At 33.0% G+C, this 72,089-nt stretch overlaps 1 protein-coding gene across 1 annotated transcript; it reads right to left on the reverse strand.

Moving 5' to 3' along the window:
• Positions 1-11,132: 11,132 nt before the first annotated feature.
• On the reverse strand, positions 11,133-44,648 carry MGST1 (microsomal glutathione S-transferase 1). Its single transcript, XM_074268954.1, has 4 exons — positions 44,524-44,648; positions 31,037-31,188; positions 27,369-27,463; positions 11,133-11,713 (listed from the first exon to the last, which is right to left on the reverse strand). The coding sequence occupies exons 2-4, from the start codon at positions 31,160-31,162 to the stop codon at positions 11,467-11,469; spliced, it is 468 nt and encodes a 155-aa protein (XP_074125055.1). The 5' UTR covers positions 31,163-31,188; positions 44,524-44,648; the 3' UTR covers positions 11,133-11,466.
• Between the last annotated feature and the right edge of the window lie 27,441 nt (positions 44,649-72,089).

The following is a 72,089-nucleotide window of genomic DNA, read 5'->3' on the forward strand; positions in this document are numbered from 1 at the left end:
TGGAAAACAGGATTAGACTTATTTGTCTCAGACTTAGAGGGGTAAGCAAAACCAAGTGATATATATTACATAAAGGATGATTTCAGCTCAATAAAAAGAAAAAAATTCTAATAATTAAAATTGTCCAAAAAATGGAATGGCCTGGCTCAAAAGCTTTCCCATTGTTTGAGTTTTTAAAACAAGGAAGGTTAACATTTTATCAAAGATATCAGAGTTATGTTTGACCATTTGGATAAGAAGGAAGGAAATAAAAAGAAAGGAAGTATTTATTAAATTCCTGTTTTGATGTAGCAAGTACTGTGCTAAGTGATTATAATTATTATCTCATTTGATCTTCAAACAGCCTAAGAAGGAGATAGAGGTGCTACTTATCCTCATTTTATACATGTGTGAATTGAGACAGAGAAATTAAATGACTTGGGTCCAAGGTTACATAGCTAGTAAGCATCTGAGGTCCCATTTGAACTCTAGGCCCAGTGTTCTATCTGCTGCCTTAGGCTGGGCTAGGATAGTACCACACCTTTTGAAATCTATTTGAATTTTGAGATCCTAGAAGGAATTTGAAAAATGGTATAAAACAGCAGAGTATGATAAAAAGATGCTGGATTTGGGGTCAATAGACTAAGTTTTGAATAAGAAGCTCTTCTACTTTGTAACCAGATGATTTAAGGTGAATTATTCTGGACCTCAGTTACCTTCTTTGTAAAATGAGGGCATTAGATGAGCAGATCTCAATAATCCATTTGAGATTTAATTCTATGATAATATGATCCCATTTCTTATGTTTTGTTTTTCACATTACTTTTGCCCTAAAATATTAGAATCTTTTTTACCTTAAAAATGGTATGTCCTACTTGAACACATAGTTAACTTGCCATTTTACTGCTAACATCTTATACAGTCCTATCAAAGCTTTCTAAATTATATCTGCCTTAAGATTTTCATCTGCTGATTAAGAAGGTCCAAAGGTCCAATAGTTTATCCATAGGATTACATTTGGGCTTTCAAACATGGGAGATTGAGAAGAAATTTACCCTTACTAAGAAGTTAGGAACTTCCTTCCCAAAGCTATTTTCTACTATTCTGCTTTCTTGACTCCTTTGTCTATAACATTCAGCAATTGCATAAAATGCTTAAGAAAGAAAATACCCTGAGAAACCGGGAGCATGGGGTGGGCCAAAGGGTTAGCTGAATATGAAATTAGCCAAATACTTTCCACAAGGTTCCCATATTTCTGGAGAGACATGCAGAGGAACTGATAATAGGCTTTCTTGTTCTACAGTCTCTTGCTCTCTGTTAGTTGCTATAGGATTAATTACAATATAATGCACTCCAGAGCTTTAGTTTATGCCATTGTGTCAAAAGTAACATGCATTACAGAACAGGACTTCTTAAACTTTTTCCACTTGCAATGACTTTTGGCCCATGAAATCTTTACATGACCCTGGATATAGATATATATTTATATAGATACATAAAAGAGGTATACAAATCAAACTTTTATAGAAAATAAATCATAATTTTACTCCCCCCCCATTCAGTTACAAGATCCCATATGGAGCTGTGAACCACAGTTGAAGAAGCTGAGCTTTAGAGAATGAAATGTGAATCTCCCAGAATTGTTCCTGTACTTCTTGGGTTATATCATTTCTTAGTGACTAGCCATCAGTCATCTAAGAACAACTTTTCAACATTTTACAAGAGAGCATGAAGAGATAATAAAAAAAAAAGTTTGTAACTATATTAAATGTCAAGGATTAAAAAAACACCCACATAGATATTTCCTTAAAGAAATTTACTTTCTAATAGTTAGAGACTATTAGAGTGGGGTGTGTGTGTGTGTGTGTGTGTGTGTGTGTGTGTGTATGTGTACAAGTATTTATGTAACTAGATGGCTCAGTAGACAAAGCATCAGGTTTGGAGTCAGGAACACCCAAATTCAAATCTGGTTTCAGATATACTTAACTGTGTGATATGAGCAAATCCCTTAAATTCTATTTGTCTTGGTTAACACCTCTGTAAAATGGGATAAATAGTAGTTTCTGCCTTCTCAGGATTCTACTTCCCTACATATGTTCCATTATTAGTGTTCTAGAATCAAAATTGGATATTATTTTAATCAGAGGTCTTAATTCTTTTAAAGATTTTTTCTTTTACAATATTGTAACACTTACATAAATACATGTACTGATATCTCTCACTTCATTCTACATCAGTTCACAAAAATTTTCCCAGACTCTTTTAAATATCTTCAATTTTTTTGCTTTCCACCTTTTATAGGAGGAGAAAGAACAATGAAGGTCTTGAGACCAAAAAAAAAAAAAGGGGGGGGGAGTTTTTATGAAAGATTTTAAAGGATGTAACTTAAGGAAAAGTTAGTGGTTGAATCTGGTAGAAAATGGGGGAAATTTGAAAAAAATAAAACAATCTTTAAGATCAGATTCCAGGTCCAGATTTCAGATTTAGAAAGGAATAGAGGTATGGCCGTTGAATAAGTTAGATAAAGGAAATTAAATTAGGTGAGATTGATAAAAGATGATGATTGGCTTTAAACTTTTCAAACCGGTGCTTGGAATTAAAGTGTAAACATCTATAAGTAGTTCAAAGAAACTAAGTTGAAAATCTCAATGATTAAGGAATGTAGAAGAAATGTTGTTTATATTTCTGCTGTAGCTAAATGGTTATCTATGTTCCAAGGTAATTTGCTTCTTGAAGAGAAGGTCAAGAGGCTGAAAAAATGCCTCTCTACTCTACATTCCCCTTTTAAGGGAAGTGTTATTTCTTCATTTCTTTCTTTATTATTATTAAAGCTTTTTATTGACAAGACATATGCATGAGTAATTTTTCAACATTGACCCTTGTGTTCTAAATTTTTCCCTCCTCCCCCCTACCTCCTCCCCTAGATGTCAGGTAGCCCAATACATGTTAAATATGTTAAAATATATGTTAGATCATATATATATATATATGTGTGTGTGTGTGTGTGTGTGTGTGTGTGTGTATACATGCACACACAGTTATCTTGCGCACAAGAAAAATCAAATCAAGAAGGCAGGAAAAAACTAAGAAAGCAAAATTCAAACAAACAACAACAGAAAGAGTGAGAATGCTATGTTGTGTTCCACACTCAGTTCCCACAGTTCTCTCTCTGGGTGTAGATGGCTCTCTACTGAACAAGTAGAATTGCTTTGAATCATCTCATTTTTGAAGAGAGCCACATCCATCAGAACTGATCATTGTATAATCTAGTTCTTGCCGTGTACAATGATCTTCTTTCTGGTTCTTCTCATTTCACTCAGCATCAGTTCATATAAGTCTCTCCAGGCCTTTCTGAAATCATCCTGCTGGTCATTTCTTACAAAACAATAATATTGCATAACATTCATATACCATAATTTGTTCAGCCATTCTCCAATTGATGGGTGTAGAGGGCCAGAACTCTGGAGAAGTATACTTGAAACAAGGATACTTATAACAAGGTGTTAACTAAGTGGAATTGATGAGATAATGGTTCTCTAGTATACATATATATACTTAGTACTTGGCTTGGTGATAGAATGGTTCTCTAGTTCACACATATTCAGTATACTGTAATGATGTAATTGTACTAAGGTATATAAGGGCTGAGAAGGACTGGAAATGAGACATTCTATCTTTGACCATCCTCCTGGTGGCTCTCCTGCCTCCTGCACTCCTCTACTAAGACTGGGACAGAATACTATGCTTCTCCAGAGCTCTGGCCCTCTACAGATGGGCATCCATTCAGTTTCCATTTTCTAGAAGGGTAGTTTTCTTAAAGGAAACAAACAGGACTTCAGTGGGAGAAAAAATGATACAGAATAAAACACAAAAGAAGAATGTAGAGGGAAAAGAGTTATACAATTCAAGCTTATAAATAATTTTCAGGCTCTTCTCAAAGAGGATATTGCTAGATACTGTGAGGAAGAAAAAACTGTTTATTCTTAAGAGATTCATGTAGTTGATCCACAAAAACTATTAGATAATATTTCTGTAAGGGTCAGAAGAAGAAAGTACTAGAAATAATTGGGGATTTCTTCCTCATTGTTTTCCACTGAAACCAAATATGCAGAAGCAAAAAAAAAAATTGAAAAATTAGTAACTGGCTTAAACTTGTTAGCTGAGATTGGAATTTTTATTTCTGAACTATGACTTAAAAAAAAAAAGAAATAGAGTTGATTGATTACTCTTCAGAGATGGAGTAAATGCTGCATATGCTGGAACAATCCTATAATCACCATTATTGGGGAAGCTGAAACTGGCAGATTGCTTGAGATAGGTTTTTTTTTATCTTTAATGGGCTAAGCTGAATGTGTAACTACACTAAATTCTGTAGTTTTATGGCCACTAGATTCCATGAGAAGGGTTGAACCAGCACAACTTGGAAATGGAGCAAATCAAAGCTATTAAAATCGTTATGTAACTAGATTGTGGATAGCTGCTGCACTTCCATTTGGGTGAGATAGGAACAATCAATCTTAAAATAGTAATGTGGTATATGAACAAAGGTCAGTCACAATATATTTTCTATCTGTCTTCTAAATATAATTAAGAGGGTTTTTAAGCCAAAATGGCCAAGAAAAGAGAGGGTAGACAATGTATATCTTTTGTTAAATATGTAGAGAGTAGTCACACAAGTTTCCAAGAAATTCAGGTAGCTGAGACACCTAGATATCCCCAGGAGACAAAATCCAAAAATGTACTAGTGATAAAATCCACAACCTCAAATGTCTTTACATAAATAACAAAAAGAAAAAAAAAGTTTAATTAGCAAAAAAGTAGTTTACATTTTATGTAAGAAGGCTTAATGCAAAGAGGTAAATTTGATCTCATAGTTATCACTAGTTTTTCCAGTTTTTCTAGTAGCTTTCCTATAATAAAGATGTTTTATGCACGTAACTTGAGTTCTTTGTGTTTATCAAAAACTATGCTATTGTAAGTCATTTAATTAATCTGTTCCAAATTGTTTGGATGATTACTGGTTTATGATACAGTCCAGGGTGTAATATTATTAAGATTTGCCCTTTATTCTCCCTGAGATTTTTGACCTTTTATTAAACCAGATGAAATTTTTTTCCTAGCTGTACTAAAATAATCCTCAAGTATTCCGATTAAGAAGTAAATTGACTTAGATGTTATAGTTATCTCTTCTACATTATAGTGCCTAAGATTTGAGGTACCCCCCATTTGGAAAATCTGCATTAAAATTTTAGCTTTCTCTTCTTATTAGAGAAGGATTATTTTTTTTTATTCTTTTATGGAGTGTTTACAGTATCTTATTATAAAATTTGGGTTATGCATTTCTGAGTTTCTAATTATTTTCTGTATTATCTGCTAGACTTGCATGGGAAAATTTGTGATGTAGAAGGCTCATATAAATCACAATTAATTAATAGTTATCTAATTATTTGTGTCTGTATTTTTCCATAGTCTTTTGCAATTGTATTCTAATAGTTTTTGCATGTACCTTGCTATAAAAACTCTCAAACATTTATGCACTCTGTAGTGATTATCAATGGCATTTATCTTATTGATTCCTGTTTTGTGTTGTTCATAATATGCAGAAAATTTTAATATCTTAGATTTATTTTAGATCCTATTTGCTGAAATTTTAATTTTTTTCAATTAAATTTTAGATTGTCCATAAGGATCATCAAATCATTACAAGCAAAAAACCTTATCCAACCATTCTGGGAACAATTTGGAACTATACCCAAAGATCATTGTTGAGCAATATCACTACTAAGGCTATATCCTAAAGACACCATAAAAAGGGAAAGGGGCCTACATATACAAAATATTTATCATAGCTTTTTTGTGGTGTCAAAAATTAGAAAATGAGGGGACACTCATTAATTGGGGGATGGTTGAATAAGCTGGGGTACAAATTATTGTTTTATAGTAAATGATGAGCAAGTAGACTTCAGGAAAAAAAACAAAACTGAAAAGACATGAACTGATGAAAAGTGAAATGAGTAGATTGGAGATGATAATATTGTATACAATTATAACAACATTTTGTGATGATCAACTATGAATGATTTAGCTCCTCTCCCATTACAATGATCCAAGACATTCCAAAGGACTCCTAATGGAAAATGCTGTTTATATACAGAGAAAGAACTGATGGACTCTGAATTCAGATTGAAGCATACCATTTTCATTTTGTTTCTTCCAAAACTTTCATTCTGTTTTTTCTTTCAAACATGACTAATACAAAAATATGATTTATATGATTGCACATATATAATATATCAAATTGTTTAGCATTTTTAGGGAGAAGGGAGAAAGAAGAAGAATCTAGAACTCAACATTTTGTAAAAATGAATGTTAAAATTTGTCTTTGTATTCAATTGGGAAAAAATACTTACCTAACACCCTATACCAAGTTAAGGTCAAAATGGGTTCATGATTTAGACATAAAGAGTGATACTATAAGTAAATTAGAAGAACAAATTATAGTCTACCTCTCAGATCTACAGAGAAGTGAGAAATTTGTGGCCAAAGAACCAGAACTCATTATGATATGCAAAATGGATAATTTTGATTATATTAAGTTAAAAATTTTTTGTACAAACAAAACCAGAGAACTGAGAAAAATTTACATCCAAAAATTCTGATAAAGGCCTCATTTCTTTTTTTAAAAATTTATTTATTTAATAGTTTTTATTTACCAGATATATGCATGGGTAATTTTACAACATTGACAATTGCCAAACCTTTTGTTCTAATTTTTCCCCTCCTCCCCCCCCCCCAGATGGCAATACATCTTAAATATGTTAAAGTATAAATTAAATACAATATATGTATACATGTCCAAACAGTTGTTTTGCTGTACAAAAAGAATCGGACTTTGAAATAGTGTACAATTAGCCTGTGAAGGAAATAAAAAATGCAGGCGCTCAAAAACAGAGGGACTAGGAATTCCATGTATTGGTTCATAATCATTTCCCAGAATTCTTTCGCTGGATGTAGCTGGTTCAGTTCATTACTGCTCAATTGGAACTGATTTGGATCATCTCATTGTTGAAGATATATATATCCACTTCCATCAGAATAAATCCTCACATAGTATTGTTGTTGAAGTGTATAATGATCTCCTGGTTCTGCTCATTTCACTTAGGATCAGTTCATGTAAGTCTCTCCCCAAGACTCTCTGAAATCATCCTGCTGGTCATTTCTTAAACAATAATATTCCATAATATTCATATACCACAATTTATTCAGTAAAGGCCTCATTTCTAAAACATATAGAGAATTGACTTAAATTTATAAGATTACAAGCCATTCTCCAATTCATAAATGGTCAAAGGATAGAAACAGACAATTTTCAGATGAAGGAATTAAAACCATTTCTAGTCATATAAAAAATGCTCTAAATCACTACTGATCAGAGAAATACAATTAAGATAACTCTGAGGTACTACTACACACTTCTCAGATTGCCTAAGATTATAGGAAAAGATAATGATAAATGTTGGAGGGGATGTAGGAAAACTGGAATACTAATACCTTCTTGGTAGATTTGTGAACTGATCCAATTATTCTGGAGAACAATATGGAACTATTCCCAAGGGGTAATCAAACTGTGCATACCCTTTGATCCAGCAGTGACTCTATTGGGCCTGTATCCCAAAGAGATCATAGAAAAGGAAAAAGGACTCATATGTGCAAAAATATTTGTAGCAGTTCTTTTTGTAGTAGCAAAAACTGGAAATTTAATGGATGCTCATTAGTTGGAGAATGGCTGAATAAGCCAAGTATATGAATGTTATGGAATATTGCTGTTCTATAAGAAATGATCAGCAGGATGATTTCAGAAAAGCCTGAAGAGATTTGTTGATGCTAAGTGAAAAGAGTAGAATGAAGAGAACATTGTACACAGTAACAACAAAATTAGGCCACAATCAATTCTGATTGATGTTGTTCTCTTCAATAATGAGGTAATTCAGGACAATTCCAATCTACTTGGGATGGAGAGACCCATCTGTCTCCAGAAGGAGGACTATGGGGACTGAATATGAATTACAACATAGTATTTTCATCTTTTTGTTGCTGTTTTCTTGCTTTTTGTTTTCTCTCTCGTTTTTTTATCCTTTTAAATCTGATTTTTCTTGTGCAGCATGATAATTGTAGAAATATGTATAGAAGAATTATGTTTAACATATATTGGATTCCTTGCTGTCTAAGGGAAAGAGTGGGGTAAAGGAGGGAGAAAAAATTTGGGACACAAGGTTTTGCAAGTGAGAATGTTGAAAATTATCTTTGCACATATTTTGAAAATAAAAAGCTATTATTTTTAAAAAGAATATATTAAAATCATCCACAAAATTAATAGTTTTGATTTCTCTTTGACCATTTGTTCCCTCAATTTTTATTACTATAAATGGCATTTCTAGAATTATATTAAATAGAAGTTATGATAATGAATATCCTTTGCTTTGACCTGATCATACTAAAATAGTATTACAATAACATTGGCTCAAAGCTTTAGATAAATACTACTTATAATAATAATGAAAGGTCCACTAATTCCTATGCTTTCTAGCTTTATTTATAGGTGAATGTTGGATTTGTTCAGCATCTGTTGGTATAATTTTTGTGCTATTAATATCATTTATGATGTTTATAATTTTCCTTAATTTGAATATTTTTGCTATAAACCCAACCTGGTCATCTCTTTAATATATTACTATAGCCTATGCTAAAATTGAATTTAATATTGTACTTCAGTGCTAATTAGGAATATTAGTTTATTGTTTTCTTTTAAGGTCATTTCTCTTTTGATATCCTTGTGTTTGTCTCATAGAGTTTCAAAAGTTATTCTTTTATTTTTGCAAATAGTTTATGGTATATTGGAATTAATTGTTCTTTTAATGATCAATAGAATTTACTTGTAAAATCATATAGTTTGAGGTATTATGGGGAGGGAAGATCATTTATAACTTGTGCAATTTCTTTTTCTGAAATTGTTTTTTTAATACTCTGTTTTATATTTTTGTAAACATTTATTGATTCAATTTATTACCAGATTTGTTGGTTTCTTAATGGTTTGTATATTTGTTTATTTTTTAAATCTTCCTTCTAATTTTATTGATTCAATATATGTTTGATTTGTTTTCCTAAGTATTTATTATTTTTTCTTTTATCAAAGTAGAATTTCTACTTTGGGGTTTTGTTGGGGATTTTTGAGGTATACTTTTCAAAAGTATGTTATATATACTTTTTTAATTGCATGCTTACTCTATTATTTTTTTTCTTAAATATCACTTTTGCTCCATTGTTTTGCTATCAATATCTTTGATAAAAATTTTATCATTCCTTTAATTTTCTATTTTATCTACTTAGGATTAAATTAGTCTTAAATCTACTTGAATCATTCATTCTAAGGTTAATTGTTGGATTTTTGTTGCATTGCAATCAATAAAAACATTTCTAGAAACATTTCTGAATTTTTGGTGACTTCTGACATTCAATATGCAGACCACTTTGTAAAGGTACCAGATATAATTGAGAATTATGGAAGCATTTTTCTGTTCCATTAAGTAATTACTAAAATTCTATCAAAACCATTCCCAAAATTTTATTTAGATCTCATGCTTTTTTTTCTTGTTTATATTTATTAGATTTATTTACAACAAAAGAGAATTTGTTTCCCCATAATAGGAAAGTTTTACTATTTCTCCATTGAGTTTGATCAACTTCTCCTTTAAATATTTAGATATACATATATACATATAAATGTGCATATGTATCCATTTATATTTAGAAAATATTGATATTGGCTGATTATTTATGTCATCTTTAAACATAATTCATTTTCCTTATGTATCTCTTTGTAGTTGGTCACTTTTTCCTTTCATTTTATCTGAAATGATTGTTAATGATTTTATTCTATAAGAAACATTATAGATTTTCTTCTAGATGTTTTACTATGTAAACCTTTGTTTTATTGTTTTGTAAAAAACAAAAAAAAACAAAACATTATTAAATTCCGTTAATCCATTATTTACCTCTTATATTTTGTGGTTAGTTTAATCACATTTATATGCATGGTAATAACCGATAGTTGTGCATTTCCCTCTTGTACTTTTTCATTTCTTTATCTCTTTTTCTCTTTGTTATAGAGAGGTGAAGTAACCTGTTTAATCTGAAGATTCTGGTGGAGTGATCTATTTCTCTTCTTCTCTTTCTATTGCCCACCCTCATAGATTTTTCCCCTTTCTTTTTTCCTTCTTTCTTTCTTTTCTTCTCAACCCTTTACACTGCACTTTTCAGTGTTAGAAAGGGAAGTAGCAGAAGCAAAAGAGTTTCTATTTTGTCCTTCCTTCTACACCATGATTTTCGTATGTGAGAGTGAAAGTTTCTATTTGTGTGTATATTTGTGAGTGAGTAAATGAATAAATGAGTTAGTCTGTTAGTATTTGACCTTTCTTTCTTTTTATATATGTGGAAGTGAGGGTTATAGGATACCATTCCCCATTTTGTGCATACTCATATTCTTCCTTCTTTCTTCTTTGGCATATTCCTTTGTTTCTTTCATTTCCTTTTTAAATTCATCAAAATAGAAGAAAACCATCCCCAACCCCCTCAGGATCTCTACCTTTCTTATTTAGCTTTGTGATTCTGGAAGGCATTAAGAGTCTAAGACAATATATTCCCCCCACCATTAGAATGTAAACTATTCATCATCATTTAATGTCTTCTAAATGAATAAAAGTATGTATCTTAATATGTTTCTCTTGTGTATTTGCATTTCAAAAAATTTCCTTAGTTATGGCTTTTTCATTAGGAAGCTATTTAATTAAAAGTCCATTTTCCCTTTCATGATTATTTTTAATATTTTGCAACACAGGTTATTCTAGGTTGTAACCTCTTTTTAAAAACTTATATTTAAGGGTTTTCCCTCAATTATTTTGCTTATTATTAGGTTTTATATAATCCTTATTGTGGTTCTTTGATACTTTTTTGGGGGAAGGCTCTTTAACTTATTTCTTTGTTTGATATGGAAGCTCAACATTTCAGTTAGATTATTCCTGGGAATTTTCATTTGAATGCTTTTTAAATGGTATTGTATTTTGTTTTTACTACCATAGAATTAAAAAAAAAGTTACTCCAGTGTTTTAGTTCTTTATTGGCATACTTTGGTTTTAATAGCTATGTAACTCAAATCAATATCATTGTGTATGTAAAAGTTACATAATATGCAATGTTTTAAACTCATTAATCTAATAATAAAACAAAAGAGTAAAAAATGAAAGCCATTATGGAAAATCTGCACTAAAATGATAATTTGAAATCAAAGATTCCATTGATGGTAGCATTCAAAATAATTCTCTCCTCCACCATTGCCTTTAACCCCAAAGGAAAAATGATTCATTTAAAATTAAGGAGAAAAAAAATTTCTTAGCAAAAAGCTAACATGAAAAAAAAAAATGATGTTGTCTGTTACAAGTATAATTTGTTCTTCAACAATCTGTATGCCATTGAAAAAGTAACTCCATATCCAATCATCCAACTCAACCCACGATTTGGCTGTGGAAGAGGTGTCAAATAAGCGATTGAGTGGAAGATTCTAGCTGCAACAAAGAGTCTGAAATGCCATACAGCGGTGGAAAAGTCTGGATTACTCAGGGAATATAGCAGGCCAATACAAAAGAATGGGATGATATTTTCAAGATCATTCAGGTGTGCTCTATGGAGAGAAAAAACGAATAAATCTTTTAAAGACAGCAATTGAGGGAAAGGGAAAGATAGCAAGTAGAAAATAAAACAACTCATCCTTCTAGATCCAAAACAGTCTTTATTGTTCTTATAGGATCTATACATTTCAAACAAGGTTATTTTCACATTTCATTGAATCCTTATTCATATGACTCATTATGATATCATTAATTTTGGTTTTCCTTATTAATCACAAAATATAAATCATGCATTAATGCATAGCAATATAATATTTTAAAGAGATATAAAATAACAATATAAAATATTATTTAATTTTTTTTCTCCAAAGTAAGGAGAAAAGATACTATCATCTTCGAAATTCTGTCCTTAGTGATACATTTTCAATTTTTTTCTATTATCAGCAGATAATCTCATTATAAGTTTATTAAATGGTTGTGGGGTGATTCAACATCTCTAACCAGAAGTTTACAGCCATATCAAGAAAGTTCAAGTAATAGAACATGTATAGAGAGAACAGGGCAGCTGGGTGGCACAGTGGATAGAGCACCAGCCCTGAAGTCAGGAAGACTGATTTCAAATCTAACCTCAGACACTTAACATTTCCTAGCTATGTGACCCTGGGCAAGTCACTTAACCCCAATTGCCTCAGCAAATAAAAACATATATGCATGTATTAAGACCTTTTCAAACTGACTAGCTAGGTCTAGCTGCAGCATTTGTAAGAATTAAAGATGCCTTTTGGAGTTATCAAGCTAAAAAATTGGCAACCCTCTCCTTCTCACTCCATGCACTATTTGAAGAGTTAATATAGAATAATGAAAATGGAACAAATTCGATGCAGAAAACCTGGATTCAAATACTATCTCTGAAGGTTATCACTCTGGTTACTTTGAACAAATCACTTAAGTTTTCAAGCTCCTTGAATCTCAGTGTCCTTATCTTTGGAAGAAGGAATTTAGCTTAAATGGTCCCTGGGGTCCTTTCTATTAGAAATCAATAAACTGTTTTATAAAAAACAAAAAGGATAAAATCTTCTTTACTAACACATAGATTGGGGGTAGGAGGTGATAGAATCCCAATAGTTCAAGTACTATTCTTTTGGAGGTGGGGAATCATTAATAAGCCATAGAGAATCCAGGTGAATATTAGTTGGTATTGAAGAGATTCAAACAATTCAATATTATTGGTAAAAGATGATTCAGGGTGGGGATTTGTGTGATGTGATTACTGTTTGTAAATATAAATTTTAGCATAGAATAGTGGAAAGATCATTTAATCTGAAGGAAGAAGACATGAATTAATCTTGGATTTATTACTCACTGCCTAAATAACCTTGGGCACATAACTTAACCCCACTATATCCATTTCCTTAACTTAGGTATCTTGATAAAATTGTCCCAAAATTTTCCACTTGGAAATGTCTATGAGTCTATGAATATATTTGCTAAGTTATTCATGAAATCAAAGAAACATCCAAAACATATTTCAAGAAACATTGAGTGAAGCTGTCCCAAATATCTAATAATATGAAGGTAAAAAAAGTTGAAAGAGACCAGAGATCACCACCTGAAAGAAATTCCAAAGAAATTCCAATATGAACATTCCCAAGAATTTTTGAGCAAAAGTCCAGAACTCCCAAGCAAAAAAAAAGTTTTAAACAGAAACATCTAGGGAAAAAAAGTTATTCAGATATCATGAAGCTATAGTCAAGATTATACATGGTTTAGCAATTACTATGTTAAAGGAATGGGAGGATGGGAGGGAGTTTTAAAATATGATATTCTTGAAGGCAAAAGAGCTCAGATTCTAATCCAGCAAAACTGAGTATAATCTTTCAAGAGAAAAAATGGATATTAAATGAAATAAAAGGCTTTCAAGCATTACTGATAAAAAGATCAGAGCTGAACAGAAAATATGACTTTAGATACAAGATTCAAGAGAAGCATAAAAAGTAAAGATAAAAAGAAATATACTAAGGGATTCAATAAGGTTAAATTAATTATATTTCTCTATAGAAAGATGATATGTTAACTTCTAAGAAATTTATTATTAGGGAAGTTAAAAGGATTCGATATGGACAGAGACTGTGTGATTATACCGGGATAATGTTAAAAAAAAAAAAAACTGGATAGAGAAAAAAGAGAGGGTCCCTATAAAAAAAGAAAAAAAGAAAAGTAGAAGCTGGTTTTATGAAAAAAAATAGAAAAAACTATTTGTTAATTTCATTTTTAAAAGAAAACCAAAGTACCAGTATTAATAATGAAGAGTGAATGCATTACTAAAATGAAATTAAAGAAATTTACAGGAATTATTTTGCCGTATTATATACCAACAAAACAGTCTAAGTACATTGGATGAGCTAAAATTGTTTTTTAAATTCTTCTGAAAGAACAAAAAGTCAAGAATACCAATGGGATCAATGAAAGAAATGTGAATGAAGGCAGTCTAACAATTCCCAGATTTCAACCTATATTACAGTTTCAATTATCGAAACACTTTGGTACTGGCTAAGAAATAGAATAGTAGATTGGTAGAAAAGATTTGATAAACAATACAGAGTAGTAAATCAAAATAGTAATCTAGTATTTGATAAACTCAAAGAACCAAGGTTTTAAGGTAGACTCACCATTTGACAAAAAAAAAATTGCTGGGAAACAGAAAATATTTTGGCAGCAACAAGACAAAAACCAACAAGTCAGAAACAACTCTGTGTATCAAAATGGATTAAAAAGGATAAATTATTTAGATATGAGTAAATTAAGGAAGCTTGGGAAATTGTATCTATCAAGTCTATGTATAAGAGAAGAGTTTATTTCTATTATATAAAAGTTATGAGAGATTCATAGTAAGCAAAATGAAAAAAAAATTAAATTATAAAAATTTTTCACACAAAAAAGCTAATGTAGTAAAAATTCGACATAAAACCAGAAAGTATCAAAACAATTTTAAAGCAAATTTCTCTGTGAAAAGTAGCATGTCTTAAATATATGAGGAACTGAGTAAAATTTAGAGTTCTATGAGTCATTTCCCAATTCATAAATATTCAAAAGACATGACCAGGCAGTTTCCAGAAGAACTCAAAGCTATCAATAGTCAGATGGGGGAAAAATGTGCCAAATCACCAATGACTAGAGAAATGCAAAATAAAACAATTTTAAGCTGCCATCTCACACTTATCAGATTGGCTAATACAGCAAAAAGGGAAAATTACAATATTGGAGAGGATTGAAAAAGTGGGACACTGACTTACTGTTGGTAGAACTAATATAACCATTCTAGAAAACAATTTGGAACTATTCCCCAAATGCTATAAAACTGTGCATATTCTTTGACCCAGAAATGCCACTACTAGGTCTGTATCCCAAAGATAACAAAGAAAATTGAAAAGAATCTACTTGAGCAAGACTATTTATAGCAGCTCTTTCCATGATAAAGAAAAATTGGAAATCAAAGGGATGATCATCAATGGCAAAATGAATAACCAAACTATTGCACATAATTGTGATGGAGCACTATTACTCAATAAAAAAGGATGAGCAGTATGGTTAGGCTTATATAAACTTATGAAGAGTGAAGGGAGTAGAACCAGAACAACATTGTACACAGTAATAGCAGTATTGTAAGGATGTGAAAGACTTAGCTACTCTGATTAAGACAATAACCTAAGACAATTCCACAGGATATATATGAAAAAAATAAAAACAAAAAACCATACAGCTCCAGAATGAGAATGGATAAATTCTGAAGGGAAATTAAGGCATACTTTTTAAACTTAAAAATTATATCTTTTCACCTATTTTTCTTATACAACATGGATAATATGGGAATATGATTTGTATGACTTTATTGTCTAATTGACATCAAATTGTTTTCTCCAGGGGGACAGAAAGGGAGAGAATTTGAAATTCATTTTTAATGAATGTTAATTTTTTCATGTAATTGGGAAATATCTAATGAAATAAATAAAAATATTTTAAAAAGAAAATAATTTATATTTATGTAATTATGGAAAGCAAAGATTTTGCCTTTGAAAGAATCTGTTACAGTAATGTTACATAATAATCAAGTTGTTCTAAATTCTAGAGAAAAGTATCAGGAAGAATCATTTTTATATTTTCAAATTTTTAAGAGAGAAAAAATTATTTTTTGAAAGCATGGAAAAGAATCATCAAGGAGGAGGCAAAAGAAGTAGAGTTTAAAAAAGGAAAAATATTACTTGTGATAGGAAATTTAAATATTGGGGAGAAATGTAATAGAAGAAATTGTAAAAGAATGAATATTTCAGATATAATGTAAGTTTAGGACACTTCCTATAAAAGAGAAAACTATATGATATTTGGAGGAAGTAATTTATTTTGTCCCAAGAAATGCTAACATCAATCCATAAGTATTATAAAGTAAGAATTCGAACAATAATAGTCAGAAGAATAAAAGAATAGTGGTTATTGTTTATTCCTTGCTGGGAAGTATACACAAGACAAACAACACAAAGATATTGTATTCTTAGGTCATGTTTCTATGGTATGTCTGAAAGCCTCCAGAGAAAAGTCCAATTCTACAATCACTAATCTTTGTGATTCATGTCAAAAATAAGAAACTAGAAAGCATTATTAAGGATTATAATATCTTAGTAAAAACAAAACAAAAAAAGATCTTAGGGCACAGTGGATGTTTTTATTATTATTTCAATTAAATATCAGGACAGAGAATGGCAGATTTATGAAGGGAACAACTGGCTAAGAAGATAATATCTAGGGGTATGATCTGGATGACCATGGCTTAAAATATAAGAACAATGATCTCTCAATGATTATTAAGAAAATATTATCCTGTGAAAATAACAAAAAAGAATTATAAACTGAAAAGGAAGAAGAGAACTACCCACATAATTCTGATAACCCTCATGAGTATAAATACCATAACAAATAATAAAAGAAAAAATGGCAAGAAAAGGGATCAATATTAATGAGAAAAAATATCAAAGAAGAGAATAAAAAATGAAGCTGATATCATCTGGTGTCCTATACAAATGAATATAGAACTTTTACAATCAACAATCTTGTATTAAGTTTACAATGCCAGAGAATACAAAGATGAGAAGAAATAGTCTGCTTTCAAGGACTTTACATCCTATCTGGGGATAGGATAAGTGTAAAAGTAAATATATATAGATCATATACAAAATAAATACAAGATACTTTGTGGGAAAGTGAGTACTATGAATCAGGGGCAAGGAGGTCATGAAAATTTTCGTGTAGATTATATACTTGTGTTTGAAGTAGATAAAATAAATCTAAGAGGTAGAGGTGAAGAGGGGACGTATTCTTGGAATAAGAAATAGCCAGTGAAAAGTCATAGGGACAGGAAATAAATATTACATGTAAGGAATAGCCCTTAAAAAGGATAGTTTAACTAGACCATAGAATGTAGAAAGGGACAAAATATATGAAGTTGAAAAGGTAGATTATATCTTTCTTGTAAACAGCTTTAAATTCCTGACATAGAAGTTTATATTTTATCCTAGAAGATAGAGGGAGCCATTGAGGGGACTGGGGCAAAAAGATATTAAATGTAAACTATGCTAATATCACTTTTCACTATATGGCAAATTACAGAGGAGAGAGACTATGTAGAGAGAATAAAAGGCCATTGTGATAAATCAGCAATTTTAAGTTCATCTGAAAAGTGATGAACTGAAGTGGCCATTCAAGAAGAGAGAAAGGGTAAGATGCAAAACTATTATGGAGACAGTAGTGGCAGAGGTGTGGGAAGAGGAGGAAGAGGCAACTCTCAAGCTATAAAAGATGAGAGAGAGTAAAGAATCAAGGATAATGCCAAGGTGGCAAAAGTAGGAGACTGGAGAAGGGGAGCATGTTTAACAGGAAAAACAAAACAAAACAAAACTTTAGAAGAGGGATGGGCTTTGAGGAAAATATAATGAGTTCTGTTTGGGAAATGTTGAGTTTGAGGTGTCCATGGAACATAAATTTTGAAATACCCAAAATGCAGTTGAGAATATAGGATGAAGGTCAGATAACAGCTGAGGAGGCATAAAACTGATAATTAAACCCATGTGAAGTGATGAAGTAAGTCACTATGAGACAGAATATAGGAGTTGATATAAATCTAAGGAAGAAACTTGTAACTTTATAGTTATTATAGAGACTTGATAGGATAGAACTTATGAGATCTTGGCAAAAGGAGGCAGAGTGGAATAGAGTTGCATTTTAAGAAAAGATATTCATGAGAAAAAGTCTAGAAAATTTAATGTAGAAACAAGATGGAGAGATGGAGAGTATTTTGGTGAGCCTCAGTATTAGTAAAAAAAAAAATAATATTATTGTAGTTTCATTACACATGGATCACCTAGATACCTGTAATTAAATGAAGGTGAAGAGTCCAAAAACTGTCCTATGTGCAAAAAAAAAATCACTAATACAGAGTTGTACACTGATAGTACTTTATTAAAGTCTTTGATTTCCTCTAATGGAGTAGACTTCTGATCTTCCTCATAATCTGAAAAAAAAAAACCTTTCTTTGGGGCTTTGCTTTTACAGATCTTGATGTCCATGCACTCAGGAAAGGCAAAATAAAAATTGCAAAATCTCACTGGTTGATAGTTCTTGCTCCTGAGAATCAAAAATGGCATATTAGGTCAAAAAGGAAGTATCAACAGGTGGGTTATGAGTGGACAAAGCACAAAACGTATCTTTACTGATTAAGTGGACAAAGATGATCACCTTATTATCATTTTCGCCAGAGAGGATAGGCTGGGAGTACGAAATAAGTTGGGAACCTTTCCTATCATACTAAGTTATCCAATCTGTGTTGGATTTGGTCATCAGATTTTTGTGATCAGGAAAATGAATTTCATGACTGCCAAACAAGTGGTAGAAAGTAGATTATAATTTCAGTCTTACTATAAGAACCTAACTTATCTAATTATCCCTACATAATTTTTATAAAATGTGAATTAGTACATGTTTATTCTTGTACTGACTAAATTTATATTACTAGATAGGAATATATCACTAATAATTGCTAATAATTATAGAATCACATTCAATTGATTATACTGATTAGAAAGGAGTAGAGGCCCAAAAGAAAATTTCTGACAAGTGCTTGGGAAAATAGACCACAAAATACACATGAATGCATGATGCTATCCTGAATAAATACTCCAACTATCCAGTCTAAATGTCTGCCTCCATTTTTTTTTGTCTCTGTCTCTCTGTTTGTATTTGTGCTAGAGATAGAATCATTGATGATTTTATGAATTCTTTTAATGAAAAATATTTATCCTTGAAAAATAGAATTGGCAAGTGGAAGTTGTATCTGGGCCTGATTTTGACCAACAAAGAACTGCTTGTTGAAGTACAAAAGGAACCTTGAGGTGGAGGGGGAAGAGCACACCATCTTCCCTGAAAAACTTGCTTCTGATATAAGCTCTCTTATTTCTATCAATAATAGTATTATTTTAGTCCTCAAAATCTCAGGCTTATGTTTGATTCTTTCTTTCTCTTCAACTCTTATGTCTATTCTATTACCATATTGTATTAATTAATCTTTTATAATGTCATTCATGGACCTCTATTCCTTTTTATTCCTACTACTCTGACCATAACCCAGACATTTATTACCTATTATAACAAATTCCTAATTTCATGGACTTCTACTAATCCTAATCTCAAAACTATCATTTATATTCCTCTGAGGTTAATCTCCATTTATCTACTTATTCATCTATTTTGGAAGAAAGACTAATATGGAGTAACTTCCCCCCACCAATAAAGGGTAATAATTTTCCTATAATTTATAATCTTAATTGCTCAGGAAAATAAGAGATGAAGTACATATCCTTAGTCACACAATTAGTATGTATTGTGTGAATTTAGGTATGCGTTTCTCCCAAACTGTCCAGTATTCTCCATATCATATTGTTTTCAGGTAATCTCTACATTCTTCCTGGAAAAATCTTTCTTTTCTCATTCACCTCCACAAAGACCTTTGACGAAAATTCAATACCTATTGGAGAAAATTCATATTCCTCTCTTACCTTCTAGGCATTCTTGCCCCATCTGAAACTTATGTCAACTGTTTTGTCTATTTCAGCCAATAGAACCTAGTTATTATCCCACAAATGGTCATTATCATTACTGACTACAAGTCTTGGGTAATTCTATTTACCTAGAATACCATTTGCCTTTCCCTTTATTTATCCAAAATATTTGAAAGACTTTTTACTTTTCATTTTACTCTTGAATGTCCAACTCAAGGATTGATTTTACACAATCAAAATTGGAAAAAAATTGAGAAGTAATTTAATCTTTTTTTCCTGGTAAATTTTATTTTTTAATACACATTACTTTATGAATCATGTTGGGAAAGAAAAATCATAGCATGGCATTTCTGTCCAAAGTTTTTTGGGTTTGCTTTGTATATCTGAATCACTGAGAAGAACCAAGTCTTTCAATAGTTGAGCATTGCACATTCTTGCTGTTATTGTGTACAATGTATTCCTGGTTCTGCTTATTTTACTCCGCATTTACAGTTGATGTAACTATTCTAAAATCAGCTTGTTCATCATTTTTATAGAACAATAATATTCCATTACCTTCATATACCACAACTTGTTCAGCCATTCCCAAAATTGATGGGCATCTGCTAGTTTTCCAGCTTTTTGCTACCATAAAAAGAGCTGCTAATTTTTTTTTTGCACATGTGGCTCCTTTTCCCTCCTTTAAGATTTCTTTGGGATACAGATCCAGTACTGGCACATCTGAGTCAAAGGGATGCACAGTTTTATAGCCCTTTGGGCATAGTTCCAAATTGCTTTCCAGAATGGTTAGATCATTTCACAATTCATTAGTGTCCCAGTTTTCCCACATCCTCTCCAACATTTAGCATTATCTTTTCCTATCATTTTAGCTAATCTGAGAGGTGTGAGGTGGTACCTGAGAGTAATTTTAATTTGCCTTTTTTTAATCAATAGTGATTTAGAGCAATTTTTTTTCATATAACTATAAATGACTTTAATTTCATCATCTGAAAATTGCTCATATCCTTTGACCATTTGTCAATTGGGGGTAAATAATCTAATCTAACATTCTTAAATAGGAGCCTTCTCTTCAACAGAGGAACCAAAATGTGTCTTGAACCAAATTACAATGTAATTGGAAAATAACGAACAAAATAAAATACAATATAGATAATGTTAATTTCTGGTTTTCCAAGTAAATATGCAGCCTGTAGGAATCTATTTCTATTTGAGTTTGATATCACTTTTCTACAATGTTTGAGTCTTCAACCTCCAATTGAAACATCTGGTGAACTAAAGCTTAGTACATCATTGGGCAGCCTATTTCTACTTGTTAAAAAAGTTTTTCCAAATGTAAGTCTGAAATCTGACTATTTAAAACATCCATACATTGCATTCAAACACAGGCAGTGATACTTTCTCCATGTGGAAATTTATGCAAGCCACAGTTTCCATGTGCAAAATTATATGATTGGACTGAAATCCTTTCCAACTCTAGATCTATGATTCTATGTTCTTTGGTTTATTTCTGACATCTTCCAAACCATACTATTTCTTGATGATATTTAGTATCTTTTATTTAGTCATATTTCCAGCTTTATTTACTGATTTGGGACTGAGATACAGACTACTATTTTCCATCCCTTTGGAAGAGGGGAAGGTAAAGAAATAAGTCCCTGTTTTGTTCAGATTTCAATTTCCTAGGCTCCTATTGCTGATTTCTAATTCTTGTAATCTGTGTTCAGACCATTGGGTTTCAAGACCTATAAATTGGCCGAGTTCAGTGTTGTAGTCATTAGGACCGCCTGAAATATTTCATGTTGGAGTGCTGCCCTTTCTACAAAAACTCCTTGTCCAAATACTTTGAACTTCCTAACACACCCACTATCCCCAATCCCACTATCCCCCATCCCCCATCTCAGCTTCTGAAAAATAGTGTTTTAGATGCCTGAGAACTGAATGGCTAACTTTGTACTGGAATCTATGACCTGACCCTGTCTTTGTTTCCTATTATTATGTTTTGGATTTCTGTTATCTGGTTGTCTTATCTTTGATGCCTAGGTCTTTGCTGGAATTTATATGACTTATCTAGAACCTATCATACCACTATCTTAAGCAGAAATATTGACTATTGATTTTTAATTAAATCATAAAACCATAGACTCAGAGTTAGAAGCAAATCAAAGGTCATTGAGCAAAACTCCAACCTGAAGTATAAATATGCTCTGCAATATCCTTCACAGATGATCATTTAGACTTCTTTTTAAGATGTCTAAAATCAAAGAACACATTATTTATTAAATTCAATTTTTTATCTGAAAACTTCATTCTTCTCTTGTCTATCTATTGCTTCCTATCTTGTCCTCTGAATCTCATGAAAATAAATTTATTAAATCTTCTATCAAACAACTCTTCAGTTATTTGCATTCAGTTATTATGTCTACCTTCATTCTCTCTTATATTGATTAAATATTCCAAGTCATTTCAATTTTAGATTGTATGATATTGTTTCTAGACCCCTCATCCTGGTTATCCTTTCTGATTATTCTTTCAGACTAGGTTACCCTTCTCTCACACCAATTCAGTTAATGTTCCTCCTGAAATGTTGTACACACCATAAACTCAAGATAATGTGTTTAAACTAGGGCAGGGAAGAATGGGACTTTTATCTTCTTCACTTTGAATACTACATTTTTCTTAATTCACCTTCAAATAATGTTAAGTTTTATAAGTGATATGTGACATTTTTGACCTATACTGAGCTTGAACTCCACCAAAACCATTTCTCTAATTGGTCCTACATCTCAACATTCCCCCTGATACTTCACTATGTAAAGTTTTACATTATTATTTTAACTGTCTCCTATGTGTTTTTCCCTCTAACTAGATTTTTAATTCCAAGATTGTAAGGATTTTGGTTTGTGTGTCTTATTATATTCCCCTCAGTACTAACACAATCATTTGGACTTTGTTGGTGTCCAATAAATATTTGTTGAATGAATAAGTGGATTCCATAATTTAGTAGAATTAAATTTGAAATAGAGTACTATACAAATGCCTTCCAAAATCATTTTCCAAAAGGAATGAGCTAATCAGGATTTTGTAATAGTATAAGTTCAAATGCCCTGTCTGTTCTAATTTCCAGCTATTTCATGTTTATATGTATGTATGTGTTGGGGAGACTGTGGAGGAAGAGTTATGCATATGTATACATAACCCCTTTAAATCAGCTTTTAATGATTTTGTGTAACCTGCCTTCCTTAGAATTTCTACATTTCAGAAATCAAAACACACAATTTCAAAAGAAAAATGGTGGAAGAAGGATTGGAGAGGATATATCTATTTCTCTGACAGAATTTGTAAAAGACAAGACATAATATCTTGTCACTAACCCTTTCATGGGCTTCCTGGGTTCTCTGAGGCCAAAATGGTAAACATGGAACAAATAGGTGGTATTCAAATGTTAAAGGGGGGCTGGGAACAGCCCCTTAAGAATTCCATACTGCTAATGTGTTACTTTTCTTTTTGCTGTAGTAAACGCAATTAGTTTACATGCCAAGTGCCATTGGTGGCACTCAATAAATGCTCCTTGAGTGAATGAATAGTAGATGGATGTTTATTTAAAGAGAGGGAGAACATTTCAAGCTTTGGGGAACAACTGGTGGCCCACATAAGTATATCATTATTAACATCTGTTTCAAGATACTCATCATGTTTCTTGTCTATATCTGTGTTAGACCCAGATCCTCTTTATTTCTACAATACCAAAAGCAAATTTCTCACTGTCAGATAGAGGTCATTATGCATACAACCAGAAGGCTCTTTACTTGTTACCTAATTGACTAATATGGAAGCCAACTGATTCAACTGTATGTGTGTTGAATATTCACTCAACTATGTGATCAGCTGGAATCCTGTCTTTTTTATTAGAAAGAACACATATTTGACTTTACATTCCCATGGGAGGAGAATGACAATGGTGAAAACATTTATAATATTTATAATGTAATTATTATAATACCATCAGTGTCAATTACTTCAGTTTGGAGAGAAAGTTGTAGATTCATTAGGCAACTACACAAATCTTTAGGAGAATAACTTTCTCCTTATTTTGTGCATAAATTAATCTTTAGAGGAGAAAAGATGATAAGAAGGGCAGATGTATTTTGGTCCTACAGATGTTCAACTGAATTTTTAAAATATTTTGCATCTAAAATGCACAAAAATTTAAAATAGTAAAAGAAAAGATAGAATTGGACCTTCTGAATATAAAGCACATTTTTAAGGTCCATGAAAGGATAAAAAAGAGATTTATAAATACCAGGCAAGAGTAGAAATATCTGTTATTGATCCAAGAAGGAAAAGATAGGTCATAGTATAAGTGATACATGGCTAAGAGGTACAAATCCACATCATCATGGATTTATTGGCTGAAATGGTTCATCTTTTCTAGAGGTCAAAAATGCATGACAGCTTGTAATAAAATGGACTCTTGTTCAGGTAGTATGAGTTATACTAGATGGTTAGGTCTTATTAAAACCTGAGATTCTATGACCTAAGGGTTTCAGTGAATTATAATGAGTCAGCAATAGGATGTGGTAACCAGAAGAGTTAATATAGTCCTAAGCAAAATTAAAGGAAATATGGTTTTGAAAGGGAGGTAGTAGTATTACATGCAGTACTAGCTAAATTTCTGAGTGCCACAATTTAGAAGGAAACTGACAAGATATAACATATACAAAGGGTTTAGATGTAGGGAGATTATTTTTTTACGACTTATTGACATTTTATTAAATATTTTAATTTCAAATGTGGCCTATTTATGACTAATAAAGGGGATCATATAGATAGGGCTCACAAGTCAATCTTTTGAAAAAATGTATACACTATTTTCTATTTTAATTATTCCCTACAAAACTAAATGTGTTTTTATGATATTGATGCATGTGAAACATCTTAATAGTTCAAATATATAAATAAAACAACAGCTTTAAAGTCTGAACATATCTCAGCCACTTTCATAAATAGGTATGTATTAGAAGAAATAAAACATGGAATAGAAGTAAGAGGAGGAAAAATAGATTTTGATATCCCCTAAAGAATAGGAAGTGAGACATTTCCAGGAGCCCAGATAATATAGAAAGAAGTAAATTGTTTTTAACTCTTTCATAAATACATATTTCCAAACAACCATAAAATAATATCCCAGAACACATCCTGGAATAGCAGAACCAGCAAAAAGACAGTGAAACATTCTTTGAGCCAAAGAAATTTGGAAGATTATCAGGAAAAGTTTATCTCACTTTGGTAAAAGGGGAATGCAGTCTAGGATAGGAAGTAGCTCAGCAATCCAACAGTAATTCCCACCTCAGCAAACCAGTGGGAGATCCTGAGCCCCAGTGTAGTAGAGCAGGTAAAACACCAATACCAGGACCTGTCATATGCCTCAGTATAGTCAGGGGAATAAACAGACTAGAACCCTGAGAAAAGCCACATGTTCAGTGTAACCCCAGGCAAAATGTCAGCCTTCAGCAGGCAGACCTCCACTTGCTTCAGGTTAGCCTTGGGAAAATAGATAACCACCAGTGTACAGAGTGCCCCATGCTTCAGTGTAGCCCTAGGGACATGCAGAAACACCCCACTGTTCTCATTATACATCATACTCCATTAGGAGCCTAGCTTAGTACTAGATAAACTACCAGCAGTTCCAGTCATCCTTAACCTTACCCCTTAAGCATAGCACGGGACATGAAGATCCCCCAAGGGCCTCAAGGCAACATCAGTGTAGCTCCAAGAAAACAACCAGGGACTGCAGCCCTTGGCACAAGAAACCTGAATCAGTATCCCTTTTACTCCAGAAACAAAAATCAAATTTAAATGAAAGGAAAGTGGCTAAAATAAGTGGGCAAAAACAACAACAACAACAACAACAACAACAAAAACTCATCATAGAAAGTTATTGGTGGCAGGGAAGATCAAGACACAAACTCAGAAGAGTATAATAATGTCAAAACACTTATGGGAAAAATTCCAAAGAAAAATAGGAAGAGTTCTCAAACCCAAAAAAGAATTCATGGAAGAGTTCAAAAAGGATATTAAAAATTATAGAAGAGAAGTAGAATAAAAATTGGGAAAACAGATGAGAGTGATACAAGAGAATTATTGAAAAAAGAAAACAATTTCTTGAAAAGTAGAATTGGCCAAATGGAAAAGAAGATACAAAAATCCACTGAAGAAAATAACTACTTAAAAATACAATTGACTAAATAAAAAGGAACAATATCTAACTGAGGAAAATAATTATGTAAAAGGTGGAATTGGACAAATGGAAGCTATTGATTTTATTCAATCACACAAATTCAAAAGAAAGAAAAAGCAGAAGAAAGTGTAAAATACTTAATGGGGAAAATATTGACTTAGAAAATAAATCCAAGAGAGACAATGTCAGAATAAATGAACTATTTGAAATCCATAATCAAAAGGGGAACCTGGGCATCTTTCAAGGAATTACAAAGGAAAACTGTCCTGATATCCTGGAAATAGAAGGCAAAATAGACAATGAAAAAAAATATAAAAATCACCTTGGGAAAATGATTTGAAAATGAAAACTCCAAGGAACATTGCCAAATTTTAGAACTATCAGGTCAAGGCAAAAAGCAAGAAAGTGGCCAGAAAGAAACATTTTAAATATGGGGAAGTCACAATCAGGATTACAAAGGATTTAGCAGCTGCAACATTAAAAGATTGGAGGTCATGGAACATATTATTCCAGAAGACAAAGCAACTAAGAATCACCCAGCTAAATTAAGCATAATATATTAAGGTAGGAAAAAAATCATTCAATGGATTTCAAGCTTTCATAAGAAGACCAAAATTAAACAAAATTTTTGATTTTCAATCTCATGATCCAAAAGAAGAGAAAACATAAAGGATTCAACAGAGCTGATCTGTTCTCATCTTTACATGGGAAGATGATACTAATAATTCTTTAAAATTGTACAATTAATAGTATAGCCAGAAAAAATATACCTAGACAGAGAGTACAAGTATAAGCTGAATTTGAGGGAATGACATAAAAGTGATTAAGATATGAAAAAGAGGAGGACATTGGGTATGGAAAGAAGGGAAAGGTAGAATAGGGGTAAATTATTTCACACAAAGAGAAACAAATGACCTGTTACAGAGGAGAAGAAGATGGGATGGTGGATGATGGGGTCATTTGAATCTTATTCTCATCAGTACTAATTCAAAGGGGGAATAATACACTCAAGTTGAATGTATACATAATATACCATGTTAAAAGTAGAAATCTATTTCAGGTGACAGTAAAATAAGAGGGGAGAACATTAAATATAGGAGGGGAGGGGAGGGCAGGGATTAACAGAAAATAGGGAAGATGAGGGGAGGTGATAAACAAAAACAAAACAATGGTGAGGAAGGAAGGAGTGAAAAGAGAGAGAGAACAAACAGGAGAAAAATTAGGATGGAGACTTTCAAGTTTCTACTTTGAATTAACAACCTTAAAGTAGGTAATGTAGAGCCTCTAGGATGTAAAGTCTTGTTGGCATTCACATTACTATTTCAGCCTTTTTACAACAATAACAATTTTAAAGAAATATTAACTTACCTGCGTACACGTTCAACTCTTTCATCTGTCCGAAGAAACTTTTTAGCATTCTCCCCTTTACCTGCGGCTAGGGCATCTTCTGGATTGGCATAAACCTATTCCAAACACACACATAAACACATACAATGTCAAACATGGAGAAATATTTAATTAAAATGTGAATTTTATTCACTAGACAAAATAAACCACCTGTCTCATGAGATGAAAAAGATCGGTGCCACAAATATAACTATAAGAAATGATTTAATGAACAAACATAAGTAAATAAAAATGTCTAAAAGAATGCAATAAATTAAGGAGGGAGTCAGTTTTAGAGAATTCACAGCTTACTTAGAATAATTTATTATATGAATTAGACAAAGCTTAAGATTGAGCAATTCAGTAAAAATTCAGCCACATTCCTATGTATCTCAAATGATATTTTATTGTCATTTGGTCATCTTAATCATTTCAACTCTTCATGACCCTCTTTGAGAGTTTCTTGGCAAAAATAATTTGCCATTTCCTTCTCCAGTTCATTTTACAGATGAAAAAACTAAGACCAAAAGGGTTAAGTGATTTGGCTAGGATCACACAGCTAGTAAGTACTTGAGGCTGAATTTGAACTCAGTGTTTCCTGACTTTAGTAGGCCCAGTGCTCTATCCACTGAATTATAGAGCAATTATATATGTACTGGATATACAGAGTTGCTGCATGAATGATTTCCCTTATTTTTTGAAATTGGAGAGCAAACAAAATCTTCAGTAGATATTTAATAATTATTTATTATGTGAAAGACAGTGTGCTAGGCACTGGGAATGTCATGGAGTTGGAGAAAGGTAGAAAAACAGTTCTAATCCTCAAGGAATTTGCATTCTGTTAAGGGATACAGTATATACACTGATAAGGGAAGGAGTGTGTGTGGGAAGGTGGTGAGGATGGAAACATCAAAGGACAGGAGAAAAATTTAACAAGAAAGAATGGATATGAAGAACTAATGGGATGAAAGAAGGTTTTATGAAGAAGACAGATTATAAACTGAATAAAGAGAATGAAAGAGAATGAGATGACTTTCCAACTTTAAGAACAGTTAGAACGCTGTTGAGATGTAGAATTTAGAATTGGGAATAATGGGAAATAAGGCTAGAAAATTAGATTGGAGTCAGGTTATGGAAGATCAGTTTCTGGATTTATAAAATGTTTTGACTTAATTATGGTAAATTATTCTCTATATATCCTATATATCACTTGGCAAAATTTTATATATTTCTTTCCATGTTGTCTCCCCTATTATACTGTAAATGCCTTAAGGATAGGGAATATTTTTGCCCCATTTGCATCCCTAATGCTTAGTATAATGCCAGTCACATAGTAGGCATTTGATATTTACTGCTATTTGCTTGATTGAGATGGCTTCTGAAATCCCTTCTATGCTAAATCCTAGGCCTGTATTCTATAAATCTAAGACCATGTTAGTTTTTTTAACTATTTTACTGGCCTAATATCAGAACAACTATGGTTGGACATCCTTCCTTGGAAAACAAGCAGGTGCTTCTTCCTCCAAGAGGTCTGCTCCCTCTTCTTCAGTAAAAGCTTCAGAGATGTGAGTGAGCTCCAACTTATTAGCTGCTATTTTTCTTCCCTTTATTTTTTATCTCGATAGATACTGGAAAAGTTTTTTTTTTTTTTATTTTAGTAGCTTTTTATTTTTCCAAATACATCCAAAGATAGTTTTCAACCTTTACTTTGTAAAACCTTGTGTTTCAAGTTTTTCTTACTCCATTCCTCTCTTCCCCCTTCCCCATGAATAAGTTGGAACTCAGTTACAGCTCTGGGGCTCTTACTGAAAAAGAGGGAGCAGAGCTCTTGGGGTGAAGCACCTGCTTGATTTCCAAGGAAGGATGATGTGTGTGTATCTATGTCAATGCTAATTCCTGTGTATACACACACATACACACACAGACATATTCTTTTTCTGGGAGCTCTCCTTATTTGTAATAGCATGGATTTAGTCCATGTACACACGCAACACAATGCATAACACATTTTCTGGAGGGTAAAGATTATATTTCTTTCTAGCTTTGTTTGTTCAATGCCTTGCATGGTGCCTGGCACATAATAGGTCCTTAATAGAGGTCTAATTGACTGAATGACCAATTTTCCCGAACATTTTACTTCTCCTTGCTAGCTCTTTTTTTTATTGCAACAGTACCTTGGAAGTCAATAGTAAAAATAGTTAATTCATTTCCATTGTCTGACTATTTTCTTTCATCTCTTCCTTTAGTTTCTCTTTTTCTCATTCTCTCATTCAAATCTTTCTTCTCTTCATTCAAATATTGTCCTTTTTTTCATTCCTTCCTAGCTACTTCAATTTAACTCTTTCTATACTATACTCACATAGGTACATATACATATATATGAATGTACACACACATATAAATATAGATGATACACATGTGTGTGCATATGTGATATATGCATATATACCCGCACTATAGAATCCAAGTTAGGTTATATAACAACTGAGAGTAAAACCCTAGAGTTATGGGATGAAAGACAATTGTACCATGAGAGTAGAGCACCTAGGAGAGAGGAAATAGAATGATAAGGAAGATAGGCCCCCTAAACAAACTTTTCCTACTTCATCACTATTCAAAAGGCAAACCCAATAAAGGATCCTTTTTTATATAGGAAATGCCATTTGTGTGTATTGTTTATGTTATATAATAATTTTAGTTCCATTAAAAAAACACACAAAGATTTAGGCTGAACTAGAAGTCAAACAATTTGCTCAGGTCATAGAATGAACTGAACAGTATAAAGAAAAAAAAAAGCACTGTATTTGGTGTCATAACCAAAAGGCACTTCAGAGGTCAGCTAATCATCACCCACTTACTAAGTCAAGGATTTAGGATTCATCCTGAGATCCTCTGATTCAAATTTCAGCAGTGTTTTCATTGTGATATGGGTCAGAAGATCTGGAGTTAAATCTTAATGCTGACATTTAGTACTCTAATGAAGCTTTAGTAAGTCACTTGCAGCAAGTAGGGTCAAGCATCAAAAATAGAGGAACCAGGAGAACAAAGCAGTCAGTATACTGCCTATGTGATCTGGAGCAATTACTCATAACCTTGATGGGTCTCACTCTCCCCATATGTACAATGAGAGGGTAGATTAAATGATCTCTAGCCTAGCTTTCAAATTCATTTTCATACCTATGACACCAATAGCTGACTGAAAATGACTAACTCCCCCCCCCCTCCTAATCCCTAATTTGCTAAACTCGGCTCTTGAATCATAGGATTCTTGCTAGTTAAATTGGATATTCTCAGAGCTGAGAGTTATGTGCAGCATGACAAAAGGTGAAAGTTACAATGGAGGTGGTTGAGGGGGTGGGTGGAGGAAGCATTTCTAATAAAATTTACAAGTTTTGGGAACAGAGCACTAGTATTATAACTATATCAGATCCAGCTGTACAAAAATGACTGCCTCATAATTAGGGTGGGAATATATTCCATTTGTGACATTAAACAAAGTACTACTGGGCTAAGAAAAGTAACTGAAGATCATTATTTCAAGAAACTCAGCATTTGAAAGTAAGAAAAGGGAAAGAAATCACTTTTGATATCTTCATATTTTAATGTGCATTTCAGTTGGTTCTGCCACGTTAACTTTTCTTATTTCTTACCTTTCTTGTTATTCTGAAGAATGCTGTTATAATACTCATTAGCATCATTTTTGAAATGACAATGGTTGAATAGGAGATAAAAGCCAAGAAAGTCTGGTTGTCACTCAGCTGGGGAAATTCAGCCATTTTGTTACTTGAGCTTTACTGAAGTCCTAAAAAAAGAACATAGTTATTTTAAACATGACAATAATCAAAATAGCATTCATTAAACATTGTTTCTCTTGAGGAGCAGCAGAAATAATGTAGCTTAAAAGAAAAACAAAATAACAATAACCCCATGCTGTATTATTTGGTCCATAGGTCTTGGGTTCAAAAAGAAACAAGAATGTAATTTTTTTTTAATTTCAAAATATTGGTTCTATGCTGTTAGATCATTTTTATATGTACTATAGTGAGAAAACTATAAGCAAAAAAATCATAAAAATTGCTACCAATTAAATTTCTTCAGCAATGCTTTGAGAGATAGGGAGTTCCCCATCAGCAGAGTCTAGATGGCTATCTGTTGGGAATATTGTAAAGAGGATTCTTCTTGTGAAGAATGGAATCAAGGGACATCAAAACTATTTTCCAACTCCAAGATCATATGATTAATATAAAATCTGTGGAACCATTCTAAAAGTAAAATGTAAAGCAAAATCTAAACAAAAACAAAAAACAAACCCACTTATTAATTACCTAATGTAAGCAAGGCTGAGGACTCAATGGCAAACATTAAAAAAAAAAAATCTTACCTTTTGAGATGGGTTTATATGTCATAGATTATTTACTTGACTCACCAAACTAGGTCAAAGACTACTATTTGTCATTTCACTTTTAATGCAAATGACAAAAATATAGGTAAATCTTGTTGCCAGGAAGTCTCTTAAGTCCATCAAGTTAACTAATAAACTTGAAAAGCTCTTTATCTACCTATATGACCAAGAGATCAAAGATAGAAGAAAAAGATGCATATGTACAAAAACATTTCTATCAGCTCTTTTTTTTTTGTAAAGTCAAGGAACTAGAAACTAAGGAATACCCCTTAATTGAGGAATGACTGAAAAATTTATGGTAAAGGAAAGTAACAAAATGCCATTTGCTATAAAAATTATTAGTTTCTGTGAAACCTGGGAAGACTTGGATAAACTTGAATGGTTAGCATCTATTCACTTGAATGAATGTGTAAAAGAAAAATTTATACACTAATAAAAATACTGTACAAACAACTTTGAAAAAACTAACCATTTTTTTTCCCTAGAGGGTTCATGGTGAAGCATATTACCCATCTCCTGATAGGGAGTACAGGATAGAGGATTTTGAAAATGCCAAAGTGGGAAATTGCTTTGTATAAACTATGCATAATTTTTGTGAAGTTTTTGTCAATCAGTAGATCTTTATTAATTATCTATTATATCTCAGGCATCATACTAAGCGCTGGGAATACAAAGAAATGCAAAAACCAATCCCTGCTTTCAAGGAATTAACTACTTCTAGTGAAGGAGACAATATTCCAAGTATGCAATCATACTACATATAGGATAAAATTGAATCATCCCCAGAAGGAAGGCAGCAGAATTAACTGGAGAAGACTTCCTATAGAAAGGAAGAATTTATACACCATGAACAAATAGGATTGATACCGGGAATGCAGGGCTGGTTCAATATTAGGGAAATGATTAGCATAACTGACTATACCAATAATCAAACAAACTAAAATAATATGGTTATCTCAAAAGATGCAGAAAAAGCATTTGATATATTCCAACAGCCATTCATATTAAAAACACTAGAAAGTATAGGAATAAATGGACTATTCATTAAAATGATCAGTAGTATCTATTTAAAAGCATCAACAAGAATAATATGTAATGAGGACAAACTAGAACCATTCCCAATAAGATTGGGGTAAAACAAGGCTGCTCACTATCACCATTAAGATTCAATATTGTATTAGAAATGATAGCTTTGGCAATACGAGAAGAAAAAGATTAATTAGAGTAGGTAATGAGGAAAACAAATTATCACTCTTTGCAGATGATATAGGGTATACTTACTTCTAGAGAACCCTAGAAAATCAACTAAAAACCTATTGGAAACAATTCACAACTTTACCAAAGTTGCAGGATATAAAATAAATCATCAGCATTTTATATATTGCCAACACAGTCCAGCAGCAAGAGATACAAAAAGAAATTATATTTTTTAAAAATGTTGATAAGATAAAATATTTGGTAATCTACCTGCCAAGGCAAAGTCAGGAACTATATGAACACAACTACAAAACACTTTCCACACAAATAAAGTCACATCTAATTAATTGGAAAAATATCAAGTGCTCATGGATAGGCTGGGTGAATATAATAAAAATGACAATACTCCCTAAATTAGTCTACTTATTTAGTGCCATACCAATCAAACTCCCAAGAAATAATTTTACAGATATAGAAAAAATAATGCCAAAGTTCATCTGGAAGAACAAAATGTCAAGAATTTCAAGGGAATTAAGGGGAAAAAAATCTAAGTGAAAGTGGCCTAACTGTGCCAGATGAAAACTGTATTATAAAGCATTAGTCATCAAACCATTTGCTACTGGCTAAGCAATAAATTAGTGGATCAGTGGAATAGTTTAGGTTCACAAAACAAAATATTCAGTAACTATAGCAATTTAGTGCTTGACAAACCCAAATACCCTAGCTATCTATTTTTTAATAGATAAGAACTCACTATTTGAAGAAAAAACTTCTGGGAAAATTGGAAACTAATATAGCAGAAATTAGGCACTGACCCCATACCTAACACCATATGCTAAGATAAGGTCAAAATGGGTTCTTGATTTAGACATAAAGAGTGATATTGTAAGCAAATTAAAAGAACAAAAGATAATTTATCTCTCAGATCTGTGGAAAAGGAAGGAATTTGTGGCCAAAGAAGAACTGGAGTTCATTAATGAACACAAAATAGATTATTTTGATTATATTAAATTAAAAAGTTTTTTGTACAAACAAAACTAATGCATACAAGATTAGAAGGAAAGCAATAAACTGGGAAAATATTTTTACATTCAAAGGTTCTGATAAAGACCTCATTTCTAAAATACATAGAAAATTGACTCAAATATAAGAATTCAAGCCACTCTCCAATTTATAAATGGTCAAAGGATATGAACAGATAATTCTCAAATGAAGAAATTGAAACTTATGAAAAGGTGCTCTAAATCACTACTGATAGCTCTATACCCTTTGATCAAGCAGTGTTTTTACTGGGCTTATATCCCAAAGAGATCTTAAAGATGGGGAAAGGGACCCACATGTGCAAAAATATTTGTGGCAGCCCTTTTTGTAGTGGCAAGAAACTGGGAATTAAGTGGATGTCCATCAGTTGAAGAATTGCTGAATACATTATGGTATATGAATGTTATGGAATATTTATTATTGTTCTATAAGAAACATTAAGCAGGATGATTTCAGAAAGGCTTGGAGATGCTAAGTGAAATGAGCAGAACCAGGGGATCATTGTATAAGAAGATTATATGATGATCAATTCTGATGGTTGTGATCTTTTCAACAAGGAGATGATTTAGGGCAATTCCAATGATCTTGTGATAAAGAGAGCCATCTACACCCAGAGAGAGGACTGAGGGAACTAAAAAGCTTTAATTAAAAACAAAAGAAAAAAAAAGGAAGATTGTATCTAGAACTTGAAAAAAGTTAGGGAAGATAGGTAGTAAAGAGGAGAGGAAGCATTAAAGCATGGAAGATAGCAAAATTACTTAGAGTTGGGAATTGCTGTGTCTTATTTGAGAAACATTAAAGAGACCATTTGTAGAATATGTGGAGGATAAGATGTCAGAAGAGTGCAAAGGCTGAAGGAGCAGGTTTATAAAGGGCTAAAATTTATTTTACCTTTTATAATTACATATTTATTTTATAATTATATATTTATTTTCAAAACATATGCTGGATAATTTTTCAACACTGACCTTTGCAAAACTTTGTGCTTCAAATTTTCCCCTCCTCCCCACCCCCTCCCCTAGATGGCAAGTAATCCAATATGTGTTATACATGTTAAAATATATGTTAAATAGTGCTCTTGGATAGGCCGAGCGAATATAATTAAGATGACAATACTCCCTAAACTAATCTATTTATTTAGTGCTATACCAATCAGACTTCCAAGAAACTATTTAAATAACCTAGAAAAAATAACAACAGAATTCATATGGAACAACAAAAGGTCGAGAATTTCAAGGGATATAATGAAAAAAAAATTAAGTGAAGGTGGTCTATCGGTACCTGATCTAGAACTGTATTATAAAGCAACAGTCACCAAAACCATTTGGTATTGGCTAAGAAATAGACTAGTTGATCAGTGGCATAGGTTAGGTTCACAGGGCAAGATAGTGAATAAAAATAGCAATCTAGTGTTTGACAAACCCAAAGATCCCAAATTTTGGGATAAGAATTCATTATTTGACAAAAACTGCTGGGAAAACTGGAAATTAGTATGGCAGAAACTAGGCATGGACCCACATTTAACACCACATACTAAGATTAGATCAAAATAGGTCCAAGATTTAGGCATAAAGAACGAAATCATAAATAAATTGGAGGAACAGGGGATGGTTTACCTCTCAGACTTGTGGAGGAGGAAGGAGTTTGTGTCCAAGGGAGAACTAGAGACCATTATTGATCACAAAATAGAAAATTTTGATTACACCAAATTAAAAAGTTTCTGCACAAACAAAACTAATGCAAACAAGATTAGAAGGGAAGTAACAAATTGGGAAAAAATTTTTACAGTTAAAGGTTCTGATAAAGGCTTTATCTCCAAAATATACAGAGAATTGACTTTAATTTATAAGAAATCAAGCCATTTTCCAGTTGATAAATGGTCAAAGGATATGAACAGACAATTTTCAGATGATGAAATTAAAACTATTTCCACTCATATGAAAGAGTGTTCCAAATCACTATTGATCAGAGAAATGCAAATTAAGACAACTCTGAGATATCATTACACACCTGTCAGATTGGCTAAGATGACAGGAACAAATAATGATGAATGTTGGAGGGGCTGTGGGAAAACTGGGACACTGATGCATTGTTGGTGGAGTTGTGAAAGAATCCAACCATTCTGGAGAGCAATCTGGAATTATGCCCAAAAAGTTATCAAAATGTGCATACCTTTTGACCCAGCCATACTACTACTGGGCTTATATCCCAAGGAAATACTAAAGAAGGGAAAGGGACCTGTATGTGCCAAAATGTTTGTGGCAGCCCTTTTCATAGTGGCTAGAAGATGGAAGATGAATGGATGTCCATCAATTGGAGAATGGTTGGGTACATTATGGTATATGAATGTTATGGAATATTATTGTTCTGTAAGAAATGACCAACAGGAGAAATACAGAGAGGCTTGGAGAGACTTACATCAACTGATGCTAAGGAAACGAGCAGAACCAGAAGATCATTATACACTTCAACAATGATACTGTTTGAGGATGTATTCTGATGGAAGTGGATATCTTCAACATAGAGAAGAGCTAATCCAATTCCAATTGATTAATGATGGACAGAATCAGCTACATCCAGAAAAGGAACACTGGGAAATGAGTGTAAACTGTTATTTTTACCTTCTGAATCCAATTCTTCCTGTGCAACAAGAAATTTGGTTCTACACACATATATTGTATCTAGAATATATTGTAATATATTTAACATATGTAAGACTGCCTGCCATCTGGGGGAGGGGGTTGGGGGAGGAAGGGAAAAAATCTGAACAGAAGTAAGTGCAAGGGATAATGTTGTAAAAAATTACCCATGCATATGTACTGTCAAAAAAAAGTTATAATTATAAAATAAAATAAAAATTAATTTAAAAAAATAAATAAAATAAAATATATGTTAAATCTAAACACATATAAACATATTTATAGAATTATCTTGCTGCACAAGAAAAACAAAATCAAACAGGAAAAAAATGGGAAAGAAAACAAAATGTAAGCAAACAACAACCAAAAAAGTGAAAATGCTATGTTGTTATCCACATTCAGTTACCACAGTCCTCTCTCTGGGTGCAGATGGCTCTCTTCTTCACAAGATCTTTGGAACTGGCCTCAATCATCTCATTGTTGGAAAGAGTCACATCTATCAGAATTGATTGTTGTATAGTCTTGTTGTTGCCATGTATAATGACCTCCTGGTCCTGCTCATTTCACTCAGCATCAGTTCATGTAAATCTCTCCAGGGCTTTCTGAAATCATCCTGCTAGTTGTTTTATACAGAACAATAATATTACATAATATTCATATACCATAACTTATTCAGCCATTCTCCAGCTGATGGGTATCCACTTAATTCCCAGTTTCTTGCTACTACAAAAAGGCTGCCACAAACATTTTTGTACATGGGTATTTCTTTCCTTCTTTTAAGATCTCTTTGGGATATGGGCCTAGTAGAAACCCTGCTGGATCAAAGGGTATGGACTAAAAAACCTTTTCTCAAGATCATATTCTAACAGAGGAGACAACAAAAACATATGCACACACATATACAGATATGTGTGCATACATACATATAAATCTATATGGAATATATGATATATACAGATCAAAAGCCAGTCACCTTAAAGAAAAGGTGCTAATTGCTAAGGGCTCCTTAAAATACCTACCCAAAAAGTAGTGCTTGAGATGAGTTTTGGAAGAAACCAGAAATTCTAGGAAGTGGAGGTGAAGACGAAGAGAAAATCTCTATATCAGGAATTTGGTGATTTTAGTAAGTACAAAAGCAGACAGATGGAAGATGAAGCATTTATGTGTCAAGAACAAATAGATCAGGAAAACTAGATCATAGAGAGTGAGGGAAATCATGTGAAAGACAGCTGAAAAGTATGAAGAAACCAGGTTGTTAAGAGTTTTGCATTACAATTATTGGCCCTGAGGTAATAGGGAACCTGTGCAATAGTTCAGTGTTCTGAATTGGTAGAGATAATAATGCCCACATTTAGATTATAAATAACCCAAAGGGCAGTGGAGAAATGCATAGTGATCATGAGTAGGTTACTTTCCACACATTTCCAGTTATGACCTATGCACAAAGAGGAATTATCATGAAAGAATTGTATAATAATAAAATGAAATATGAGGACCTGTCATTCAGGAAGGTTGAAGAATGATAGATGGTTAGATTGAGTGTTGTGAAAAGCATCACAAAATGAAAAGAGACCTGGTATCAACATTTTAGCACATGGGATAGATCCCTTGGTGATGATCTGTAGAACAATGTGGAATAAAATCACACAGAATGGCATAGTAATGATATGGAAGGAATACCCATTATTGATGTGTTTCACAAACTCATTAAGATATTGCACTATCATTAATTTTAAAATCCAGTGATTTTTCCTCACTGAGAGAAGTAGCATTTATAAAGAAAAGATAAAGAAGAATTTCTAGGATTATAAGGAATTGACAGAGATGGCCTTGAAGTAATTAAGACCTGGGGTCAAAACTTGGGTCTGATACATATGAGCTGTGTGACCAAATCCCTAAACCTCTTGGTACCTAAGAAATTCTCAGACTAGAAAAATAAGCAAATTGTTCATTTATATCAGTAGTTTCCCTACTGGGAATCTATCCACTGATGAAATCATATGCTTACCCCAATATAAAAAAGAAAATTAAGAAAGAAATTGGTAAATTGGTAATTGAAGAAAAAACATAAAATTGGTACATGTTTATACAGTCATATATTCTCAGAATGACAAAGAACTCCACTAGACTAAACCATCCCTTCCCTGAAATATGCATATCTCAAAATGAGTCATCCATACTCTACTTAAACATGTTCAGTAATGAGGAATATAACAAAGACTACAAAATGTCTTTTGCTCAAAAAGAAGTTTGTTTTTTAAACACTAAGGATGTGATTTATCAGCTGATATCCATAGAATACAGTATCTTTAATTGTCAGACCCAGGATCACTTCTTTCTCTTCCCAGACTGTTTTCAGAGTCACAGGTATAAAAGAGAGGAAAAGAAATGTCAGCAGAGGTCACAGAAATCAAGACCAAAACATTAATTAAAAGGATGCATGCTCAGCTAAGTATATTTTCAAAGTCAAATTTGTAAAGATATCACCATGTTTCTCCCTGGCAAAGTTCCTGCCCCTACACAGTTAGAAACCTCCAAAAGTTGTACAAGTAAAAAAGGCAGAAACAAAATGCTTCCTCTTTTTTGTGAAAGTTTATGCCAGAAGAGACAGAAATAAAATAAGAACAAGTCATTTAAGAAAGCAATTAGCAGAACTTTTGAGTAGGTAAATAATAAAGCCACACTGCACTCATACTTAGGTATGTCCCTGTTGACTCTCTAATAAAATATGAAAAGTAGAGATTGTTTCCATTGAATATTCAGACCTAGAACAGTGCTTGGCACATAGTAGATACTTAATAAATGCATGTTATTTGACAAGAAAAAAGAAGACAAGTTAATATTCATGAAACTTGGACAAACATTGTGGCTCATCATGGATAGAGAGGACCCTGAATTCTTTGGGTCATTGAAGTAAAGCTTAAGTTCTAGTAGGTTGTACCATGCTGCCAAAGCTTTGAATACCTGGCAACAGATTCAGTCTTCTTTCCAAGGACCAACCTAATGAAGTTTCCAAAGGTTCAACACTTCTAGGCTGACCACGTGGTGATGAATTCTTTGGCCACAGCAATCAGTCCTCTGTACCCTAACCTCCTCCTGCCTGTTTAATGTTAAGAGTTAGAGTAGCAGAAAAATGGGGCAGAGAGTAGTAAAAATCATGGTTTTAAATAATCTATAATACAGAAGTAGTCATTGATTCTACATTATAGGCCAGAGCATACAGATTCAATAAGCTTTAACTTAGCAGCTCCTGTTAAAAATGTAAGATTCTTGTCCAATAATAAACAAATGAATTAAGGAGGAAATCAATTTATCAATCTTGATATTCTTATTCTTAATGAAATCAGAAGACAGAAGGCAGTTGCAGCCAAATAGATTGTATGGTTATGTGGTAAAAAGCAGAGATAACCAAAGGAAAGCTTGTATCCTCCCCTGATATAGAATAATATAAAGAAAAAGTAAGGAAGGACTCCAGTAAAATCATATAGAACTTCTGTTGAATTTATAAGATGGCATGAAGGAAAAGTCACAGGATGGACATGCATAGATGGATGTTGAACTTCATTGTTGGGGTATATATATATATATATATATATATATATATATATATATATACACACACACATATATTTCAATGTGATCACAAATTATTTCATGTATTTTAGGGAAAATAGCAATGATGATACTTTATTACTAAAGAATGTTTTACAATTTTCAAAGCACTTTTGTATACTTTGTCTAATTTATAACTCATAATAACCATATAAAGTATCATCATATATTTCTATTCAAAAAAGGAAAAAGTTCAAGGATGTTATATAACTTGCCTAGTTTCACAAAGCTTTTTAATGTTGGGTCAAAATGAACTAGGCAAAAAATGAATGGGCTGCCCCAAGAGATAGTCAGTTCTTTAGTGGAGGTTATCAAGTATAGGCTGGATAACCACTTATCCAGCAATGTTGTATAGAGGATTTGTTTCCAAGTATGGACTAGATTAAATGACCTTTAAGACTCTTTTCAACACAGATTCTCCTATCATGTGAAATGACCGAGTCTCCTGAATTCAATGCTGCAATCTCTACTATATCCAGAATAAAAAATACAAGATTCAAAGATTGATGTTCTCCCACTGATGAATTATGTTCATAATTGTTAATGATCAACAGCAAATACTTCTTTTATTGAACCTTTAACCTTTACATAGCACTGTGGTAGACATTCTCAGAGATACAAGACATAAAAAATGGCTACTACTCTCAAGAAATGAAGTTTATTTTAAAATGTTAGTACATGTTAACATGTATTAATATGTCATTCTGAGAATACATGACTACATAAACCTATATAATTTTGTGTCTTTCCTTCAAATACCAATTCATCAATTTCTTTCTTTTCTTTTTTAGTTTGGGGTTAACGTATAACAACATAAGGATGTTAATACATGAGAAAATCATTTGAGTTGAAGGCAGTCTGATACTGTTTTATGGCATATCAGCATTTGGAGGAGAAAGACACTTCAAAATGGGGAGGGAAGGATTCACAGGGAAGGTACAATCTGTGATTACCTTTGAGAATAGGCAGGCTTTTGATGAGCAGGAAAGAGCTCAGAGGATAAAAGCAAACATGCTTTTTCATCCAATCTTTTGTAAAGGGGTTAGTCTTGGTCATACAATTGGATTGGAATAAGCATTCACTTTATTTTGTATATAATTAGCATCTCTGGGGCAACACCCAGCAAACAGTGAATACTAACTAAATATTTTTGGCAGAATACTTGTCTTTCTAGAACTTTCTGTGTTTAAGAATCTCTCCTAGATCTTCCTATTTTCCTTATAGTATCTATTGCAGTAAATTTAAGCTCTTGCTTTAAATCTAAAGATGATTCTAGAAGAGGGAAGGTATTTATTTATTTTTTTTTTTTTTACTTCTGTAATTACACATAATCTTTTGTGAAATACAGGAACAGCCTTAAGTTCTTAAGGCTAAAGTAAGGCCATGATTCAGCATTTTCCCACAAAGCATTTTTTTTCATACCAGCACATTATTGAAACTACTCAAATGTATAAGGATAAGAATTTATGTTACTACTTTACATTCTCATGGTTTAAAATTCATGTCAGTGCACAAGATTATAACCTCTAGACATCCTAAACCATCATAATTAACTACAACATTTCAATGATGATTTGCATTCACTAAATTGTGGTATAAAGAGTATTAAGATTTTCTTCCCAATAAGTTGTCTTAGTTTTACCTCTTGCTACATGTGTGACTTTAAAGTCTCTTTAACCCTTTGGATTTCAATTACCTCAATTGTGAAATGAAAGCAGAAAAAAAAAAAAAAAGAAAAAGGTTTAGAGAACTTAATGAGTTGACTATAGTCATATAAGCTATTAAATAGAAAAATGGACACTTAGCCCTGAGTACATAGGCCATTCATTATTGCTTTCAGTGTAAATTCACAATACTATTGGTCCTTCTAGAGCCTCTGAGGTCTTTATATTTTATCCAGTATGTGAATGGTGTCTATTATGTTTCACCACATGGAAAATATCTAACTATAAGAATCAGATCCAGGTTGGCTAGAAGGAAAATAAGCTGTAGTTTATTCCTGGAGGATATGCACAAAAGAAGAACAGTATTAATTTAAGAAGCAAATGTACTGATTTTGAGAGACTGATGAAGATACTCACTTTCTACTTTTTAGGGGCGGAAAGGGTGCAATTGGTCTTGTGAACTTATGGATATAGGGAGCTCTCTAGAAGGTTTCATCCAGATCAAAAAATGTTCTGTAATTTAAAATCTTGGAGTTTCTCCGGGGACTAACAGATTAAGATTTACTGAGTGACAGCCAGGAATTCATAGATGCTGATCTGAAAGAGGATTGATTCCAAAGTAGTCTAGTCCAACTTCCTCATTATCCACATGAATTAATTGGGATCCACTGAGTCTAAGTAACTGTCCCAAACATACAAGTTGTAAGCATGAGAAGTAGGATTTAAACCCAAATTGGCTGATTTCAGAATTCTATTCCCTCTTAAAAAATAAAGGTCTAATCTCTATTTCTATGCATGTAAAGGAGAGGAAATAAAGATTAGATCTGTGATTTCATAGATACAGGAAATTCCCAGGTAAGGGAGTTCCCTATACTCCTGTAGATTGTTTTTTTTTTTTTTTTTTTTTTTTCTTTGAAACGTAGATCCTTGGTTCAACTAGATCGGACAGTGGATAGAGCGTGTAGCTAGGAGTCAGGAAGACTCATTTTCATGAGTTCAAATCTGACCTTTAGACAATTCCTAGCTGTATATCTCTGTACATGTCACAACCTTGTTTGCTTCAGTTCCTCACTTATAAAATGAACTGGGGAAGAAAATGACAAACTACTCCTCTATCTCAACCAAGAGAATCCAAATAGGATCATGAAGAGGCAGACAAAAACTGAAGAAAATTAACAACAAACACTGCATGGGTTGCAAAAGTGCATTTTCACCAGGTCTCCCAAATTCTGAGTGAGGCTCTCTAATCACTCTGCTGCTCTACTTAGATAAATTTCACTTCTCCCCCAGAGTGGTGTATTTTCATCTTGTACAAATTGCCATTTGTAAAGTTAGATCAAAGATTGCTCATGTTCTCTCCTCTTATCTTGAAGGTCACAGAAGTTAACATTAACCACCAGCCCTTTCCAAACAACCAAGAGCTCCGTAACCTGCCTCATGGGTTTGAAGAAGTTATCTCTATCATAAAGGGGTAGGGTATCAGTGTGAGGAGATAATTATTTAAATATCAATGATTTAAATCAAGTAAACAGGTGATTATTAATTACATTCCTACTACATGCTGGCAAACATGTGCAATCTTACCTACTACAACCATTTTCCCAGACAATGGAGAGAAAGGTGAAAAAGAGGTGGGAGGGGGGGAACATTATATATAAAATTGCCACGAGATTCTTTTAAAGAAGTAGAATCAAGTATATAACTCCATACCTACCCACCAATTAATTATCTGGAGATTACAGAATAAACCAATTAGCAGCTCAATTGTGGTTGAGGTTTAGGCTTCTGCATTAAGTTCTCTAGCCTAACTTCTTACTCCCTACAATAAAGATAAGACTAGTGAGTGCACATTGCCCCATCAGCAATCAATCCTGCATGTCCTAAGTGTGTGAAGGCAGTGGTCCTGGAACTTCTTAGATTTTTTTTTTCATTTACACAGCCCTGTTACCTCTTATCTCTTATCAAATAGACCAAGCAAGGCTAGGGTAGATTTCAGATCCTAGGCATTCAAAGGATACCTTCTCTCTTCAGGGTCACAGCAGTGGGCAGAACTTCCTGTCATTTTTCCCAAGAGTGAAAATGTCCCATCCATCACGCAACAAAGACAAAACGTTTAGCTTTGATTTTCTATGGCAATCATAAGCAATTTTTCCAGCTGGATGTCATTTTAGTTAGAGAATTAGAGTCTGATTCACCATGATGGCATGTAAATATTGAGATTCTTAAGAAACCTTTATCTTGCTTTATAGAATTTGAAAGAAGGAAAAAAAAAATTTAGTGGGGAGTGGAAGAAACTTATAACCCACAGAATACAGGTTTGTTCCGAAAAAAAAAAAATACATTAGCTACTAATTATAACATGATCTAGGCAGGGTTGAAGCACCCTACTGTCCTCAAATACCCCCCCCTGCAAAGAAACAAATCACATGCAACAGGAAGTTTCAACCCCTTTTCTCCTGCAGTCTTAGATCTGCTCCTACCACCACTTATACTCCCACCACACAAACAAATCTTCAAGTATTGTCTCTTGTTCCTATGACCAATAAGAAATTATAAAATATTGAAAAAGCAAAATAACTAACCTTCCTCCAGCAAGTTTCACCAACTTTCTGCGGCTGCCTTCAGAGTTTCACAATACTTTGGCAGTTGGTCAACTCCTCCCCTTATTCAGAGCAGTCTGAAAGCCAGATTTTCTCCCTTTCTATTTGTTTACGAACAAAAGGTTTTGCCTCGTGATATCTTTCCCCTCCACTCAGGACCTTTTTTCCGCCTTGGACATGTTCCTGATCCCACTAGAGAAACCTTCTTTCTGATCTATTATTTTTCTTTCCCTTATCCAAATTCTGAGAATTCTATAAGTGGAGTAAATAGGAAATCTGTGTTCTATGACATTTTAACAATATTTGGGGGATGGGCTAAGGAAAGAGGCTGGATCTTGATTCAACTTAATTTTGTGTTAAAAGATCAAAGAATCACATTATCTCAGAGTTGGAAGGGGGCCTCATATATGAATAAAATCCCCTATACAATATAATTGATAAAATCCAGGCTTTGTTTCAAGACCAGTGAGGGGAAATCCTTATGTTCCAGATTGTAAACTATACCTAAAAGCTGGTAGGGTACTTGGAGGGTACTCTGAGAGTATGTTAAATCTTTTTTTTTGACTGCCATAGCACACTGTTTACTCATTGGGAGTTTGTGTCCCCTAAATAAAAATTTATATTTTTTCATACACATTGTTGCCTAACCACATTTCTCTCATCTGATACTTATAAAGTTAATTTGTTGAACCCAAGGGTAAGACTTTACATTTATCTCTATGAAATTGCATTTTATTCATTTTGGCCCAACATTCTAGATTACCAAGATCTTAAACTATCCTTCTCAGCTATGCATCATCTGAAAATTTGATAAACCTGTCATCTATGCCTTTCTCCAAGTCATTGATAAAAATGTTAAATAGCCCAGAACCAAGCACAGGTCCCTGGAACACTTCACAAGAAATATCCTTCCAGATTGAAATGAAAATATTAAGCAATATTGTTTGTGTCCAATCATTCAAAAAATTTGATATCTCCTTAACTGCTTCATTATCTATACTAGTGACCTCTCAAATTTTTATTATGCATTACTGTCAGCAAATTTTTTTGGAGCACACATGCCCAATATGTGTATATTTATCTAACTACAAATTATATAATGAACCATATTACAGACATAATAAATATGCACAAAATCAGAATTTTAAAAGATGAGATGAAGATGAAATGAGAAATATTTTTCAATTTCTTTTTGGAGGATAAGAAAACCTTTCTAATCTTGAAAACAATGTTATTGACTGAATATGAATCATTAAAAAAATAAAAACAACTTTATGTATGTCCTGGTGATAAAGAGATAAGGAATAGAACAGAATTGTCAATTCCATTTGTTTTGTAGTTAGTAATTATTCATTTAATTTAATTTAATCAATGTAGCTAGCTACTCAAGTGAATTTTTTAAAGACTTTTATTGAAAAATGCACAATATAATACCAAATAACAAACTCACAGTAAATGAATACAACTGTTTCTCAATAAGAGTTGTAATATTCAGGCTAGCTTTCTGGAGGTCCTCAGGAAGAGCCTTGGTTTAAGCAGATATATGATACCACCAGAATGGTCAGGAAAAGAGTCCAGAGTCTTTATTCTGGCCCAGTCTTGATCTTAGTGCAAGAGGTAGGAGAGCCACCAGGAGCATGGTCAAAGATAGAATGTCTACCTTCCAGTCCTTCTTAGTCTTATATATCTTATTGTAATTACATCATTACAGCACACTGATTATGTGTGAACTAGAGTACCATTACATCACCATACTAAGTACTAAGTGTATATGTGAACTAGAGAACCATTATTTCATCAGTTCCACTTAGTTAACATCTTGTTTCACGTATACTTCTCTAGAATTTTGGCTCTCTACAAAGAGTTATCTGTGTAGATATTTGTGATACAGAAACAAAAAGGAGCAAATAAAAATTGTTCTTTTAATTTCAACTCATCAGAAAACAATGTAATATAAATCCATTCCTATTTTTTGTGTAAATATGTTTAATGTAAGACTATTTTGGCTAGAAGATAGTAATATATAAAACTGGGAAAGTTAAAAGGCCTCAGATTGTGAAGAGCTTTAAATGATGAGCAGAAGAGTTTGTACTACATTGTAGTAGTAAGAGGGAACAACTGAAGTTAATTGAGTGGAAGTAGGGGGTGGTCTAATCTTTCATTTTAGGAAAATCAGTTTGACAATGAGACTCATCCTTCTCCAGACTATACTTCAGACTTCCTCTATCATCTCTCAGATCATCTTGAAGCTCATTCCAACCTTGAAATTCCTACTTTACAAATAGTTTCCACTTGAGAAGCCTTTCCCACTGATTGGATAGTTCCTCCCCAAATCTCCATTTAATGAAGGGAACCAGACCAGTCATGTTTTAGTCTTTTCTAGGTTATATCTATCAGCTTCCTTGTCTTCTCCCTTAGAATGTAAGGCACTTGGTAGTATACCAGTTTCTTTATAACTTCCCAGCATTTAATATAATGCCTGGCACATAGTGATTGTTTAATAAATGTTTATTGAATGACTATCTGGAAGGTAAATTGTAATTGAAAGAGACTGGATGCAGGAGGATCATTTATTTAGGAGGTCACTGCAATAATGCAGATGAAAGATAGTGATGTTTTGAACTAGAGTAGTCATTGTATGATTGAAAAGAATGTAATGGATTTAAGAGATAGTGCACAAATAAATAAGACTTGTCTGGCACTTATTTGGATGGAAAATATTAAGGATAATACAATTGTGGTGAATCTCAATGATCAGAAGGACTGTGGTTTCCTTTACAAAATTAGAGAAGTTCAGGAGAGCAGTGGATTAAAGATAATTTAATAAGATCTGCCTCATTTTGCCTGCTCATCTTGTGCAACTCATTTTCCCTCATCCAAAACTAAAAAAAAAAAAAGGAAAGAAGGACAAGGTTCTTACTCACCATTTACTTCATCAGCTAGAAACCTGCCCTAGGGATATTCACTCTAATCCTAAAGTGATCCAAGGAAAGGTGAATTCAACACCAGAATGTGGCTGTGCACCTGGAGAGTTTGGGGCTGTAATGGGCAATGAGAAAATGTGGTTTTATGGGAGACAAACCCCATTACTGGCAATCACAGGGAGGGTGAGCTATGACCCCTTTTCCTACTCATAGATTTGCTTTGGCATCTTGCTTCATATGTCTGGGTTTAGTTATTTTTCAGTCATATCCAACTATAAGTTATGCCATTTGGGTCTTACTTCTTATTCAATAAACAGGTAATACCCCTTGTGTGATAGCATGGAAAAATTTCTAGAAGTCAGGAGGCCTGAGTTTTATTACCAGCAGAAGGAACTGGGGAGATACAATCACTATTTTCGAATATTTGAAAGGTTATTATATGAATTAGAGATGGATTTGGGTGGATATTTAATGGGATTGTTGTGATTGATAAATGGTCTTCATGTCTAAATTTCTTCATTTGCAAAATAACAATAATAATGGTCTTAGAAATCTCATATAATTATTGTGAGAATCAAGCTAGGTGAGGGTACAACACTGATATTCAAACATAAGGAATAACAGCATTAATTCAGTACTACTGGAGTCTGTACCTGAATACATGTCAGTGGAAACCTGCCTGATGTAACTCAGAAAAGGATATGTTATAAAAAATCAAAATCATGTCTATCTGTCTATTTATTTTTATTAAACCCTTATACCTGTTTGCCTCAATAAGAATAAGAGTGATACTCCAAGGTTTGGGGAAATGATGGGAGACCTCTGATCTAGACATATGGTATTTCTAGGATGAAGAGTTTAATTGAGCTTAAATTGGCAATTACTAAGAAGTTTTCTTGGATGGTTGAACAGATGTCCAACTGAGCTGAATCAAGTCAATCCTGTTTTAATTTTAAGTAAGATACTCTTTATCCAACATAAAAATGACCCTTCTAACAGATATTTAATACAACTAATGCCTGGCTCTTCTTTCTCAACACCTGTGACATTCCTCAGCTTTATTTGAAAAATTGCCTTCTTGCTACTACTAATATATCTATTCTAGAAAGAAATAGACTTTAGTTTTTAAGATGTCAAATCAGAAGCTTTTGTAAGAGCAATATGATTCATTCCATTATTACATATCTTAGAACTTGTATGTGGAGCTATAGATTGAGCAAAAGGTATTTGGTATAAGCGTTCACTTGTTTGACAGTTCTGTTTTTAAATTTTGAAAGTAGTGCTCCTGTTAAGTGCATTTCTGACAATGGTATGCCAGGGCTCAGTCATGCAAAATAATTATTGTTCACGGTCCTTTGGCTTAAGTCAATAGCTCTGTATGAAATGCAACATAATGCTGAGATCTAAAGTTTCTAAATCAAAACTAAGGAAAAGGCGACTTTTTAAACAGATACGTTGGAACATTCTCAAAGTTTCTACAGTGAATAGCTAGTGATTTCCTTGGACCCATAAGAACTATAATATTTCTAGCAGCAAATCCATCATAGGAATATATCAACCTACATTTGTTCAGGTGATGATTGTTTTAGTAAAACAATCTAATACAAAAACAGCAAAGGATGTTAGCAAATAATGCACACCATTTGTTTTCATGAACTATGCTAGATGACAGAGTGAAAAGAGTGCCAGACACAGAGTCAAAAAGATATGAATTCAAATTTGGTCTCAGATACTTAATAGCTGGATCAGTCATTTAATCCATTTGTCTGTTTCCTCCTAAATAAAATGAGAATATAATAGTTTCTACTTCTCAGAGTTGTTGTGAGGATTAAGTGAAAAAAAATCATAGCAGAGCATGTAGCACGGTACCTGGAATATAGTAAGCATTATAAAAATGTTAGTTATTGTAACTAAGCTTGTCTTTTCAGTTTTTTTAATGTGATTTTACAAAATTGCTATTAATGATTACTATTAGTATCTCCCTCCAAATTTGCTAAAAACACATTAAATAATTGCTTGGGATTTTATAGTGACTTGCTGATTTTGGCCTTTCAAAAAGTCCATGATTATCTAGCCAGGTTTTTTTTTAAAGGTTTTTATTTTCAAAACATACACATAGGTAATTTTTCAACCTTAACTCTTGCAAAACCAATCCCCCCCCTTTCGTCCATTCCCTCCCCTAGATGGCAAGTAATCCAATGTTTGTTAAACATGGTAGAAAAATGTTAAATCTAATATGTGCATCCACATTTATACAATTATCTTGCTGCATAAGAAAAATCAAATCAAACAGGAAAAAAGTGAGAAAGAAAGCAAAATGTAAGCAAACAACAACAAAGAGTGAAAATGCTATGTTGTGAACCACATTCAGTTCCTGCTGTCTTCTCTCTGAATCTAGATGGCTTTCTTTATCATAAGATCATTGGAACTGGTCTGAATCATCTCATTGTTGAAGAGAGATACATCTATCAGAATTGATCACCATATAATCTTGTTCTTGCAAAATACAATAATCTCCTAGTTCTGTTTTCATTTAGCATCAGTTCAGGTAAGTTTCTCCACACCTCTCTGAAATCATCCTGCTGACTGTTTTTTATAGAACAATAATATTCCATAATATTCTTATGCCACAATTTATTCAGCCATTCTCCAATTGATGGGCATCCATTCAGTTTCCAGTTTCTTGCCACTACAAAGAGGGCTGCCACAAACATTTTTGCACATGTTGGTAACTTTGCCTCCTTTAAGATCTCTTTGGGATATAAGCCTATTAGAAACACTGCTGTGCATATGCACAGTTTGATAACTCTTTGAGAATAGTTCCAAATTGCTCTCTAGAAAGGTTGGATCCATTCACAGTTCCACTAACAACTTATCAGTGACCCAGTTTTCCCACAATCCCTCCAACATTTGTCTTTGTCTTTTCCTGTCATTTTAGCCAACCTGAGAGGTGTGTAGTTGTATCTCAGAGTTGTTTTAATTTACATTTCTCTGACCAACAATCATTTAGAACACCTTTTAATATGACTAGAAATAGTTTCAATTTCATCTGAAAATTGTCTGTTTAAATCCTTTGACCAATTAGAGATTGGCTTGAATTCTTATAAATTTGAATCAATTTTCTATATATTTTAGAAATGGGGCCTTTATCAGAACCCTTCCCAGTTTATTGCTTTCCTTCTAATCTTGTTTGCATTAATTTTTTTGTACAAAATTTTTAACTTAATATAATTAAAATTATCTATTTTGTAATCAATAACTGTAGAGGGCCACAGGCAGTGGAGGAACTGAACCCAGAGGAAACCTGCTGACGATATCTGGTTCCGCTCCCCATCTCCCCTAAGAGCTCTCTACCTTCCTGAGAAGTCAGGGGGTGGTGACCACCTGTGCTGTGATTGAAGCAGAGTGATACCAGATGGCAAAGAGTCATCTGCACACAATAGCAAGTTGTTTATGTGGTCCTGCAAACAGTATATAGTTAACAAATGTGCTGTGTTGCTTTGATTATGTAAGGGTATTAAGGTATATAAAGCTGAGAGAATTTGGAATAAATAGACTCCATGTTTGACTACCCACGTGAGTCTCATTTCATCACTCCTTTACTAAGACCAAGGACTTGGGCTGGTCCCACGATCCTCCAGAGAGCTACTGCAGTAGGTATATTTTGTCACCCCAGTGTGGGGGCCCTAGAAAGCACAATACATTTTGCCACCCCAAATTGGGAGCTCTAGAAAGCACACAACAAATAATGATCTTCAGTTCTTCTTTGGTCACAAATTCCTTTCTCATCCACAGGTCTGAGAGGTAAACTATCCTTTGTTCTTCTTATTTGCCAATAATATCACTCTTTATGTTTAAATCATGAACCCATTTTGACTTTATCTCAGTATATGGTGTTAGGTGTAGGTCAGTGCCTATTTTCTGCCAAACTAGTTTCCAATTTTCTCAGTTTTTGTCAAATAGTGAGTTCTTATCCCAAAAACTGGGGTCTTTGGGTTTATCAAACACTAGATTACTATAGTCATTGACTATTTTGTCCTACCCTATTCTACTGATTGATTACTCTATTTCTTAGCCAGTACCAAATGGTTTTGATGACTACTTCTAGTAGGTATTTTAAGAGAGAATAATGCTTATTATATTAACTCACTCAAGAATAGGTAATGACTTCACTAAAAAAAAAAAACAAACATTCTCTCAAAGTACAGGAGAGTGCTAGCATTATCATAGATAGCAAATAATTACTTATTACCAAGCACTTGGCAGGGCTTTGCACAGGGCATGACATAGTAGGCTCTTAATAAATGCTTGCTGACTTGACTTACTAATAGAATGAAAAGGAAGATATCATCAACTTCTAATGGATTTGCAGAAAAAACACAAACCATTGATATATTGACGAGAGACTTTACTATAAGAAAAAGGAAAATATTATCAGAAGAACTAGTTTAAAAAGGTGTTGTTTGGTCATACTTTTGGCATCTATGTACTATCTACTTAGAGGCAACTAGGTGTCTCAATAGATACAATGCTGAGTCAGGAAGTCCAGAGTTCAATTTTGGTCTCAGATACTTGTGTTTGATATTGGGAAATTTGTTTGCCTTATTTAACTGAAAAAGGAAATGGCAAAACCACTTATCCATCTTATGAACTAATAATTGTATCTAGTTATAGTTATAGCATTCTTGTTCTCCTGTAATAATCTCCATCCCCCACTTCTCAGCTGTGCCTCTCTCCCTCTTCCTCTCTCTCTTTCTCTATGTCTCCATCTCTCCTCTCTCTCCCTGTCTCTCTCTCTCTCTCTCTCTCTCTCTCTCTCTGTCTCTCTCTCTCTCTCTCTGTCTCTCTCTCTTTCTCTCTCTGTCTCTCTCTCTGTCTCTGTCTCTGTCTCTGTCTCTGTCTCTGTCTCTCAGACCAGCTCCCATAGATTTAATAATAAGCCTTATGCAGATGAATATCACATGTCTATATTTGAATCCAGTCTCTTTCTCTCAAAACTAATTCCTGGATCACCAATTGTCTAATAACTTTTCTACTTCTACTAGATACCACTAGATAGTCAATGCCTCAAGTTAATAATCTTGACATTATCATAGACTTCTTATCTTTTTTATCACCATAATATCTCTTGCATCGATTCCTTCTCTATATTCACACAGTTAACATCTTAGTTAAGAACAACATTGCATCCTGCAAATTATTATAATGGTCACCTCTTTTGCATTCCTGCCTCAAGTCTCTTCCACTCCAATTTCTACACTGCTGGCCAAAGTGATCTTCCTTAAGCATTGACCTAACCTTGTCTCTTCTCTATTCAATCAACTCTAGTGGCTTGCTGTTACCTTGGAAATAGAAAATACCCTCTTGTTTTGAATTTTAAAGACTTTTACAACCTGGACCCAAACCTCTATGGTTGTTGTCCAATCATTTCAGTCATGTCCAACATGACCCCACTTGAAGTTTTCTTGGCTGGAGGAGTTTGGCATTTCCATTTTCAACTCATTTTACTGATGAGGAAATTGAATGACTTGCTCAGGATCCCATAGCTAGTAATTATTTGAAGCCTAATTTGAATTCAGGTATTCCTGACTCCAGGCCTGGAATTCTATCCACTGCATCACCTGGATTCCCCCAAATTATTTATCTCTCATTGTACATCACTACAGTTGGCAATCTGCAATTCAGCCAAACTGATCTTTTAGTTCCTCACCTGTGTATTTGCACTAAACATCCTCCATATCTAGGAGATATTCCCCTCTTTTTCACCTCACAGACTCTCTTTATTCTTTTAAGATATAGCTCCAGAATCTGAACACATGTGAGTTTAACTGAAAATCAGTAAGTTATTTTTTAAAGGTGGTTTAATACCAGTGGAGTTGCATGGATTATGTAATCAGTCTCTAAAGGGCAAAAGTCTTAAATTGTGGCCCATGACTTCAAAAGTGAAGATCCTGATTATGTTTAGCAAAAAAAGAATGCAGACTGGTGAATTTTTCCCCCAGTAATTTTCAATGTATTTTTCCTCCTTGGCATAGAATAGAGATTCTAGGCTTGAAAGTGAAAGTATTCGTTTTGAAAAACAGTCTGACAGAAACAAATAATTGCCATACTCAAAAGCATAAAAGTAGTCTGTAATTTCTTTATTTTATACTATTCCTCAATATTAATATGGTGGCCATATGAGGCAAATAAAGAACTTGAAAGAGTTTACCAATTGGTTTACAATTTATTTCATAGTGTGAGTGAGAAATGATTTACAATGTACAATAAGTAATCAAAGATTGTGTAGTAATTTTCTAAATATACAAGAACAACAACAATAATAAATCTTTAATTATAAACCAATAATCCATAATACATAATACATAACTGACAATAGTATTTATATACCAAATTGCCAAAGCCACAAAATATCAAGGTAAAGCCATGAAAGAATGAAAAGATATGGGTGAATATAGGATAACTTAGGTCTGTTGTATGAAGATACATAAATATGTATAGATATGTGTGTACACATATATTATTCTTTTAGCCTTATATAATATAATATAATATAATATAACCTAAGAACTAGTTTCCTAATTAATATGAAATATATTTCTCAGCTTAAAAATCCATTAACAATTTCTTATTTCCACATACATTTCTGTGGGAGCTAATGTTTCCTTTTCTTTCCCCTCTCAGTGAACTGCTATGGTTGCTTCCAACTCCAAAAATTCATGAAGGCTGTTTTTCTCTCATTAAAAACCTCTTGTAGACATATCATAGGCAGACTTCTCAAGGTACTTTTCTGGTTTTCAAGCTAGCTCTGAACAAATTGAAGTATCTGTTAGATTAAATGTAAAAATCACTAAAAAACTCACCAAAACTCTAATAGTAATCTGAGTTTAGGTAGATTAGGATTATATCAGTGGAGAGTTTTACAAGTTTTCTGATCATAAATCACAAACTAATATGTAGTAAAACAATAAACAATTATTTTTCTTTTATCTTCTAAGGAAGTGGTGGGAAGAAAAAAGATGAGTAAGAAGGTAAAAGAAGGGTGGGTTAGCTAGGAAGAGAAGGTGAGAGCTTTCTCTTACTACCTCATGACATATTTATATGAGTTCCAGAAAATATCTATGCTCATTTTAAGAATTCCTGAAGTTCTGTATCCAGAAGAACTGCACTAGTAAATTCAAAATATAAAGCAATCAAAAACATTTCAATCACAATTTCAAATCTATATTCAAAAAGTTTGTGTCTGGCTCATTCAATATCAGAATTTTAGTTCCTTTTTCCAGTGGAACAAATCTTGGAAACAGTAGGGAGAGACCCACATCTTATCTTCTTTTCTCTTCCCTTTCTTATTGTAAAGTGAGTAAAGGAAGGGGAGGAAACACTTTCTGAAAGGATCTCTACAGAATTATGGTTTGAAGATTAATCTTAATTGACAGAAGTAACTCCAAGTTTGACCAGTAGTTAACATCTGTATACCAGGAAGTTCCTATGTTACCCAATAACTGGTAGGGTCAGATATATTAAAGTTAGGAAAATATGGTTATCAAACTATCACCTTAGTCAACTTCATTTAATCCAAATATGTATTGTTACTAATCACACTATCCTTGTGTTGATAAAGGAGTTTAAGAGAGTCAAAGTCTATAGTAATAACTGACTGATTGTCAGAAAGACTCCTTCCCATTCATTCCTTGGGATTCTGCCCAACAACAAAAATCAGATATAAGGGCAGACACTCAGGAGCCCAACTGAGATCCTTTTTTCCAGAGACAAACACACTTTTTTGCTGGAGAACAATATATTGCTTGATCCTTGATCCCTCTGAACTCTTATGCTTCTCTCTACTTGCTCATCCAGGATCTCATCATGTGACTATTTCTCTTCCCAATAATGAGAAAGGAGATAATCTAGATCCTTTCATAAACAAAAAAACAAAGAATATGAATAAAAGTAAATACTTTTAACAACATCTATTCATTCTCACAACAAATAATGCAAATAACAAGTAAACTTACTTTAAATACTTTCCTTTTTAAGAGAGGGGGGCAGGACAGCTGCTATTTCTGTTGTCCAAGAGTTACAGTAAAAGAAGTAAAGGGAGATGTATTTCTTGTACACTCTGTTTTTCATCTTGAAGTTGTACACTTTTTTCCCTGGATAGATTTTTTAATGGCACTTTCTGATACTTTGCATTAATTACCTTTCTTAATATTTCCCACACTTAGAGTACCAAGCACATAGTTAGCACTTGATAAAAAGCCTTTTAAAAATTATCTGGTAATTTCTCAAAACATCAGAGAGCATCAACACCTTCTTTTAACTACCTACTTTTATTGTCTCCTTAAAGCATCCTTTTAATCCAGTAATGGAGTGTGGTCAGTTGTATGTATCACCAACTTCTTGGGAGAGTTAGGTAGTACAATGGAAAGAATACCAGGTCTGGAGTTAGGAAGACCTGAATACAAATACAGCCTTAGACAATTATTAGCTGTGTGATGCAAATAGCTTAACCCTATTCGCCTCAGTTTCCTTCTCTGTAAAATGAGCTGGAGAAGGAAATAGCTAACTATCTCTTTATTTTCTTTGCAAGAAAATCCCAAATAGGGTCACAACAAGTAGGATATGACTGAAACAACAATAATGCCCCTCAACTTCCAACTGCTTCCTGCTGCACTCTACATCTGTCTTACAACCCCAACTCCCTCTTACCACTCCAGCTATTTTTCAATATGGAATGATTTCTGTCTCTAATTGGGACCATGACCAATCAACCCAGATGCTTTCAAAAGAATAGGATGAATGATAGGTTAGGATTTACTATCTATATGTCTATCTATTTAGGTACCTTTCTACTAGCTACATATCAACTAACTATCTATCTCTATTATCTCTCATCTCTTCATCTCTTTCCACACAGACACACAGACACAGACATACACATGAATGCATGTTATTTCAAATGTCTTAGAACTATAGATATATACATATACATATATATATATATATATATATATATATATATATATAGAGAGAGAGAGAGAGAGAGAGAGAGAGAGAGAGAGAGAGAGAGAGGAGGAGGAAGATGAGAGAGAGAGAGAGAGAGAGAGAGAGAGAGAGAGAGAGAGAGAGAGAGAGAGAGAGAGGAGGGAAGGAGGGAAGGAGAAAGAATGTATCTTTTTTTCTCTCTCCCTTCTCTTTTTCTCCTCTGACCAAATGCATAGTCTCAGCCTTGGATCCCCATGATCCTGCTCATAATACCAAGTGTTAACCACACAAAGTATGAGTTTAGGAGTTGTGAGAACATGAAGGTACTGAAAGTTAAAACAGAATTTATAAGAACTTTATTAAAGTGATAGAAAGGAGAAATAGTTGAGCTTGCACTTGTAAACATGAAGAGGAGGTTTGGATCTCATTTTTCTGCTTTGGGTCAGATGTTTAGGGAGCTCCAGAGATTATTAGTTTGATCTAGGTAGAAACTTCACTGAATTAACCTGGATCAGCAATTGGATTTTGACTACAGATGTAACCAAGTGGTTTAGCTCTTAGTGTTACACAGAATGTAAAGCAAATGGAGGGTTTCTGCTATCTTTACATATCATATTCTTTAGAAAATTCCTTGTCTACCACAATTTCTCCCTCGTGTTATTTGACAAAGTTTAATTTTTTTTTTTATTTTCACCTGACAAATCTTTATAGTAAGAGAAGACAAATAGTACTAAAAGCTAAAATTTATATTTTGCTTACTATGTGCCAGAATCATACTTCACAATTTTTTATCTCATTTGAGAAAGAAAATATAAAAGAAAAGACAAAATTAATTCCAAATTTCTCATGTAAGATATTTAAGTTAGAAAAGACCAATCAGCTTTTTAAATTAAATTAAATTAAATTAATTGATAATTTCAATAAAATAGAAGGGCACAAAATAAGTTTTCAAAATTCTACACAATACTAAAAAAAAATCCTCCAACTTGAAAGGTTAAATCATTTGCCCTAGTTTACATATCCAGGGTGTTTTAAAAGTAGGACTTGGATCCCAGTATTCCTAATTAAATTCCAGCTTTCTATCCACTGTACAACAATGCTTCTCATCTATAAAAACTCATACAAATGTCGTTAAGACCAAAAGTCATATACTAGTAAATATCTATCAAACTAAAATAAAAATGGAGTCACTAAATTGTGTATATCTGAATATTATCTGAATATTATTGCATTCTTTATTTATTTTGTTAACTATTTCCTATTTGTATTTTAACTTTTTTTGGTCTTATTTCAGAGTGTTTTGGGTCACCTGTGGCCACCAGATTCTTTTGTGAAATTCAGAAATCATGGCATTAGAGAAAAAAATGTGACATTATAAAATAAGTAATCAAAAATATGAATAATTTTTCAATTGAAGAAATGCAAATTATCAATAACCCTATTTAAATGAGGTAAATAAGAGAAATTAAAATCTAAACTATTAAGTTTTGCCTCATACCCATTCAATTGGAAAATATAATTAAAAAATGTAAATAGTTGATGTTGGAAGGCTGTGGGAAGACAGACAACCAATAAACTGTGTGCTATGAATCAGCCAGCTGTTCTGAAAAGCAACTTGGAATTATGCAAAAGTCACAAAAGCATTCATGACTTTTTATCCAAAAATTTCACCATTGGGCAAATACCCTGAGGAGAACAAAGATGAAAATAAAGATCCCAGGATAACAATATATTTATGGCAACAATTTTGTTGCAGTAATAATAAAAAAAATAAACCTGGAAGCAAAACTGGAAGTATTTAAGGAATGTTAGAACAAATATGGTGATTATGAATACAATGTAATACTACTATGCCATAAAAATGCCAATTATAAGAAATGTGGGAAAATATGAGAAAATATTTATGAACTGATACAAATCTATAACTACAGAACCAGGAGAATAATACATGCAAAACTAGGACAATATGTGTTTAAAAAAATCATTTAAAAGTAGCCAACTACAAATTAATGCAATGAGTAATCTTAGTTCCTCGAGATAGAGTAAAATAGGTCCTCTTTTCATCAGACTCAGAATTTTGTACTCATTGGCATATGCTATTGTTTTGTTAACTTGATTTGTTTAATCATTTTTCTTTGTAGTATAAAGGAGTGGATTAAAGAGTTTTCCTACAGTCCCACTACCAGGTATGAAGTAGCAGTGTCAAGTAGGTAGTAAGGAGTGTTACTATAACCACTTTGCAAATCATTACTATCTCTATCTCTTCTATTCAAGTCAGGGAAAAAAAAATAAAGCTGATCAAGCAAATAATTTAACCATTCCTCAAAAAGCTTTAAATATCTAATAAATGCATTAAATATCTAAGCCAGAGTTGAAGTAAATTTAGCCTCTGAGATTTGTAGAAAAGACCTACCTGCTTCGTGGGGGATGAGGGTGGGAACATCAGATTTTTCTTCCCTTCTTCCTTGATATTCTGTGATATCTATAACTTGTCTAAAGAAAGGAAGACTCTCTATGTACAATAGTTCATTGGTTTGTTCAAAAATTTTGAAGCTCAACTGAGGGAACAAAAATACTTTCCAGACAAAACTGTAAATTGTAAATTGAAAGTCAGTCATTAAACAGGGGAGCAGCTTCAAGGAATAGGATTCCCCCCATCCTGAAAGAAAAGGAAAAAAACCTCACTTGATCCTGTCTATTTTTGTGATCCTTCTGTCTTTCCTTTGCCCTTTGTAGATAAATTACTTGAAAAATTCATCTACTGAAGGTGCCTTTACTTTCTCCTCCCAGTCTCTTTACCCCCTTACAATCTGGCTTGTGATCATATCATTCCACCAAAAATCATATCTCCAAAGTTACTAATGATTTCTTAGTTACCAAATCCAATGGCTTCTTCTTTGTTCTCATTCTCCTTCATTTCTCTTATTGATCACTCTCTCCTTCTTGGTATTCTCTTCTCTCTAGAATTCTAGGACAACACTCCCTTTTGGTTTTCTTCCTAACTATATGACTCTTTTCTAGACACTCTTCAATATCACATTCTCTAACTGTAACTGTCCCTCAGGGTTCTGTCCTGGGACTTCTTTTCTTCTCCCTTTATATTACTTTACCAAGTGAAGTAATTAAGTCCCATAAATATCTCTGCTGATGATACTCTAATCTATCTATCCTTCCCCCAAACTCCCTGATGATTTCCAATTTCTATCTCCAATGTTTTAAGTATCTTGAATTGGATGCCCAGAAGACTTCTTAGAGTCAATATGTCCAAAACAACTCATTAGTCTTTCTGCTAAACTCTTTCCCTCCTACCTTTTCACAGTCAACTGTATAGTTAGTGATAGAGATTACTGAGTGATATCAATTGCAAAAAACCTGCCTGTTTCCAAATAATATCATCATCAAAGATGTGCTTGATATAGGGATATATAGTTTTCTTGCTGTGTGTCTCTTTCCCCCTCATTCTCCTGGTTTTGTGTCTTTCTTTCTTTCTTTCTTTCTTTCTTTCTTTCTTTCTTTCTTTCTTTCTTTCTTTCTTTCTTTCTTTCTTTCTTTCTTTCTTTCTTTCTTTCTTTCTTTCTTTCTTTCTTTCTTTCTTTCTTTCTTTCTTTCTTTCTTTCTTTCTTTCTTTCTTTCTTTCTTTCTTTCTTTCTTTCTTTCTTTCTTTCTTTCTTTTCTTCTTTCTTTTCTTCTTTCTTTTCTTCCCTATTTCTCAATCTCTATCTCTGTGTCTCTGTCTTTATCTTTGGCTCTCTCTCTCTCTCCCTCTATGTTTTTTTTTCTCTCATACATACACACACACATATATATGCACAAATGTAACACACATATACACATGTATATAGTATAGATAAACAAATATACATGACACATATGTACATATGTATATCTACATATTAGACAAACACATAGAAACATACATGTGTATAGGTTTTAAATAATCATTTTAATTATTCAAGGGCAGTAGTATTTTATAATTTTGGTCATATGAATATAGATTATATATGTATATGTGTATTGTAATAATTTTAAATGAAAATCAGGAATACAAACCAAGGATATCTTTGATAATACTAATCAATGGGGAAGAATGGACTATCAGCTCTCTCTCTTTCTCTCTCTCCTCCTGCCTCCTTCTCTCCAAACCCCTTTCTCTTTCTCAATATAATTTTTAGGGAGAGATATATAAGTTAATACCTGTGGCCTCTGAGAAAAGATGTATTTATCTATGATCCTTGAAGATTTATGAAGAATTTATACTCTGTGTGCTTTTCTCTATGGAGTCATGGAGAAAATGTGTGTATGAATGCTGGAAAGGATGTTTTTTGCCTTTGTTTTTGTTTTGGCTTTAGGTTCTCATATGTGAAGTTCTACTTAAGAGATTTTGGAGAAATTATTAAAAGCATTAGTTTACAAGAAGCTAGTTGAGATTTTCTATCATTTGGTGGAAAGAAGCTGAACAATTCACAGGGAAGAAAGAAATGAAGATTTTTTTTTTCTAAGTCAGCTATTTTCAACTTTATCCCTGGGGATTCAAGAGAAGTATCTCTTACCTCCTCTCCCACTAAGTATTCAGTGTGGTAAAACTGAGTTTTCAGACAAATAAAGAGTTGTGGTTTTCTTTTTGAAATAATGTATGTGTGTGTGTGTTTATGTATTTATTGTTCATTTGTTAATAAAATATATATGTTTAATCATGTTAACATTTATTTAAATATTAGCAAACCACAATAATTACTAACAAGAAGCATATCGATTGGGGGTTCAAAAGCTTCAGAATGTGGCCATCCACTAGACTTCCCCCTGATATTTGAGGTACTCTTTTGAAGAATCACAGTCTTTGAGTGTGAGTGTATAAATCTAGAGAGAGTACTACAAGTATATATATATATATATATATATATATATATATATATATATATATATATATATATATATATATATATATGTATATATATGTATATATATGTATATATACATATATATATATGCATATATATATATACATTTAAAATCACTGAGTAGATAAATAAGGCTGAGTTTATTTTAAAGTAAAAATAAATACACTATTATCTAATTTGATTTTCCAAAAGGAAAGAATTAAATTGCCAGTATGAAAAATCAAAAAGGACAATTAATAATAAATTAAGAAGAAATGAAAGAAATTATTAAATAATAACTGAAGTGGGGGCAGCTAGGTGGCACAGTGAATAGAGCACCAACCCTGAATTCAGGAGGACCTGAGTTCAAATCTGGTCTCAGACACTTAACACTTCCTAACTGTGTGACCCTGGGCAAGTCACTTAACCCCAGCCTCAGAGGGGAAAAAAAATAAATAACTGAAGTGAAATAAATTGACATTGAGAAAAATTTAGATTTCAATTAAGAGAACATAGCAAATAGAATTAAAACAAACTAGTTTCAGAAAAAGAAATAGAACAAGTAATAAATGAATTTCCTAAGGGTATAAATTTACAACATTTGATGAAAAATTACTTAGAATAATGTATAAACAGTTTGCAAAACTATAAGGCAAACATAATCTGCAAATTCCATCCACAATAAAAGATATAATAATGATACCTAAAGCAAGGAAAGACAAAGAAGAAAAAGAAAATAGTAACCCATTGTCCTCAATCAATATTGATTTAGTAATAAATAAAATATTTGAAAAGAAACTACATTATGACTAGATTAGTTATATTATAGGAATACAGGGTTAGCTCCATATGAGGAAAATGATAAAGATAATCAATATAACTAATGAAAAATAGAAAAATACATAATTATATCAACAGAAGAAAATTGTCTTTGTAAAATATAATATTTATGCTTTCAAAAAATCTTTAAACTCACAAAGAGCCTACTAAAATAAGCTCCAGCATTACCTATTAAAAGATGTGATAAAGGCATCCATACACACACGCGTGCAGGCACATACACACACACCTAAGACAAAGGATATTTCCAAGATGTTCACAATCAGTACTTCCTCTCTCAGTTTTAGGAACTTTCTGTGGCTGACCCCCATGCCTGGAATGCTCTCCTGTCTACTAGTTTCTCTTAAGTCTCAACTATAAAACCACCTTGTACAAAAGCTTTCCCCAATCGCTAGTGCCTTCTCTTTTAAAAAAATACTTCCCAATGGTACTGTATAGAGCTTGGTTTGTACATGATTGCTTGTTGTCTCCCTACTAGATTGAATTCTTTGAGGGCAAAGTCCGCTTTTTGCCTCTTTTTGTATCTCCAGTGCTTAGTATAGTACTTGGCACATAGTAGGTAAGCCTAATAAATGTTTATTCACTGAGGAGAAAAATGAGGTGAACATTGTTTAGAATGTCCAATGTGTAGATTTGTTTTGCTTGACTGTGCTTATTTGTTACAAGAAATGATTTAAACAAATTTGGGGAGTTGGAGTTATTGATGATAGTGATACACAAAAAAAAGGAAAAGAAAGAAGTATCAATGAAGCATTTCAAACAGTGAACAAAATAAATTCAGAAGAAAACTTTGATGTGCAAGAAAGGCATGAAATGAATATGTTAACTTTATTATGTACTTCAAAAAGGAAATAAGCTAAAAACAGCAAAGATTTGTGGTTTCATATGTAATTCTCTTTTTCTGTACTTTATAAAAAATTTATATTTTGTTGTTAAGTCCCAAATATATACATATGCACATGTACACACATATGGTTTTTAACCTTTGATAAGAGAAAAGGAGAGGCAAAGAAGGAATAATTTTCCTGCCTGGGGTAGATAGTGTAATAACTGATGGCAGAAAGAAGGTATAGGTACTAAATTTTCTAGGTGTTTTTGTCTCTCTTTTCTCACCCATGGAAAGAAGGATCTTTGCAATAGAAAAAGTAAGCAAATAAATGAACAAACAAAATTAACAATTAAAAATTTGATATCCACTCTAAATAAGAAGATAGTAAGAGCATACCTGATTATCCTTGAATTAAAGTTATAGGGTTCATATGAACTTTTCCCTCTGGAACTGAAAATTGTCAGTAGTCTTTGAAAGACCTTAGAGAACAGAAGAGTAAAGAACAGGATTAAAGAAAGGCAGATGCCCTGACTTTCAAGAAACTGAGGAAACTCTATTTTATACACCATAGGTCAATGAACTTGACTTTGATACCATGGCTTCACAAAGAAAAAATTATGACAATCTATGATCTTATTTATTTAATAGGCTTATTATATCGGTAGAGCAGGAGAATGATAAAAATATAATTTGCCTAGATTTTTGCAAACCATTTGTTCAATTATCTTCTATTCTTGTAAAAAAAAATTGCAAATGGGTTTGGCAATTGTAGACTATGGACTCCACAATAGTAGAATGAGATAGATTCATTGTTAAACAGCCAGAGTCAAGAGTACTCATTAATAGTTCCATTTCAATAGGAAGAAGGCTTCTGTGAGAGAACCCCAGACCTTTGCCTTTCCCTGTGCTATTAAACATTTGTATCAGTGACTTGGAGAAAAAGGAATAAATGTCATGCTTATCAAATCTGCATATGACACAAAGCAAAAGGAATAGCTAGCATACTGGATAAAATCCAGAAAGCTCTGGAGAGGCTTAACATTAGGTTTAGTCAATTAAAATGAAAGTTCATTGGGATGAGTATAAAATTTTACACTTCAATTGAAAAATAAGTGTTACAAGTACAACATGGATGAGACAACAATTCATCTCAAAATATCTTTGGGTTATATAGTATTAAAAGATCAATTTTAGTTAGCATTGATAACTAAAAACAAAACAAAACAAAAACTGAAACTTAACAGTCTTAAGATTGCTTAGAAGCAGCACAGAATCCAAGAATAAAATCTATCTTCATCAGACTGCATCTGGAGGAAGATTGTGGTACCATAGCTTAAGGATGTTGATACATTGGACAGTATGCAGAGCAAAGCAATTAGATTGATGAAGGGCCTTGAATTCAAGCCATATGATGACTGGCTGAAGACACAGAGGATTTTTAACCTAGAGAAGAGAAAACCTATTAGGACAGAATAGATGTTTGGAAGCATCTCAGGGAGCTGTCATATAGAAAAAATATTAAATTAAATTTAGATGACAAAATGAGGGGGAACAATTACATAATGGAATAGTGGATGGAATTATGGACCTGAAGGAAGAAAGACTGCTTTCCCTGAGTTCAAATCTGATATCAGACACTACCTGTATGATTCTGGGCAAGTCACTTATTCCTGTTTGCCCTAGTTTCCTCATCTGTAAAATGGACTGGAGAAAGAAATAGGAAACCAATTTTATAGCTTTTCCAAGAATATGCCAAAGAGAGTCATGAAAAGTTGGTTGTGATTGAAATGAACAAAAGCAAAGTAATGTGAATGTAACTATACATATATAACCAAGGGATACCAAATTCTATGTGCTCTGTACCTATAAATTTGAACCTAGCAACATTGGTAGAGACTATAGTATTGCCTATTTTTGCTATTGTTTGCTTTTTTAGCTAACAGACAATAGGGACTTAGGCCTTGTGCTGCAGCTATCAGTTTTGTTTATTTCTCCTTTGATATTTCCACCCTCTTTAGATTTTATTTACTTATTAGAGAATCAAGATAATTTTCATGTCTGATACTAGTCGTGTTGAGGCAAGGAAGCAGGAAAGGAAAGAAGATCTATGTCAGGGTTTCCAAAGGCAAATGTAAAGACAGTTGAGTTTTAATCCTTAGCTTAACAAATAGTTAGCTAGAGGTACTAATTTTAGGGGTGAATGGAATTTAGTTGCCATAGCTCAGCAAGCAATAAGGAACAGAGATTTTTTACTAAGAGCAAGTATGGAAATTTTGACAGTTGACCACATGGCTTTATTTTGTGTCAGCAGGTGGAAATGCAAGGGTGACTCATAATAAAGCTGGAAATATATTTAGTCTCCCTAAAATATGTTGAACTGGACAATCTTATAGGATAATCTGAATTCAGAAAATATAGATTCAAATTCTATTTCTGATAGTTGATGCTCTGTAATCATAGCCAAGTCACTTAAACACTAAAACTCAGTTTTCTCAATTGCAAAATAAAAGGCATAGTTCTTTAATGCTAAGTGCAATGAGCAGAACCAGGGAAACATATATAGTAACAGCAAGATTATGTGATGATCAATTATGAGAGACTTAGCAATATAGTGATCCAAGAAAATGCCATATTTATCCAGAGAGAGAACTATAGAATGCGAATCAAAGCATAGTATTTTTACCTTTTGTTGTTGTTGTTTGTTTGTTTTTTCATGGCAAATATAAAGATATGGTCTTATTCTTCCTCTAACAAAGTTTTGGCTGTAGCTTCGAGGTACTAACTTTAGGAGTAAATGAAAGAGAAGCTAGGTAACTTTTATATGGTCACACAATTAGCAAATATCAAAGTATGAGTTGAATCTATGTGTTCCTAGTTCCTGTTGCCTTTCTAAGAAGCAGGAGGAGCAGGTGCTACTGTGATGGGCATAGAAATGGTAGTAGTAGCAATAGAAGCCTAGGGCAACTACAAAAAGTAGATATAGTCATAGAATTGCTGAAGGACTGTGTACAGCAGTGACAGAATATAAGGGACTTTCTGTACTGTTCTACAGAATAATGGGAGGTGGATCCAAGAAGCAATGATATCCAACAGTACAATATGAAGAAGTAAGCTTGTCTTTCACTGATACTATGAGTCATGTGGACCAAGAAAGTGTTGAAGAAAGGTGGGAAGTACCAGAGGAGGGCATTGTTGGATTTCTCAGAAACTCAAGTTCTCTTTTCCATCTTTGGGACCTTTCATATAATCTTTATTATACCTGGGATGAGTACAATTCCCTAAAGTTTCCAGTTCTTTCCTTCTCACCTAAGGAGGAAAGTGGGACCAAACTTCAAAGTTATTCTATAAATCTGGAATAATTATATAATTACATGGGGAGGTAACTTTTACCATGGGAGAAAATTTCCTTAATTATTTTTATACTTGAATATGAGTCCATTTTGGTATTCTTGAGTATAATAAACTCTATGCTCTAAGCCTTATCAATATACTTCTGGAAAAGGAACTAAAGATACTTATATGAAAATAGATTGAAGAAAATTTTGATGTTTTGATGTTTGCAAAAAGCACACAGCATGAAAACATGAATTAAAAAGAGTAGAATTACTGAGAAGTCCCCCAATTTAATCTAGTCCATGTAAACCTAGAACATCATATGTATCTTTTTTTTTAATACAGAGGAAGCATTTTATAATTATTCAATTTAATTTAATTCAGTGATATAAGGATTATCTCCCCCCCCCCAAGTAGAAATTCTGTGAACTCTAGTGGCTCTCTATTGCCTTTTGGATCAAAAACAATTTTTTCTCTCTTTTTAAAATTTTTTGCATTTAAATTCTTTTACAATTCACCTCTAACCTACTGTTCACCTCTTATGACACTTTTTCTTTCCTTCTCACACACTCTATAATATAGATAAGCTAGAGTTCCTGCTGTCCTTTAGACATTTATTACATCTACCATCTATACATCTTTGTATAGGCCATTCTCCAAATCTGATGTTTTCCTTCAGTACTTGTATCTCTAAGAATTATTAGTCTCTTCAAAAGTCAGATCAAGTGCCACTTTCTATATAGGAAGACTTTCTTCATATTATTTTTATTGATATCTCAGTTATTAACTCCCCCAAATTATCTTGTATATATTGCATTTACTTAATAAATTTAAATACATTTTATTGATTTTAATATTGCCTAAAATTTCTTCTCTACCCTTTTTCCTCCCCTTCTCCCATATATATTTTAAAGAAAGAAAAGGCAATCATGTACATTGATTTTTAAAATCTGAAAATTTATGTAATATCTGACTCATACCTATGCAAAGTAGTTAGAAGAAGAAAAGTATTCTCATATCTCTTCTTTTTCTCTGTAATTTTGCAACATTCATTTTTGTTATTTGTGTTGGTAGTTTTTCTATTTACATTATATATGTGTATATATATGTGTATATATATATATGTATATATATATATATATATATATATATATAATATTTCTATATAGGTACTGGGCTTGTAATATCATTAGTATGATCACCTATATTGGTAGGCACCTTCTCTGCAACAGTCTAGTTGTTGCCCAGGGCACTGAGAGGCAAAAGGATTTATTTGCCTCAAGTCATATAACTAAAGTGCATCAGAGACAAAACTTGAAATCAGATCTCCCTGGGTTTGAAATTAATTCTCTATCACAAGCAGCTAGATGGTACAATAGATACAGCACTAAATCCAAAATTAGGAAGACCTAAGTTCAAATCAAGCCTCCAGTAATCTTTTTTGGTATCAGTTTCTTCAACTATAAAATGGTAATAATAAAAATAGAATCCACCTCCCAGATTTTTGCAAAGATCAAATGGAATAATATTAGTAAAACAGTACAGTACCTGGTATATGATAAGTAGTTAATAAATGCTCATTTTCTTCTATTTTGTTCTGGTTTTTGTCAAATATAGGGGTAAGGGAAACTATATTTTCTCACATTAACTGCAACTTTCCACAGAATTATTGCCTGCACAAGCCCCTCCCTCAAATTAATTACATAGTTAACTCTTAAACATAATCTGCATTCCCTACATAGTAGAGAATGAAGGATAGTTTGTAAGTTCTATAAATCTAGAAAAACCTTAAAAAAATCAGAAGGAGTAGATTGATCAGCTCAGCATTTAATCATTAATGATGTCAGAGACTAACTGGGGGAAGTGTGATAGATTACCTCAAAATACTGTATCCCCAATTTTCCTAATATCTATTTTCCATAGATCTTTAACAGTAATATACCAGAACCCTGCCCAAATCAAATTATTTGCAAAGCCAAGGTAGCCCTTTCTTCATTTTGTTTAATCTTGAAATATTGATTTAATTTGAATAAAGACAGGTCAAAAGAAATGAACAATAGTAGAAACATAAAGATCATTTTGAAAATAGCTAAAATAATACAAAAAAAGGTAAAAAGAGTAAATAGTAAAAATAAATAGCTGTCTCCCTGAGGTCATATGGTCAAGATGGATGCTGGAAACCCTGACTTGAGCCAATAGTTCTCCTCCAGCCTTCATTGCCATAAACAATTAAAACCTTATCCCACTGGAATGGAAACCTGGGCTGTTTCCTTTTACATATGCTTTTATACACACACTCACACACACATACACACACACATTCAAAAAGGGCATGTGATCAAGGGCCTCAAATTCTTTACTTACACTTATTAGTTGGAATTATACCTTTTCAACCCCAATTAACTATTTACTGAGACATTCATGCCAGTTTGTTATATTTAGATCTGAGGAGGAGGAAGAGCAATTCTTAAAGAGTTCCATGTTTCTTACACTCCATTTGATTGACAGTTGTTAAGTGCTGCTTCTTTCAAAACAAACATGACTCACAGCCCTTAGGTAAAGTGTATGAGTAGGCTAGAAATATCGATCTGTCCACAATCTAGAAACATGGAAACACAACAAAGGGAATTTTTATTTAATTCTGAATTATACAATGGCAAAAAATGTATGTACAGAATTTCTATGTATAGTGGTAATAGATCTAAACTGTTTTTTCTCTGTTAGGATTTAATTTAAATTCAAGAAATTGAAATTTTCTTTTCCACATTCATTTACCTTCTTTTGCTTAAACTGACAGTTCTTACTCAATTAACAGATATTTTTATGTAGCTAAAAGGACTGAAAATTTATTTAATATGTTTTAAGTCGATGTGTACATGAAACCCACCTGATAAAACATTCCATCTGCCAATTGAGTACTTAGGATTGACAGTAGCCAAGGGACAGAGCAGCTCCTGTAGTCTTTGTAATTACTTCAGAGTTTGTTGATAATGCTAGGATGATGTGGTTGCACCATAGCAATCCCTGACAGACTTGGCAGAAAGAGGAGGGGTGGGGAAATGAGCTGTAACTTGCAGTTTAGAGCCCTGAAGGGCAGAATAGGGGGTGGGACTCAATCCTGCCAGAGGCCAGAGTCAACTAGGCTCTGGAGTCCTCCCCTGTTGTGTTCTATGAACTTTGACTATTTGGGTGGCCTTTGGCAGTTCTCATCTCTGTTGCCTCTCCTTGTCCCCCAGGGATGTAACACAATGATCGATCTGTCTGTGAGTAAACACTACACAGGCTTTGTCAAGTCTGTAACCCATGACTATCATTTTTCTCAATCCAATGTTGTTCTTGCTTAACAGTTGAAGAAACTACTTCTTATAGTAGCTCCCCTACCTTCTAGCACTCTATTTATTGATAACCCATTACACTCTTACCACTCACAAGATATACTGGAGGGTTTTCAGCTATTTGGGCAGGGAGGAAAATTCTTACACTTGCTGTGATATTATATAACAAATTAATGCAATATTGTTCAAGGATAATCTAAAGATCTTTAGAGGTTTAGTTAGGGAAAGGAATGGGGTATATAAGTTTAGGAGAATAAAAAGCTAGTGATTATGATAAAAGATAGAGAAGAAGGAAAAGAAATAAATTGAATTATCATTTATATATATGCAATTGTCTCTGACTGGTAGCTTCTGCTGTTCCCAGGATCTCTTTTCTGGGTCTACTTGTCATGTTTTTGCCATCTAAATTTTTTTTTGGATGTAGTTTTGTAATAGTCTTTGCCCAGCTTTCTAATACTGACAGGTGTGCCTACTTAACCTTTAATTTTTTCTGAGCCCTGTTCTCATATGCTGAACTCATCTTGATCTTGGGCAGGGATTTCAAAGCTCCTAATTTAATACCTCTCAGTAAGTCTGGGTTTAGATGGACTTGATCAAATTAAGGCTCTAGGAACATACCCACTGGAATAGAAGGTGAGTAAGAATAAACTGGCAGCTGTTGCTAATGGGCATGCCAGAACAAAGCGATGGTATAAGACCCAAAAGTAAGTGTTTGATACTGATTAATTACAAGACTTAACACATTTTTTTTTCAGACAAAAGTTGGGAAGCTGGATCTAAAGCTAGTATGAGGATGCATCAGGGACCAGGATGGTGAAGACATTGCAACCTTTCAGTAAATAATACTCACTGAACTAAATGGAGAAAAGGTTTCATGTGGAAACCAGTACTGGGTAGTTTGAGGGATAGATAGGTATAAGGTTAACAAAATGGGTCAGAATTTGCAAAGCTGAGAGTGTTGAGGTTAAGAGCTCATTTTATTTGGGGAATCTAGGTAAATTTCAAGAAATGTTTCATGGGGAAGATATTCTATAAAAGAAAGAAGGAACTTCAAAAATGGAAATGAGGAGATAGTTCATTTTAGGTATAGAAGAAAGCATAACCAAAAATTTCAGGCCTTGAAGTTCCCAAGGAAGAGCCTAGATCCATTAGGACAGTAACTTTATCTTCACCCAGGAAGTCTGTAATTCAAGTGTTGTGCAACACCTTTAAGGTGAATGGTAGTTTTGTTGCAGCCTTGATAAGCACAATCTAAGAGTTCTAGTTGTTTGATTCATTTGTTAAGGATGGTAATCTTTTCAAAGTTCCTTAATCCTGGTCATAGGACATAGTCTAAAAGATTATAGCTTTAGAATTGAAGGGAAGAGACTTTAGACACTACCTGCTTCAAGCCCCAGTTTTTCTGAGGAAACAGACTCAGAAAGGTTAAGTGATTTGTCCAAATTCATACAAAAAACAATTATTGATGAAATAGAATTTAAAACTCAGTTTCTCTGATTCCAAAGGCACAGTTCTTTCACTGTACCAAATTTCCTTGAGATTAGTTTGAGTAATTGATAGTCACTTATGCTAGCCTGATTTTCTAACTTCTATCCTTCTCTTTTTGCCTTTGGCTTCTTGATGTCAGTCTTGAAACTATGTTCCAAAGAACTGAGACAAACTGAGGATTGATTTCATACTTTCACATAGATGTTCAGAAAGGTCTTTGTCTCACCACTATCCCATTCTACCCACCTCACTATCCAATTGGTGACAATCAGCATCTTTTAGGAACAACATCCACTTCTTGGACATTGCCAGATGAAACCTGGGCATGATACTTATATAGGCTGTTTATATTCTAAGACATTAGGAATAATGTTTCCACGTTCAGCATGGGGATAGAGAGCAAAATCCCTATTTTCTAGCTTGAGACATAGTCATATACTATCTTGTAGGGGGGGGCATGCAAACCAAAAGAGCAAACCTGCCCCCCAAACTCTTTAGTACTAATTCTTCACCATTTCTAATAAAAAAAGTCCTCAGTGTGGTCTTTCACAGCAATACTAATACCTGTCCTCATTGCTGAAAAGCTATAGCCAGTGTTTTTCATAGATCTTCTTAAGTTGAATAATATTTATTGTTAAGTAGGATGAACTTTTTATTGTGGGAGAAAGGGTCTCTTTAAACAAATATGAGATTAGACAATAGAACTTTTGGTCGGAGTGAGAGTCTATTGGTATTTTCTGAAAGACTAGTCTAAACATATTAGCTCCTTGAGGGCAGGGATCATTTCTATATCTTCATATTCACAGTATTTCACATGTTGCTTGACATATTGCAAAATATTTCCTGAATTAACTGACCAACAGTCTAATATTAAAGACAATATGCAACCAACTATGTATATATAGGGTAATTGGAGGCATTCTCACATCTTTGATGT

Source organism: Sminthopsis crassicaudata, chromosome 5 (genome assembly GCF_048593235.1).
Source record: "Sminthopsis crassicaudata isolate SCR6 chromosome 5, ASM4859323v1, whole genome shotgun sequence".
Classification (NCBI taxonomy): Eukaryota; Metazoa; Chordata; class Mammalia; order Dasyuromorphia; family Dasyuridae; genus Sminthopsis; species Sminthopsis crassicaudata.

Bases quoted from the DNA above. Each gene is read 5' to 3' on its own strand.
- MGST1 (XM_074268954.1), bottom strand. From the start codon at position 31,162: ATGGCTGAATTTCCCCAGCTGAGTGACAACCAGACTTTCTTGGCTTTT. The intron at 27,464-31,036 runs GTAAGAAATAAG...TGTTTGGAATAG, and splicing joins TCTTCAGAATAACAAGAAAG to GTTTATGCCAATCCAGAAGA. The intron at 11,714-27,368 runs GTAAGTTAATAT...TTCTCTCCATAG, and splicing joins AGAGTTGAACGTGTACGCAG to AGCACACCTGAATGATCTTG.